Raw genomic sequence first — 72,089 nt, 5'->3', positions numbered from 1 at the left:
GCCCTAGGAGGAGGCAGAGTTTTTGAGTTCAGGGCAAAGCTAAAATGACTGGATTCAGCTAGATAAAACACTGTAAAGGAAAAATTGGTACAGAAGCAGACCCCAGAGTTGGGTATGAAAGTCTCTTCCAAGTCTTTGACTGAGGGTTTCACTACAAATAGGTAAGAAGAGCCTACCATAGATTTGGGAAGTGGCTGCTGTGGGATGGAGATTGCAATAAACATAACAAAGACTGAGCAGTGCTGAAGACATTGGGATCTGGCCAAAATGAAGGGACCTTAAATCTTCATTAATATCTTTACCATCCCATTCTAGTTGAGATATAGGAAGAGGATACTTTGTAATAAGGATTATGTCCTAGAGTAAGAACAAAGACTAAAATTTAGCTCTGACAAGACTGACATGGACACACAGAGTTTGGAAGCTAAATTCTAACAAGTTAGAAAAGTTTGAGAAACACTGTGGACTTTCCATAGATCTGTGCTACCAAACTATAAAACAAGCTGATGTAAGTTCAAGGTGAGCGTCCAGTAAACCACCCATGTACCAAAACAAAAATCAATACTCTTAGAGAATGTCAACAGGATTTCCAGCATCTACATAGTGTAGTTTATAATGTCCCATATATAATCAATAATGCCAGAAATGTAAAGAAACAGGAAAATATACCCCGTGGTTTTGTTTTGTTTTATCTTTAATCAATCAATAGAAACTTACCTCATGATGGCATAAAATTGGGAATAGTAGGCAAAAACTTAAAACATCAGTATAAGTAATTTAAAAACTAGAACCTAAAGAAAATATCATTTTAAAGAATAACCAGAGAGTGGATGCCTGGTTGGCTCAGTTGTTTAGGCTTCTGCCTTTAGGTCAGGTCATGATCTCAGGGTTCTGAAATGGTTCAACATACATGTAATTTGAGCCTAGAAAGTGAAGAAAGTGACAATTGGGTAGAAAAAAATATTTGAAAAAAAGTAAGACCCAAATTTCTCAAACATTATTAAAGACTTTGATCTAGAGATATAATAAATTAAACAAATCCCAAACAAAACAAGTACAAAAGAAGCCACACCAAAGCAAGTCATAACCAAATTTCTTTAAGTTGAAGTAAAGTTTAAATCTTGAAAGAGAAAAAAATGCATGAGAGGAAGTAGGATGAATAACATCTATTTCTCATTAGGGAAAGAAAAAAGGCAGAGACAATAAAATGATATCTTTAAAGTTCTGAATAATAATTAATCAAAAAGTTTATCAATCCAGAATTTATTATTCAGTAAAACTACCTTGGAGAAACAAGAGTGAAAAATATTTACAGAGAAATTAAATCTGAGAAAGTATGTCTTTAGCTGTACTGAACTATTAAAAAATGCTTTAACATGTTTTCAGGCTGAAGGGAAAAGATGCCATGTAGAAAACTCAGGAAGAAATGAAGAGTGCTAGAAATAGTAATTAAGTAGATAAACAAAGAAGTATTTGTATTTATTCCTTTTTATAATTCTCTGAAAATGACTAAAAGTAAAAATAACACAGTTGTAATTTAGAGTTACTAAGGCATACAGAAATATAAATTATAACAATAGTGTAAAGGAAAGGAAGTAGGTAAACTAAGTCATAATATTGTAAGTCATAACATTCTGGAAATGGAGATTTTGAAGTGTAAAATGTAATAAAGAAAGTGCAGGAAAGTAGGAAGAGAATTGTGACTTGGGAACTGAGTAGTGAAGTGTCAAGTGTGACAAGGTGAAATATAGACCCCACTGCTTGTGTAAATTAAGAATGTATATTCCTATTCCTAAAGCACTACTAAAAATAATCAAAAAGAGGTATAGGTAACCCAATAGAGGATAAAAATAGAAGAGTAAGAATAATCTATAGTAAAGGGAAAAATAATTTCCTTTACTACTCATGAGGGGATTTTGCAATATTGGTGAGTTTCAGTGGAGTGGAGTCTGGAGCCAATGACCAAGAAATACTTGAGATGTCTTTGGTGCAAAATGGTGGTTTGTTCAAGCATGGGGATAGGACCTGTGGGCAGAAAGAGATGCTGCCTTAGGGTTATGAGAGCTGGCTGACTATGTACTATGGGGTTGGGAGAGGTAAGGAAAAAGGGAAGTTTCAAAAGGATTTTCATACGTTAAAGAAGACTCACAGGATACTAGAGGCCTTGCCATTATCAAGTTAAGGTTGTTTTTCCCTCTAGCAAGTAATTAACATGAAGACAGTTGGGAACTTCCTGAAGGAACATTATACTCTGCCTGCTTCAAGTAAATGTCAATGGGCTGCAGATTATAAGGACATTTAATTGTATCCACATTTCCTTAAAGAAGCTAGGTTATTGTTGGAAACTTTGTTCTGGTAGGTTTCTAAAAAAACATTTGCAAACTCAGGTAGACTCAGATCTTAAAGGATTGTGATCGCTATAGGTTAACTATTTATTTTTCCTTTCCTTAGCTTTAGGGAAGCCAGGAGTGCCTAAAGAATATCACTTACATCCCACAGGGGAGGAGGGTTGTGGGGTGTCAGCTTCTGCTTTGTCCTCAGCCTATCTTCTATTCCCTCCTCACTGATGCTACATTTCATTTCCAATACTTTCCTAACTCATTTGACACTTCTGGTCACCAAATATGTGAGGGTTTTCCCACACCATGAAATTCTCAAACACTTGGGTGCTGTACAATTTAACTAAAATCTGACACTATCTACCTGGACATAGCATCAGATCTTGTGGGTTAAGTTCAGCCTCATAATGACGAAGTTCTGGGATCTAGGTGAGGTTCGGTAGGGTGAGGTCCGGAGCCAACGGCTAAGAGAGAATTCTTAAGATGTCTTTGGTGCAAAAAGGTGGTTTATTAAAACACGGGGACAGGACCTGTGGGCAAGAAGAGATGCTGCCCTATACTTGTAAGTTGGGAGGGGGTTAGGGATGGCATAAGTCTCTAAGGAATTTTGGAAGCAAGGGTTTCTAGGACCTTGAGGGGCTAGCTATTGTCTGGGAAAAAGGTTATTCATTACCAGTAATAAAACCTCTTGTGAGACCCTTTAGATGTGTATCAGTGGGCCATATGCTTGGGAATGGTTGTCGACACTATCTTGGAGGTTTAGAGATAAAGTTTCCTAAAGGAATTGTTAAAGTAGACTTAGAGGATCCTTCCTGGTTGGGGGTAGGGGTTGGTCAGGCTATGATTGTCCTTTGCCCTTAGCAACACCTCAAGGTGAGGGCAGTTTGAGTCCCTAGAGGAGAGCCACTCTGCCTGTTTCAAGGGCTTGTCATTAGGTAAGGAATTTTAATGATTTTCTTCTGCCTCTGTTTCCCACATCAATAAGACCTCCCCTACTCCTCACTTCAGATGCTAATCAAGAGTCCAGGTAGTTATCTGAGCTTCTGATTGATCAACAATAAATCAGAGGTTCCAACAATCCCATTCCTGAGTGTAATTAATTTGTTTGAGTGGTCACAAAACTGACAGAGAGGGTTTATTTAATAGATTATTGGTTTATTATAAAAAGAATATAACTCAGGAATAGCCAGATGGATGCCATGCATAGGGCAGGGTGTATAGGAAGGAGCTCTATGCTGCCCCTGTCAGTTGTAGTACCTCCGCATATTTACCAACCTGGAAGCTCTCTGAATCCCATCCACTTTGGTTTTTATGGAGGTTTCATTACTTAACATGATGATTGAATCATTGGCCATCAGTAATTAATTCAACATCCCTAAAATGTGTGTGTGTGTGTGTGTGTGTGTGTGTGTGTGTGAAAATTTCAACCCTCTAATTTTAAGGTTGGTTCTTCTGGCAACCAACACCCATTCATGTAGATTTGTTAAAAATAACTTCATTAACGTATATCCAGGTGTGGTTGAAAAGGGCTTGTTATGAATAACAAAAGACTTTTTTTCTTTTAGAGCTCTTAGTACATAGAAAATCCCACCAGCTTTCAGGAGCTTTGTGCCAGGAAAGAGGATGAAATCCAAATCTGTATTTCTTACTGTAAAATATAGTATCACATGTCTTGACCCCAGAAAAGGCAAGAAAGCTGCCCTGGCTTATACAGCAATACAAATATATTAAATTTGAAACATAAGGATTGTATAGGAAGAGAAAAAGTATTATAATTTTCAGGTGATAGACAGATAAAATTATCCACATGGAAAATCCAAGAGAGTCTACAGATAAACATTTAGATCAAACACAAGTTCAGCACTATGCTAAACACTAGATAAACATTAAAACTTCAATATTTTTATATGATAGAAAAAAATTAGCAGCTATTAAAAAAGATACTATTCACATTAGCAAAAAATATAAAGAAACTAAGATTTAACAAAGTATGTGCAAGTCTTTTTAGGAGAAATCATAAAATAAAATTTAAAAACATAAAGTAATGCTAAGCTAACATAGATATCCCATTTTCTGAATAGTAAAACTGAATTCACTATTGTAATGAATGACAAAATTCCAATTCCAATAAAAATCGTCTAGGCTGATTCTAGAATTCACGTGGAAAAGCAGAGTGAAGATAATCCAAGTCATACCTGAAGAATATAATGATGGAAGATGTGAGGATGTAACCTACAAGATGTTGAGTTATAAAATATTGTAGTACTGATACAGGGAGAGATAAAATTATAAAATAAGACAGTCTCAAAACAAACCCCAGCATATATAGACATTTAGTATTTTATAGAATGAAAGTTGTAAAACATGGAAAGATAATTTAATAAATGATGCTGTGAAAACTGGTTATCCTTTATATATATATATATACACATATATATATACACACACACTATATATACATATATCCTTTATGTATATATATTCTATATATACATATATTCTTTATGTGTATTTTCTAAATATATTCATTCTATATATTCTTTATATGTACTTTTTCTTTAGCGAGGCTCCATAGCTCAGGGGTTAGAGCACTGGTCTTTTATATGTACTTTTTCTTTATGTATATTCTTTATATGTATTCTTTATATATATGTTTACTGCTTCACAATACATGCAAAAAATTTTTTTTAATTAATTTTTTATTTTTTATAAACATATATATTTATCCCCAGGGGTACAGGTCTGTGAATCACCAGGTTTACACACTTCACAGCACTCACCAAAGCACATACGCTCCCCAATGTCCATAATCCCACCCCCTTCTGCCAAACCCCCTCCCCCCAGCAACCCTCAGTTTGTTTTGTGAGATTAAAAGTCACTTATGGTTTGTCTCCCTCCCAATCCATCTTGTTTCATTTATTCTTCTCCTACCCACTTAAGCCCCCATGTTGCATCACCACTTCCTCATATCAGGGAGATCATATGATAGTTGTCTTTCTCTGCTTGACTTATTTCGCTAAGCATGATACGCTCTAGTTCCATCCATGTTGTTGCAAATGGCAAGATTTCATTTCTTTTGATGGCTGCATAGTATTCCATTGTGTATATATACCACTTCTTCTTGATCCATTCATCTGTTGATGGACATCTAGGTTCTTTCCATAGTTTGGCTATTGTGGACATTGCTGCTATAAACATTCGGGTGCATGTGCCCCTTTGGATCACTACGTTTGTATCCTTAGGGTAAATACCCAATAGTGCAATTGCTGGGTCATAGGGCAGTTCTATTTTCAACATTTTGAGGAACCTCCATGCTGTTTTCCAGAGTGGCTGCACCAGCTTGCATTCCCACCAACAGTGTAGGAGGGTTCCCCTTTCTCCGCATCCTCGCCAGCATCTGTCATTTCCTGACTTGTTTATTTTAGCCATTCTGACTGGTGTGAGGTGATATCTCATTGTGGTTTTGATTTGTATTTCCCTGATGCCGAGTGATATGGAGCACTTTTTCATGTGTCTGTTGGCCATCTGGATGTCTTCTTTGCAGAAATGTCTGTTCATGTCCTCTGCCCATTTCTTGATTGGATTATTTGTTCTTTGGGTGTTGAGTTTGCTAAGTTCTTTATAGATTCTGGACACTAGTCCTTTATCTGATATGTCGTTTGCAAATATCTTCTCCCATTCTGTCAGTTGTCTTTTGATTTTGTTAACTGTTTCCTTTGCTGTGCAAAAGCTTTTGATCTTGATGAAATCCCAATAGTTCATTTTTGCCCTTGCTTCCCTTGCCTTTTGCGTTGTTCCTAGGAAGATGTTGCTGCGGCAGAGGTCAAAGAGGTTGCTGCCTGTGTTCTCCTCAAGGATTTTGATGGATTCCTTTCGCACATTGAGGTCCTTCATCCATTTTGAGTCTATTTTTGTGTGTGGTGTAAGGAAATGGTCCAATTTCATTTTTCTGCATGTGGCTGTCCAATTTTCCCAGCGCCATTTATTGAAGAGGCTGTCTTTTTTCCATTGGACATTCTTTCCTGCTTTGTCGAAGATTAGTTGACCATAGAGTTGAGGGTCTATTTCTGGACTCTCTATTCTGTTCCATTGATCTATGTGTCTGTTTTTGTGCCAGTACCATGCTGTCTTGATGATGACAGCTTTGTAATAGAGCTTGAAGTCCGGAATTGTGATGCCACCAACGTTGGCTTTCTTTTTCAATATCCCTTTGGCTATTCGAGGTCTTTTCTGGTTCCATATAAATTTTAGCATTATTTGTTCCATTTCTTTGAAAAAGATGGATGGTACTTTGATAGGAATTGCATTAAATGTGTAGATTGCTTTAGGTAGCATAGACATTTTCACAATATTTATTCTTCCAATCCAGGAGCATGGAACATTTTTCCATTTCTTTGTGTCTTCCTCAATTTCTTTCATGAGTACTTTATAGTTTTCTGAGTATACATTCTGTGTCTCTTTGGTTAGGTTTATTCCTAGGTATCTTATGGTTTTGGGTGCAATAGTAAATGGGATTGACTCCTTAATTTCTCTTTCTTCTGTCTTGCTGTTGGTGTAGAGAAATGCAACTGATTTCTGTGCATTGATTTTATATCCTGACACTTTACTGAATTCCTGTATAAGTTCTAGCAGTTTTGGAGTGGAGTCTTTTGGGTTTTCCACATATAGTATCATATCATCTGTGAAGAGTGATAATTTGACTTCTTCTTTGCCGATTTGGATGCCTTTAATTTCCTTTTGTTGTCTGATTGCTGAGGCTAGGACCTCTAGTACTATGTTGAATAACAGTGGTGATAATGGACATCCCTGCCGTGTTCCTGACCTTAGCGGAAAAGCTTTCAGTTTTTCTCCATTGAGAATGATATTTGCGGTGGGTTTTTCATAGATGGCTTTGATGATATTGAGGTATGTGCCCTCTATCCCTATACTTTGAAGAGTTTTGATCAGGAAGGGATGCTGTACTTTGTCAAATGCTTTTTCAGCATCTATTGAGAGTATCATATGGTTCTTGTTCTTTCTTTTATTGATGTGTTGTATCACATTGACTGATTTGCGGATGTTGAACCAACCTTGCAGCCCTGGAATAAATCCCACTTGGTCGTGGTGAATAATCTTTTTAATGTACTGTTGAATCCTATTGGCTTGTATTTTGTTGAGTATTTTCGCATCTGTGTTCATCAAGGATATCGGTCTATAGCTCTCTTTTTTGGTGGGATCCTTGTCTGGTTTTAGGATCAAGGTGATGCTGGCCTCATAAAATGAGTTTGGAAGTTTTCCTTCCATTTCTATTTTTTGGAACAGTTTCAGGAGAATAGGAATTAGTTCTTCTTTAAATGTTTGGTAGAATTCCCCCGGGAAGCCGTCTGGCCCTGGGCTTTTGTTTGTTTGGAGATTTTTAATGACTGTTTCAATCTCCTTACTGGTTATGGGTCTGTTCAGGCTTTCTATTTCTTCCTGGTTCAGTTGTGGTAGTTTATATGTTTCTAGGAATGCATCCATTTCTTCCAGATTGTCAAATTTATTGGCGTAGAGTTGCTCATAGTATGTTCTTATAATAGTTTGTATTTCTTTGGTGTTAGTTGTGATCTCTCCTCTTTCATTCATGATTTTATTTATTTGGGTCCTTTCTCTTTTCTTTTTGATAAGTCGGGCCAGGGGTTTATCAATTTTATTAATTCTTTCAAAGAACCAGCTCCTAGTTTCGTTGATTTGTTCTATTGTTTTTTTGGTTTCTATTTCATTGATTTCTGCTCTGATCTTTATGATTTCTCTTCTCCTGCTGGGCTTAAGGTTTCTTTCTTGTTCTTTCTCCAGCTCCTTTAGGTGTAGGGTTAGGTTGTGTACCTGAGACCTTTCTTGTTTCTTGAGAAAGGCTTGTACCGCTATATATTTTCCTCTCAGGACTGCCTTTGTTGTGTCCCACAGATTTTGAACCGTTGTATTTTCATTATCATTTGTTTCCATGATTTTTTTCAATTCTTCTTTAATTTCCCGGTTGACCCATTCATTCTTTAGAAGGATGCTGTTTAGTCTCCATGTATTTGGGTTCTTTCCAAACTTCCTTTTGTGGTTGAGTTCTAGCTTTAGAGCATTGTGGTCTGAAAATATGCAGGGAATGATCCCAATCTTTTGATACTGGTTGAGTCCTGATTTAGGACCAAGGATGTGATCTATTCTGGAGAATGTTCCATGTGCACTAGAGAAGAATGTGTATTCTGTTGCTTTGGGATGAAATATTCTGAATATATCTGTGATCTCCATCTGGTCCAGTGTGTCGTTTAAGGCCTTTATTTCCTTGCTGATCATTTGCTTGGGTGATCTGTCCATTTCAGTGAGGGGAGTGTTAAAGTCCCCTACTATTATTGTATTATTGTTGATGTGTTTCTTTGATTTTGTTATTAATTGGTTTATATAGTTGTTTGCTCCCACGTTGGGGGCATAGATATTTAAAATTGTTAAATCTTCTTGTTGGACAGACCCTTTGAGTATGATATAGTGTCCTTCCTCATCTCTTATTATAGTCTTTGGCTTAAAATCTAATTGATCTGATATAAGGATTGCCACTCCTGCTTTCTTCTGATGTCCATTAGCATGGTAAATTCTTTTCCACCCCCTCACTTTAAATCTGGAGGTGTCTTCGGGCTTAAAATGAGTTTCTTGGAGGCAACATATAGATGGGTTCTGTTTTTTTATCCATTCTGATACCCTGTGTCTTTTGACAGGGGCATTTAGCCCATTAACATTCAGGGTAACTATTGAGAGATATGAATGTAGTGCCATTGTATTGCCTGTAAGGTGACTGTTACTGTATATGGTCTCTGTTCCTTTCTGATCTACCACTTGTAGGCTCTCTCTTTGCTTAGAGGACCCCTTTCAATATTTCCTGTAGAGCTGGTTTGGTATTTGCAAATTCTTTCAGTTTTTGTTTGTCCTGGAAGCTTTTAATCTCTCCTTCTATTTTCAATGATAGCCTAGCTGGATATAGTATTCTTGGCTGCATGTTTTTCTCGTTTAGTGTTCTGAAAATATCATGCCAGCTCTTTCTGGCCTGCCAGGTCTCTGTGGATAAGTCAGCTGCCAATCTAATATTTTTACCATTGTATGTTACAGACTTCTTTTCCCGGGCTGCTTTCAGGATTTTCTCTTTGTCACTGAGACTTGTAAATTTTACTATTAGGTGACGGGGTGTGGGCCTATTCTTATTGATTTTGAGGGGCGTTCTCTGAACCTCCTGAATTTTGATGCTCGTTCCCTTTGCCGTATTGGGGAAATTCTCCCCAATAATTCTCTCCAGTATACCTTCTGCTCCCCTCTCTCTTTCTTCTTCTTCTGGAATCCCAATTATTCTAATGTTGTTTCGTCTTATGGTATCACTTATCTCTCGAATTCTCCCCTCGTGGTCCAGTAGCTGTTTGTCCCTCTTTTGCTCAGCTTCTTTATTCTCTGTCATTTGGTCTTCTATATCACTAATTCTTTCTTCTGCCTCATTTATCCTAGCAGTGAGAGCCTCCATTTTTATTGCACTTCATTAATAGCTTTTTTGATTTCAACTTGGTTAGATTTTAGTTCTTTTATTTCTCCAGAAAGGGCTTTTATATCTCTCGAGAGGGTTTCTCTAATATCTTCCATGCCTTTTTCGAGCCCGGCTAGAACCTTGAGAATTGTCATTCTGAACTCTAGATCTGACATATTACCAATGTCTGTATTGATTAGGTCCCTAGCCTTCGGTACTGCCTCTTGTTCTTTTTTTTGTGTTGAATTTTTCCGTCTTGTCATTTTGTCCAGATAAGAGTATATGAAGGGGCAAGTAAAATACTAAAAGGGTGGCAACAACCCCAGGAAAAAATGCTTTAACCAAATTAGAAGAGATCCAAAATTGTGAGGGGGGAGAAAGGGGATAAAAAGAGGTTCAAAAAGGAAGAAAGAAAACAAAAGTAAAAAGAAAAAAGAAAAAAAAAAAAGAAAAGAAAAGAATTAAAAAAAAAGGAAAACACCTAAGAAAAATGTAAAAAAGAAAAAATATATATATTAGATAAACTAGTAAAAAATCGTTAAAAAAGAAAAAGGTAACAGTTAAAAAAAAAAAAATTTTACCCGAAGGCGAGAAAAAAAAAAACAAAAAATGAAAAAGAAAAAAATTAAATTAACTGCAAGACTAAAAAAAAAATCACAGGGAAAAAGCCATGAGTTCCGTGCTTGGCTTTCTCCTCCTCTGGAATTCTGCTGCTCTCCTTGGTATTGAAACCGCACTCCTTGGTAGGTGAACTTGGTCTCGGCTGGATTTCTTGTTGATCTTCTGGGGGAGGGGCCTGTTGTAGTGATTCTCAAGTGTCTTTGCCCCAGGCGGAATTACACCGCCCTTACCCGGGGCCGGGGTGAGTAATCCGCTCGGGTTTGCTTTCAGGAGCTTTTGTTCCCTGAGCGCTTTCCGTAGAGTTCCGGAGGACGGGAATACAAATGGCGGCCTCCTGGTCTCCGGCCCGGAGGAGCCAAGAGCCCAGGGCCGCACTCCTCAGTGTGCCCTCAGAGAACAGCGCCCAGTTACTCCTGTCTGCCTGACCTCCGGCCGCGCTCCGAGCTCACCAAGCCTGCGACCAGTTCAAGGTAACACCGAGCTGTGAGCTTACTGTCGGCTCTCTGTAGCTGGCTTTCCCGTTCCAATACCCGCAAGGTCTGCGACACTCAGATACCCCTGATCCTTCTGTGACCCTGCGGGACCTGAGGCCATGCTGAACCCATGTGGGCTTCGCCCCGGTTTAGCCTCTGGAGCGATGTCCCTCAGCGGAACAGACTTTTAAAAGTCCTGATTTTGTGCACCGTTGCTCCGCCGCTTGCCGGGAGCCGGCCCCTCCCCCCGGGGTCTATCTTCCCGTCGCTTTGGATTCACTTCTCCGCCGGTCCTACCTTTCAGAAAGTGGTTGTTTTTCTGTTTCCAGAATTGCTGTTCTTCTTCTCTTCGATCTGCCGATGGATTTTCAGGTGTTTGCAATCTTTAGATAAGCTATCTAGCTGATCTCTGGCTAGCTGACGCAGTCTCAGCCTGCTACTTGTCCGCCATCTTGACTCCTCCTCAATACATGCAAAAATTAAGAGTAATAATATAAGATCAGTGCACAGGAAGAAAAAATAATTTTTTAGGAAGAAATATTTTTAATGAAAAATTTTGATATTTTAATAAAAGGGAAGTATGAAATAGTGAACAGTGTGGATTAATAGTACATAATTAAAATATAAATTTAGATCTCTTATACTTTATATCACACTGACTCTAATGAATTAGATATGTGATCATTTTAACAACAAGGAAAACAAAAAAGTGGGTTTTGAAATTTGGTACAGGAAAAACTTCGAATACATGGTAGGAAATATAATAAGACATTAACTATATAAAAATTAAAAACTACTTAATAATAATGGAAATGAAGAGCAGCAGAATATATGACTCCAGAAGGAAAACAAGCAAAATTTATACGAATAACAAGCTAAAAAGATACAATATTTGTAGAAGTCAAAAGGTAGATACTATATATGTATAGCGTACATAGATACATATCATATTACATATAATATAGGTATAAATATGTACCTTAAAAGTCAATAAGAGGTCAAAAAAGATCAGAAAGACAAATGGAGAAAGAGTTTGAGAAGGAAACCCAAAGGAACAATACATGTTAGTAAAGAATATAAAGATTAAAAAAAATAAAGATTTTAGCTTGAGGTCATTACCTTTATTTTTAATTCAGGTTTAATTAACATATAGGGTTATATTAATTTCAGGTGTACAATATAATGATTCAACAATTGTATATATTACTCAGTGCTCATCGAGATAAGTATATTCTTCATGCCCTTTATTTTAGCCCTCTACCCACCCATGTTCCCTCTTGCAACCCCCAGTTTGTTCTCTGTATTTAAGTCTGGCTTTCCAGACCCCTCTTTTTTTCTTTGTTTTGTTTCTTAAATTCCATATGTGAGTGAAATAACATGGTATTTGTCTTTCTCTGACCTATTTCACTTAGCATTATCCCTCTAGATCCATCCATGTTGTTGCAAAAGACAAGATCTTTATTATGCCTGAGTAATATTCCATTCAGTATATCTATCATTCTACTTTATCCACTCATCTACAGAGGGATACTTACATTACTTCCATATCTTGGCCATTGTAAATAAGGCTACAATAAACATAGGGATGCATATATTTTTGAATTAGTATTTTTGTTTTCTTTGGGTAAGAAACAAAGTATTATATTTAAACTCATTAACTTTTAAAGAAAACAAGTAGAATCATTTTTTGTTGATGCTCTTGTTATTTTTGGCTATCAGACTGACAAAATACAGAATGTTAAATATATTGGATCAAAAATGTCTAATATAGGCACAAGCTTTGGGAAATGAACACTTTCTTAGTTGTCTTTGTCAACTTATTTAAAGAGGTAAGCTGAGGCAACCTCAAATTACCAGAAATTGAGTTTATCAAGAAGAGTAGAGGGATTGCAATTTGAGAAACACCACATTCATAGAACGCTGCAGGTGAGTCCTTTGAAGTTTTGGGCAGGCTGATTTATGGGCAAGGAGTGCAAAGAGGAAGATGTCCACACAGGAGCCCAACAATAAGTTGACTGGCTTAATGATGTGGAGGAATTCCTGGCAGATGGTCACTGCTCATGGAATAAATTTTAGTCTTCTGTAAGTGAGATACTTATTTAGGTTTTCCTGTACCAAATTTCAAAACCCACTTTTTTGTTTTCCTTGTTGTTAAAATGATCACATATCTAATTCATTAGAGTCAGTGTGATATAAAGTATAAGAGATCTAAATTTATATTTTAATTACGTACAGAAATTAGTCTCTCAGTTCTGAAGTTCCATTTTTCTGAGATGCACATGTGAGATTCTCTATTTCATATCATCCAGGTCCACTTTAAATTGAAATTCTTCCACAGTCTGTATTATTTAACATAGTATTTTTGCTGTTTCCAGAAGAATGTTTGACCTGAGGTTCAAAAGACTTAGAAGAGTTTAGACCTTTGGTAAGGTTCTCCAATTCTAGAATTTTGCTTCTTAAAAAAAAAAAAAAAATTGTATGAACCAGTAAATAGTTTCATCTTGGCAATGTTTAGAACTAAGGGTAAAAAAAAATATATATATATATATATTATATTTTATTATATTATGTTATATATGTATATATCTCCTTCAGAAGCTGATATAACATGATGTAGCTATACATTAAAGTACAATGACCCATGAAACGTCTTGGAAATTTATCTATGATATATTGAATAGAAAAGTTTATTGTTGCAAATCAATATATGCAATATTATCCCATTTAGTTTGCTGAGTTATTATTTTATAAATTCTTTAAATATAACTATAAATATGAATATGTTTTCTAGTGAGAAAACATCAGTTAGGGTTTTATTTTTATCATGGGATTATGTGGTTTCCTGTTCAGCTTTCTTAATTTTCTGTGTCTTCTAACTTTTATAACAATATAGTGTTAAATTACTACCTTTTATGATTAGAACATATAAATAAAATTTATTAAAAAATTATTAAAAAATAGAATCATTCCATTTATTAACTATTATTTTCATGAAATAAATAAATAATTTACCTAGGACTATTTGTGGCTTTAGGATTGGAAGCTTCTGTGAGCTTTCCGCTGTGTCTGCATTTTCTATGATCCTTGCCCAGGGCATAGCAACTAAAGGTAAAGATAAATAAATGGCTCACATTCCTTTACCTGAAGCTTTCTGTAGATTTATGAAATAAACGAAACATAATATATCCAGTCTGACTGTTTCAGCCACCTGAAAGTGGGTAATAATCCTTATAGCCATATTAATCACAGAAACCTCCACTCTGATATATTTGATCTGCAAAGTGGATGAAGCCACTTGCAGCTGTCCATTCAATCCAAATGAAACAGATGTTTATTTTGAGACAATTTGTTGAAAAGTTCTGTTTAAGTGGAGAATAACTTTTGAGAATAGCTATTGTGGTTCTCTTATTTGGGGAAATCTGGAGGAAAGAAAACGTAGTCACCATCATGGCAAATACTGGACTATTTCTTATAACTAAAAAAAAGATCTTTGCTATACTCTTCTTAGAAAGGTATAATTTTCTTCATTGTACTTAACAGGAAATGTCATCAGAAATTATATGACTAATCCAAATCATCCATTAGGAAGTGAGAAAGGTAAAATTTATGCATATGTATAAATATAAATATATAAATATAAATATATATATATATATACACACCCAAATAACCATGACTTTTTAGCTGAGGGAAAGACTAGGAAAGTGGATGGCATAATTATAATAGTATTGTTTTTTTTTCTAAATGGGATGAGAAGTCTATCTGTTGAGTAAAATATGAAAATAATCCTGAATCTTCATTTTTTCCCCTATATTGCCATTTCCATAAAGCAAGAGGGTCAGTTTTTCTTGGAATTTACCTGAAACTCTTGTTTTATAAGAACAGTTATCTAGGGCAGACCAATCTAGAGAGGAACTTGTTTTCAGAGCATAAAGAATAAGATCACCTTTATTTTAAAAATGTTACCAGAAGATCCAGAAAATTGTGTAAATGAGATTCTAAACCTTTCTAAGAGGAGAAAGTAAATAAATAACTTCCCTTCGATGGTAATAGTCAATTTTCTGTCTTTAGATCAAAGAGATTGTAGCATATGGGAAGCATATAAATCAAAGTCAAAACTTATTAACCTGAAAATAGCTGCAATGAGGCAAACAAATGTTTACTTGGGATCAAAGAATTACAGTTCAGCGTAAACAGATTCAGGTGGAAACTAAAATAGGGCCCTGCTTGTTCTGTGGAAGCAGGGGTTTTTATGAGGAAAAGGAAGGGGGACAATGACCTGAGCTGAGGAAAAGAAAAAAAAAAGTTTTTTCTAGGAATGTTAACAAGCTAAGCTTCTCTGGATTATACACTGATTGACCACTGACTCTATCTTCTGAAAGTCTTTCTTCTGAAAGTCCACATCAGTCTTGAGATCAGATGTCCATCTGCCTGCTGATTTCTCAAGCAATTGCTTAAAATATTTGTCATTTTTCCCAGCCCAATGGTTTTGACTCAATTCAGAGACAGATAAAACAGTTTCTTTGCAGTGGCCCCTTAAGCTCCATTTTTCTTTTTAAGTTATTTTATTTTTAATACGTATGTGTTTTTAAATTTATTAACATATAATGTGTTATTTGTTTCAGGGGTACAGGTCTGTGATTCATCAGTCTTACACAACACACAAAGCTCATCGCAACATATTCCCTTCCCCAATGTCCATCACCCAACCACCCCATTCCCTACACCCCTCCCCTCCAGCAATTCATAAGAGATTAAGAGTCTCTTATGGTTTGTTTCCCTCTCTGGTTTCATCTCATTTCATTATGTCAGTATTTCACATTTGAATAAATCTAGCTATTTATTTAACTCAGATGAGCTGGGTCTTCATGTGCAAACTCTATTGAGCTCAGGTTTGCCTTGAAGCTTTGTCTTGTCAGCTAAAAACAAAACAAAACAAAAACCTAATCAACTCCAAAATGCTCCAAGTAATGTAGGTTTTACTAAAGAGCCTGTGGGAGTTAAAGAAAAGTCATAGCATGGGCTCCAGGGTGGCTCAATCAGTTAAGTGACTTCCTTCAGCTCAGGTCATGATCCCAGAGCTCTGGGATCTAGTTCCACATCAGGCTCCCAGCTCTGCAGGGAATCTGCTTCTCCCCCTGACCTTCTACCCCCTCATGCTCTCTTTTACTCGCTCTCTCTCTCAAATAAATAAGAAAACATTTAAAGAAAGAAAAAAAAAAAAAGGAAAGAAAAGTCATAGCTTGCCACAAGGCAGAATAAACAAAATGCCCATTAGAGGTATGTGTTCATTTCCCCCAATATTCCTTTTCATTATTTAAGCAAATTTATCTTTCCGATCTCTCTCCCCCTTATAATTTGTACTAGTTTTCTAGGGCTATCATACAAACTGCCACAGACTGGAAGGCTGAAATAACAGAAATTTATTTTTCCACAGTCCTGGAGACTAGAAATCAAAGGTCGAGGTGTTAGCAGGGTTGGTCAGAGGCCCCTCTCCTTGGTTTGCGGAAGGCTGCCTTCCCTGGCTCACTGTGTGCTCACATGGTCCTTTCTCTGTATGTGTGCATTCCTGGTATTTCCCTTATAAGGACTTCAGTCCCTATGAGTCCTTTGGACCTCTTTTTTAACATAATCACCTTTTTGAAGGCCCTATCTCCAAATATATTTACTTGGATTAAGGCCCATCCACATGTCCTTATTTAACTTCAGCTCTTTAAAGGGCTTGTCTTCAAATACAGTTACATTCTTAGGCACTAGGTGGTGGAATTTTAATGTATGAATTCTGGGAGGATACAATTCACTCCTTAATGCCATCTTTCTAATTTTTCCTATATTAAGAAATCCAGCTTTGGATTTTTGTATTTTTTTAGTAAGATTTTTTTTTTTTTTCTTAATTTAGGAGGTTGGGTGGGACAGAGTGAGAGAGTGAGAGACAGAGAGAGAGAGAGAGAATCCCAAGCAGGCTTCATTGCAGAGCCAGACACAGGGTTTGATTCCAGGACCCCAAGATCATGACCTGAGCTGAAATCAAGAGTTGGCTGCTTAAATGACTGAACCACCCAGGCACTCCTGGATTTTTGTCTTTATATCCCACTAAACAAAACAAAACAAACCTACCAGTTAACCAAACATACCATTTTCATTAAGATAAGTTGTAAGAATCCTTGTATAGTTACTACAGTGGCCAGTTTTAAAAAAAAATACAGAATCAATACAGAGTTTCTCAGAAGTGCTCTTTGTAAGGTCCTAGCCCTAAATCCAAGAGATATTTCTAAGGTATTCATTCATCTTCCTAGGAGGACTGCTATTGTTAAGATATTCTCCTTATAGTTTCAGCCATCCCTGAAAAACAAACAAAAATAACTGTCTTTGGAAAGTCTACTACAAGTTTTCTCTAATAGGTATAGGTACAAACCATGTAAGTACATTGTTATATGGACTTCTTCCAAATATGGCCTCAAGTTCCCCTGTCCCTCACATCTCTCTCTTTCCTTCAACCATGTATTTACTAAATCTCCAGTACTCTTCATTTTAGCGTTATAGTGACTGCAAAATTCACCACCTTTTAAACATTCTTAGTTCCTATTATGATTCATAGAGACCGTTAAAATTACTTCCTAGGTGATGTTCTCTGACTTACAAACTTGTAACCATCCAGTTTTTATTATTTGTTTCTCCTAGAAGCTATTTCCTTAAATTAAAAAAATATTAAGTACCATTACTCTTCTCAAAAACCCGCTCTCCCTGATTGTTAACAAAATAAACCAGTAAGTCAATCAAACTACTTCTGTATAACATTCAAACCTCTGCAATATCTGGGAATTTAATCTTCAGTTAATTTTTTAGCTATATGTCATTACACTATTCAAATTTGATAATACTATTACTAACTTAAGCTTTCTTTCCATTCAGTGTTCTGGGGATTTTGTTTCCTCTGTGCTCTGCTTAAGCCAGTGGTTCTCAAAGTGTTATCACTACTAAACACTATCATCAAGACATTTTCTGCAAGGTCTCCATGATTAAGACTATCTTCATAAAAATATTAAGATATTCCTTTCCTTTCCATTCTTTCTCTCACATGAGTATAAAGTGGAAATTTCCAGAGACTAGGTTGCCATAAAAGTTTATTATTTTATTTTAAAATAAATTAATAAATGCATATTTTAAATTTTTAGCAGTTTTATTTTTTAAAGATTTATTTATTTATTTGAGAGAACATGTGCCTCTGCAAGTCAGGGGTGGGACAGAGGGAGAGAATCCTCAAGCAGACTCCCCTGCTGAGCATGGAGCCAGGCTGAGGCTCTCCATCTCAGGACCCATGAGACCATTACCTGAGCTGAAACCAAGAGTTAGACACTACACTGACCAAGTCACCCAGGTGTTCCTTTTTAGAAGTTTTAATTCATAATGTGAGAATACCAAAAGATACATGCACATTTTTAATATATTTTTTCTATGCACACTTTTTTAAAGTCTTTTTTGGTGCTAGACAAATATGTCAAGGGTTTTTGAGACCTCAAAGTTTGAGGACAATTGATTAAAACTGCTTCCTCTTACTAAAATGTACGTTCTTCTTTTTTCTAGTTGCTGAGATTCTATATGCTTTTTAAGATTTTTCTACATGTTCTTCAAAAACTGCTTCCATAAAAACTGTCTTAGACCCCACTCCAGTGCTGTGAAAACTTGCTCCCATCTGTTTACTTGATTGTTCGATTCAACAATGCAGGGTTAGAGATTTCACAATTGTTAACCCATATATCCATGGGAAACAACTCTTATCACCTCAAGGGTAATGTATGTACTGTTGCTTTTATCTTTGATATTTCAGTCTCCACTTGTTTTCAAACTTACTTAGGTAAGCACTTTTTACCCCCATTCCTGGCAGTGAGGAGGTTTCATACATTCATAATCCAATTAGACTCCCCCCGCCATTTTCTCACAGTCTACTATCCATCCTGGGATCCTTCACTCTTCTAAAGATTTTTTCTAAAGATTTTATTTATTTATTTGTCAGAGAGAGAGACAGGGAGAGAGAGAGTAGGAGTAGGCAGAGTGGCAGACAGAGGCAGAGGGAGAACAGGCTCCCTGCGGAGCAAGGAGCCTGATGTGGGACTCGATCCCAGAACCCTGGGATCATGACCTGAGCTGAAAGCAGTGGCTTACCCAACTGAGCCACCCAGATGCCCCATCTTCTAAGCTGTTTTAAAATTTAAGTTGTATACATTAAAGTTTACTCTTTGTGTTGCTGAGTTTTATGAATGTTGACAAATGCATAATGTTATATATCCACTGTTATGCTATCATATAGAATGGTTTCACTATCCTAAAAAAAATCCCTTGTGTTTCTAATATTATTAAAAAAAAAAAAACCAACCCTAAGACCACCCCTTCACCCACCCTAAACACACACACACAGACCTGAACTCCTGGCAACTACTCTCCATTCGTAAGTTGTATAGATATGCTTTTAACAAAATGTCATATAAATGGATCAGTATGTAGCCTTTACAGACTGGCTTATTTCAGTTAGTAATATGCATTTAAGGGACACAACTAGTATGGCTTGGTAGCTCATTCTTTTTTATTAATGAATAGTATTCCATTGTGTGGCTATGTCTCAGTTTATTCATTTACCTATCGAGGAAGATCTTGAGTGCCTCTGATCCTTGGCAATTATTACAATTAAACATTCTCATGCAGGCTCTTGTGTACACACAAATTGTGAAATGAGTTGGGGAAACACCTAGGAGGACATTGGCTAGATGGTATGGGAAGACAGTATGAGTGTTGTAAGAAGCCACTAAACTATCTTCCAGAGTGGCTGTATCATTTCCATTCCTAACCACAATGGATGAGAATTCCTTTTGCTTGACACTCTCAACAACAATTAATATTGACAATTATTTGTCTTTCTATGCCTCTTTCCCCTTTTCTTGGAGGTGTATAGTAGCATCTTCATACATTTTTAATATGTGTTTATTTTGTATTTATATTTTAACTCTAAAAAAGTATTGGACAGGTTAACTTCTGGTCTTCCTTTGGTCCAGCTTTTCTTAATGATATGAGAAATAGTCACAATATGCAATTATATAATCTTTTGAAAAGAATAGGACAGGTATCTCTTTGTGTGTGTGTGTGTGTGTGTGCGTGCGCACGTGTGTGTGTGTGTGTGTGTACATAAGGCTGTTATTTGTCATATTCAGGTAACTCAAAGAGTCGGCATATGGGTTTAATTAAAAATAAGCAAGAAAATTTGATAATTATAGAATTAGAAGCATTTGGGTTTCAAATGAAGAATGATTGAAATACAAATGTTATTGGGGGAAATAAATTAAGGTGATTTTGGGGGGAAGGACTCACACTTTCCATTACTATTTCTCCATTCCCATGTGAGCTTCAGTACTGAGACATGATAAAGCAGTTAGACAATTCTTTTCATGAAAAGACTCTTAAGACATATTTAATGAGGTAAACACAGTTATAGGTTGCATTCGTTATAAAAATTTTTCTCTTTTAAGTTAACCATTTCTTTAGGAATTGGTCCAATCTGACACTAGAAAATAGATGACAAGATGATTATACTAATGATCCACTCAGTATGAAACCAATCTGTCCAGTATGTTTCAGTACTACCAGCAAAAGCTAGCTCCATTCTTCTCACTACCAAGTAGGACCTCTCAATGCCTTGGGGGTCTCAACATCCTTTTCTTCTTGTTTGATGAGCTGATTGTATGCAGATACAACAACAACCTGAGTTTTTATATAAGCTGTTGACTATTTGATTTTTAACCATTTTAATAACTAAATGATAGTTACATCTCCTGAGTAATACATTATGCATTATGCATCACATCTATGAAAGTGGAACCGAAAAAAAAAATTGTGCAATCTACAATATTTGAGTTTGTGGTCGCAGAGGCAAGAGTTTGAATCATGCTCACCTGCCTAGAAATTTGCATCACTTTCTTAGAACTTCATTTTGTTCACTTGTAAAATGGAGAAGGTAATATTTGTCTGAGTTTTAGTGAGAATTAAATGTAAGGAATAGCGCTTTATAATCACCTAAAAGTCTCCCTTCTTCCTCAATGAGTAATTAATAATTGTTTCTCCAGTGCTTCATTGTCACTTGCTTAATTACCCCCTTTCTGCCCACCCCCACCCCTTAAAAAAACATCTAGAATGAGAAAACAATGTGTTTACAGACTTATTTTCCTAGGGGGAAAAAAAAAATGGCAGAAGTAGTATAAGAAATGTTCCCCTCTCCCAAAAAGAAGTAGTCCCTCATGGTTTCCAAGGAGAATTCTTTCTCATGCTCAAAGATCCCAATTTATTTCTAAAGATTTTATTTATTTATTTATTTGGAGAGAGAGAGTGAGAGAAAGAGAGCACAAGAGGGGGATGGGGGGATGGGAGGAAGGAGGGTCAGAAGGAGAAGCAGACTCCTCATTGAGCAGGGAAACCAAGGTGGGGCTTGATCAAGGGCCCCCCAGGACTCTGGGATCCAGGACCTGAGCTGAAGGCAGACCCTTAACTGACTGAGCCACCCAGGTGCCCCAAAGATCACATTATTTCAATGATGTTGTCTCTTCCCTAGTAACCAGATTGGAGCATAGTCCTCAAACAGAAAAGAAGGCAATTTAGAAATTCTTTTTAAAGTTTGCATTACTTTATTACCAAACTGTGACAAAAGCTATATACAGAAAGAAAATTATCGATTTTATCTTACTATAAATATTGATGAAAAAAATCACAAATAACATTTTAGCAAACAGAATTCAGTAGCGCATTAGAAATCCAATATATTATGACCAAATGTGTTTTGATCCAGGAATACAATATTGGGTCAACATTAGGAAATATATTAATGTGATCAAACAAATTGTATGGTCATATATTTACATGCTGAAAAAGCATTTTTTTAAAAGTCCACCCATTCTTGATTTTAAAAGTCTCAATAAGAAGGGGGAATTCATTGACCCTTCCTCAGTATGATAAACTATTTCTATATCTCAAGAGAACAAATACCATGCTTGATAGGGACATACTTAAATTAGGAATAAGATAAAAATGCGCACCACCATCCCTACCATTTAACATTGTTTTAGGGTTTTAACCAATAATATTTGATAAAATAAATAAGATAAAGGCATAAAAACTGGAAAAAAGAAAGCAAAGTGTTCACTACTTGCAGATAAGATGATTATAAACCTAGAAAACTTAAGAGAATCAAGAAAAAAATACCATAAATGATAATTCAGTAAAGATGTAAGGTAAAAGATAAATACACAGAAATCAGTAGCTTTTTAATGTAGAACAAAAAAAATGGTTAATAGAAGTAAAGAAAATAAATTTTATTGATAAAGATAAAATACGTGGAAATAAGTTTTTTTAAATGTAAACACCTAAGTGAGGGAACCTTGGAAACAGTTATTTGATGATTTTAATGCTATACTGATAAAATAACACTTGGTAGCCTAAGGATTCTAAAGTTTATATGTAAAAACAAACAAGAAATATTAACAGAGTGAAGATGAGGAAGAGGGAGGGAGACTGTTGAAGAAGAATTATACTTTAGTATATAATAATGCTTTAATTACTAAAATAGAGTACAGCTGTTTAGGCAGATCAATAGGAGAGTATAGAAAGCCTATAGAATAACTCGGTTATGGGGGAGTCAGCCTCCAAAAGATATGGAGCTAGGCTTCATATTACACATCAGAGGGGCACCTAAGTGGTGTAGTCAGTTAAGAATCTGACTTTGGTTATGGCTCAGGTCATGAACTCAGGATTGTGGCATCAAGCCCCGTGTCAGCTCTGTCCTCAGCACAGCATGGAGTCTACTGAAGACTCTTTCACACTTTTCCTCTCCCCCCTAAAATAAATAAACAGAATCTTCATACTACACATCAGTATAAATTCCAGATTGAACAAGTATTTAAACATGAAACATGAAAAGTATCTCACACAAATTTAGAAGACTACAAGGGAATATTTTGCTATAACTTTAGAGTTATAAGAAACTTTAAAGTTTTTTTCTTACTCAAAAGGAAATTCTTGGTAAATCTGATCATTTAAAAAACAAAAATGTTTCCAAATTTGTCTGTCTGTCTATCTACACACAATAAAATATATATGGCAAAGGCAAAAGACAATCAACAAAATGGAAAAAAAAATATTTGCAACTCATAACACAAATAAAAAAGATACTTTCCTAGAAGTTGAGAAGAATCTCAATAACACTAAAAGAAAAATGGGCAAGGAGTATAAAATCTCATAGAAAGAATACAAATGTCCCGTTAAAATGTAAAAGAATGCAAAATCTCATGATAAAAAATCTTCAAATTAAAAATATTTTTTTTTCTTATTATACCTAGGGTCAAATACTTAGACTTATATACTGCCCCCAACCCTGTCGGAAAATACAAAGGAGATCCTATGCCCACTGGTCCCCTCACACATATTTCACTTTTGAAAAAGCAAAATAAATTAGTGATGTGCTCTGGCTATTCACCCCCAAGAAACAAAAGCCTAGTTTACCTTTTGTATTCCTGCTGGGCTTTAGCTAATTGACAGCTGGAATGCTCTGGGTTTACCTGTGTTTGCAGGTATGAAATCTTGGCAAGCATCCAGCATTTATCTTCCAATATATTTCCTTCTCCATTGAATCTTGAAAAGGTCCCTGCAGGTAAAACTTGTTATGCTTCCTTTGGTGCTTTTCAGAGATGTCAAATGCTGGCTATAGCACCATATATAGAGAGAACGATCGATCAACTGATCGATCGATTTATCTATTTTTAATTGAAATGCAGGGACACCAGGGTAGTGCAGTCAGTTAACTCTGACTCTTGGTTTCAGCTCAGGTTGTGAGCTCAAGGTCATGATATCGAGACTCACTCTCTCTGAAATTTCTCACTCTGCTGAGCCTGGAGGAGCCTGGAGGAGCATGGAGCCATGCTCCAGACGCAGCATGGAGTCTGTTTGAGAATCTTTCTCCTTCTCTCTCTGACCTCCCCCTCCTGCCAAAATAAATATTAAAAAAATAAAAATTGAGATGTATTGTTGATGGGAATGCAAATTAGGATAGCCACTGTGGAAAACAGTATGAAGTTTCCTCAAAAAATTAAAAATAGAAATACCATGTGGTGAGGTAAGGCCACCACTGGGTATCTAAACAAAGAAAACAAGAACAGTAATTCAAAAAGATTTGTGCACCCCTATGCTTATTGCAGCATTACTTATAATAGCCAAAATATGGAAACAACCAAGTATCCATTGAAAGATGAATGAATAGAAAACATATGGTGTATATATAATGGAATATATGGATATGTTATTATATACTTATATATATATATAATATGTATATAAATCATATATATATATATATATATATATTATATAATGGAATATTACTCAGCCATAGAAAAAAATGTGATCTTGCCATTTGTAATAACATGAATGATTATATGAGAATATAATGCCAAATAAGTCAGAGAAAGATAGATACTGTATGATTTCACTCACATGTGGAATTTAAGAAGAAAAAAGAAAAGAAAGGACAGAAAAGAAAAAGAAAGATGGAAGAGAGAGAGAGAGAAAAATAGAAAAGAAAGAGGCAAAAAACAAAAACAAAACCTTTATTAAATCAGAGAGCTGGATTGCTTGGGTGGCTCAGTGGGTTACAGCCTCTGCCTTCTGCTCAGGTCATGATCCCAGGGTCCTGGGATCAAGCCTTGCGTTGGGCTCTCTGCTCAGCAGGAAGCCTGTTTCTCCCTCTCTCTCTCTGCCTGCCTCTCTGCCTACTTGTGATCTCTCTCTGTCAAATAAATAAAATCTTAAAAATAAATAAATGAATGAATAAATAATAAATCAGAGCACAAGCTGGTGGTTACCAGGTTGCGGGGGAGGGGAGTTAGGTGAAATAAAGGAGATTAAGAGCACACTTACCTTGATAACCACTGAGTAATGTATAGAGTTTTTGAATCATATTGTTGACCTGAAACTAATATAACACTATGTTAACTATATTTCAATAAAGAAAACAAAAAGTTTAACATTTAAAAAAAAAAAAATTGAGGTATAGCATTGGGATCCCACCACTTCTCCCTGACCATGATCTCCTTTCTGAAAGGCTGGATTTTGAAACAGTAAGAAAAATGATCACGTTGCTAATGTTGATAGCCAGCTGCTTTTTATTGCTTAACCACACATGGCCACAGATAGAAAAGGAGGAACTACTCTGAGTGTGTTCAATGGGATATAAGCACTAAACCATAAAGGATGCTGAAACTGGTAGCTGAACCAAAAGAATCCATTCAGCTTTATTTCTTGGCTTCATTTCAAGTTCCTTCTCATTCTATATGAAATATTTAGAGTTGAGAGATTATATAAGATGATTGTGACACTTCTTTTAAGAGTTTCCTTTAAAAAAAAAAAAGACTTCTCTAAAAATTATTTTGCAAATATTCATGGAGTGGTCCATAATTCTCATAATTCTTACTGAAGTTGCAAAAGCAGACAGCCAGATATACAGACAAATATCTGGGATAAAATGATGTAACTATTAAAATGTATTTTTATACCTCTATTAATACACACAAAAAAAGGTGATCTAGATTATGATAAAATTTGGTACCATGAATAAGAGCCACTTAATCTTTTCTGTAGCAGTTAGAGTAAATCAGGAAAATGGATTGAAATAAAGGACCTCTTGCAGAAATTAAAGTTTATATAATTTGGGGGGAATTAGAGAATAGAAGTTTCCAAGGGGAGTTGGGGGGTTGGAGGGAAGTCACCAATGTTCTCCTTTGAAGCAAGGGCCCTGGAGGGCAGGGCAGAGCTTGCAAGGATATCTTGCCTTAACTCATCGTGTAAAACTCCTAAGGGAAATGGTGAAGTCAGTAGAAAGCAGCTTCCTTGCAGTCTTGTTGCTGTTGGTTAGTGGAGCCAGTGGTTGGAAAAAAGAGCTGGACAAAGGACAGGAGAGAAAGAAAATAAACTGGAATTCAGTAGCACTTCATGTACTTCTCTTATTGAGCAAGAATAAACTCAAATGTGCAGGCACCTCCATACCTGTCTCCCACTGTATCTGTCCATGAAACCCTTCAAGGAGTAATGGCTACCAACTCACTCTGCATTGCAAATCTCACATAAATCTCAGACTAGTACCCACAGTAAATTTGGATCACACACAGTAGAAGATTCTGAGAAATATACTATCAGTTTAGCACGTTGACACTGAATGGTAGCACTATGCAAACAACACAATAGATAAGCAGATCCTTTATTACATTAAAGTTAATTTTCACAGCTCCTCCATGTCCACCCCCAAATCAGTATTCATCTTCTAGTAGAAAATGAAAGGAAATAAAGAGAAACTAATGATTTCTACCTTCTCTAGTGGTATTGAGACATAAGTAGAATAATATTTACTCAACATTCTATCATTGATATTGGTTGAGTGGTCTGGAGAGAAGCATTCAGGACTGGAAATTGTTGGTAAGGCTAACAGACCATTGGCTAAAATGTAAATGAGGGAAAATCAGTGGGAGGCTGGCTAAAATCAGCACCTTAGAAAATATGATGTAGGGGCGCTTGGGTGGCTCAGTGGGTTAAGCCTCTGCCTTAGCTCAGGTCATGATCTCAGGGTCTTGGGATGGAGCTCCACACCAGGCTCTCTGCTCAGCAGGGAGCCTTCTTCCCCATCCCTCTCTCCCGGTCTCTCTGCCTGCTTATGATCTCTCTCTGCCAAATAAATAAATAAAATCTTTAAAAAAAAGAAAAAATATATAATGTACTGTTCGTATGTGTGACAGTCCTTCTTCATGCATAAAAGACAGACATTAATTTCTTACCAAAATCCTCTACTGATCCCAGACTTACCCGTTAGAATCCTTCCTAACCTAGGGACTTCATCTAGTCACTGTCCATTAGAATTGGAATATGAAAATAAAAGAAAACAATACTTGCTTGCAATTATGATCTTGGAATATCATCAGAAATCTGGAACTTGAAATTGAAAACCTGAGGACAATGCTTACATTTCAGGTAAATACAGAAACACAGATTTTGCTGAAATAAAAAGAGAGTTTAAAGATGAAAAGAATACAACCTTCTTTATCTGATATTTCTGGGTTTGAATTCTGGATATTGATCAGAGAAATTTCTCTCTCTGCTTGCATCCTCTCTAAAAGTGGGAGTAAAAATACCTAAACTATAGATACAACTATTGAATGAATTAATATATGTGAAATATCATCTATTAAATATCTGTAACGATGATAATCATGATGATAATAAAGCTTGAAATGTTGTGGTTAAATTCAGGGAGGAAAAGGCAATGTGAATATCAAATGGGAATCTCATCAAATGGAAATTCTTGGGCCATTCAGGATGCAATTTAAAAATACATATGATAGAGAACTTTTCTTTAGCCTGAATCTCTAACATTTAAGTTTCTAGTTAGAAATATGACCAATGATCTCTTTTGCTTTCTTTAAATATGTCCCATTCAGGGACAGATCTAGGTTTTTCAAGGCCTTGAGCATATAAAATTTGTGAGTCTTTCTTTAAAAAAAGGAATGCAAACATTACTAATATAAAATTAGATTTGAAAATGAATATTCATGCAGAATAAGATATTACAATAAATTACTGTAGACTAAATGAGTCAGGCCCCTTTTTTGGAGATCTCTTTAGGCAATTTACAAGTGATTCTTAGAGATGCTTTCTGGTTGCTATCTGACTTATCCTACCTGAAGACTGTCCAACTCTTGGCAACTCCCAGCCCTCATAAGGGGCAGGACCAAGTAAGCAAATTGAAGCTTAAATTTCATCAAGTTCATAGCAAATCCTCTTCTGGTTCCACTTTAAGTCACTCTAAGTCATATTGAACTAGTTTGGCAACAGCAAATGCAGTTCTTACTGCATATTAATTTTTTCTTCAAGTATTATGCATTGGCAACCAAATTTAAAATAAATGTCTAATCTACTTTTTAGGAACTCAGGCCTCCTAGAGAACTGTTTTTCAACTCTAACCACTCATCAGAATGATCTGGGGCACTATTAAAAAATGTAAATGCCTGGGCCTTACTCCTAGAGATTCTGATTCAAATGGTCCTTACTGGGGCCAAAACATCAGTGTTTAAAAACTCTCAAAGTAATTCTAATTTAAAGACAGGTGATTGAAAGATTCTAAAATATTTATTATATTTGGCTAAAAATCTGCATTTTTTAATGGTGGATGAAAATTAAACAATATATTATCTCTTAATTTCAGATTGTTTACAGAGCTACAAAATACCCACTTAAGAATGCCCCCAAGCAGATGAAAGATGAAGGAAGAAAAGGAATTTGAAAAATTCCAAGTTTATTTTTCCTAGAAAAATAAGGATCAGACAAATAAGAAAGAACAAGGTATGTATTAATATACTTTTGTTGATTACAATTACAAACCAAACTTGGAAAAATTTAAAATAAATGAAGAAAAATATTACCAAGCAAGGTAATAAAATATGACTAGATGTTAAATATCCCTGGATGACTCAAAATAGCTAGTTGTAGCACATCTGTAGGTGGGGGCTTTTTTTTTCTTCCAGACATCAAATTAAAGATTCTGACAGTATGACATGTTATGACATGATAAGTTCTGTCATTTTGAATTTTCTTTCTTCCTTCTTTATTGGTTTTATTTAACAGCAAACATGAATTTTCTTGGACACTCTTGTAGCAACTATCATTCAGCTTTTCATTCTACCAAGGGGAAGATAGAATGGGAAAATAAAATAAAACTGTAGTTAAAACAAAGTAAGAAAAAAATCATTTGCCCCACTTTTAAAAAAATAGTGTCAGTTTGGCAAAGACTTTTTAAAATCTTGTATTTTTGATATTTAGTGTGGTTCCATTTACCTTCAGAGTTGGCAAGGACTGAAAGAAGAAATGATGTCTATTCAGATCCAAATAAGGAGAGTTGAGAAAATGACCTAATTTAGTTGTTTTCAAAACCTCCTTTTGCAGTGGAATCCTTTATTCCAACAAAATCTTACTCAAAAGCTCAATATGAAAAGCAGAAATAGCAGAGCTGGCCTAGGTAAGAAGAAACTCAGGAAGGTTCAGATAGGACCCTTGATGGGTGGCATTAAAGTGCTTTGTGACTTTTCTCTTATACTTTCAGTAAACCTTGTTGCATATCCTAGAACCCAAGGAAGTGTGTAAAAGCTAGTGGTTTAAAAGCCACTGATCTAGGGAATTCAGTTTCAGATTTTGCTGCTAACAAAATAAACTTTTTTTTTTTTTTTAAGATAAGATGATTTTTTTTTTTTCCCTACTGGTATCAGTATATATAAGCAAATAATGCTCTGTTGGGCTTTCTGTCTTAACAATGTGCAAGCTCTATGGCTCTGAAAGAATCCACTGAAATATGGAGCAAACTTGAACTCGATACATTCACTGAGTACCTCCTCATGAAATGAATTCTGTAAGAAGCTACAAGAAATCATGTTCCAACACAGGAATATAGAAAATAAATAATAGGGGTGCCTTGGTGATTCAGTTGATTAAGCAGCCCACTCTCAATTTTGCTTCAGGTCATGATCCCGGGATTCTGGGATCAAGTCCTGTGTCAGGCTCTGCGCTGGGGGTCTGCTTCAGGATTCTCTCTCTCCCTCTGACCCTCCTCTTTCTCTTCTGTAATAAATAAATTAATCTTTTTTTTTCTTTGAAGATTTTATTTAATTATTTGGAAGAGAGTGTGAAAGCAAGAGAGAGAGAGACTGAGAGAATGAGCCTGGGGGAAGGGGCGAAGAGGGAGAAGCAGACTCCCTGCAGAGCAGGGTGCCAGACATGAGACTCAATCCCAGGGCCCTGGGATCATGACCTGAGCCAAAGACAGATGCTTAACTGACTAAGCCACCCAGGTGCCCAATAAATAAATCTTTAAAAATAAGTAAGTACATACATACATACATTAATCAATCAATAAATAACTTCTCATTATGAATAAGTGAGAAGGAGACATGCATGAAATCAGAAGGTGTGAGAATATTGGAGGTTTAGTTGCAATTTCAAATAAGGAAATTACAATAGGTCTTACTGAGAAGGTGACATATGAGAAAGAGATGAAGTAGTTGAAGGACTAAAGCATGACTATCTGGAGAACATCATTCCAAGCAGAGAGAGGAAACAGTAGATAGGTTCTGTGATGAGAGTGAGTTCTGTTGGAGGAATGATAGTGCAGCTTGGCATGATTTAAGAGAGAGATTAGTAGGACCTGGGGTCAGAGAGGTAATGAAATATGAATAGAGCATGGTAGATCACAAAGACTTTATAGATCATTGTGTGGCTCTCCCTCTGAGTGAAATAGTGATATAATGCAAGAATTTTAGCAGAAAAGTATGTTTTCATTTTTATTTTAGTTGGTCTGCTGACATTCAGGTAGGGCTTGAAGACAGGGCAAGTATAGAAGCAAAAAGGTCTTTTCAAAGCCTATTTGCAATAATTGAGAAAATGATAGTGATTTGAACTAGGAGGTGATGAGTTTAGAATATTTAGGACTTTTTAAGATAGAGATAAGAGTTCTCTAGTCAATTGAATGGGTGGATGCTATGAGAGAAAGAGAAGAGTCAAGGATTGTCCCACGTTTTTTGGCCAAAGAAATTGAAATAATGGAGTTGATGTTAACTGAGGTGAGAAAGGCTGGTAGTTTAGCACCTTGAGAAAGAAGATCAGATGTTCAATTTTGGCCATCTTAAATGTGATGTCTGCCAGTCATTCAGGTAATGATGGTGAATGATTTGGAAGAACACATCAACTGTTTAAGACATAAGTCTGGAACAGAGATATTTAGGTAAGAGTCATTGTCGAAATGGATGATATTTAAAGTCATGTGGCTAATAAAATTACCCAAAGAGTGACTCTAAAGAGAAGAGAACAAAAACAATACCTTGGGACAACATTAACAGCCAAAGAAGTTTTAATGGAAGAAATGGCATTATAGATGGGCCTCAAAAGTTGAGTGAAGTTTTTATAAGCAGATATATGAAGACAAAAGCCCGTTTTTGACAATTTCCTTTCCAATAACTCATTATATAACTGATTTGGTAAGAAACTGATTTTCTCATTTCATCACTTACTGGCTTTGGAAATGTTCAATGTGTGGTTTTGACCTAGGTCATGGTGCTCTAATCCAGTTATTTGGGAGCATCTATTGATGTAGCTCAATATATATGCTCAATCTAGGTTTTAATCAGTCAGACTGCAGTCCAAAAGGAGTCCTCTTTAAGCCAAAATTTATTGCTTTCCAACACAAGAAGACACATTCGCAGCTTCAGATTATTTAAAGCCAATTCAAGTACCTACTAGGATTGCTAAATTGGATAATCCTAGTACTTTCAAGTTGCAAAACACTCATGAAACTAATCCTTTTCTCACTTCTCTCTTCAAGTGAACTACTTGATGTGACAACACTGAATACTCACTTCTCCAAATGCACCCATTGCTTTTTCATTGCTTTAGCTCAGGGAACTATTTCTACTGATGATGCTATCCTTTCTAGTTTCTCCCTTTTCAAGTACCATCTTCCATTCAAGTGCTAATACAATCCTTGCTTCCAGAAATCTTTGCTGTTCTCCCAAATGAAAGGAATGTCTCCCTTTTTGAATGGCCAGAGTCTTTTTCTAATGCCTTTCTTAGGATATATAGAGATGGCAAATTCATATTGGAACTTCTTGTGATGCTTGGCCTCTCTAATATTTTGCCTATATTTGGAGAAGAGGGATTAAGAGTAAATAATAAGCATAGGGTCTGACACATAGGAGATACACCAAAAAATGTTGATGCGTAAATGACGTTTTCCAGACTATATTTGTGAGTTGAAATTTGACTCCTTCTCATTTATCTGTATCTTTGTTTCATTTATGGCTGTCTGTTGCTTTTTTATAGCAATTATGGCCTTAATATAGATGCAGTTAAGGACAAAGATTAATCAAAAAGCTAATAATTTGAAAGGGAAGAGATTGGTATGGTAGCTATTTTAATTTTGTGAAGAAAGGATAGTCATGGAAAGTAGAAGGAGCCCTATTTTATTGAACACTGACTGCTATGTGTCAAGGGATTTATATCTCATCCTCTCTTGTCCTCAAGAGTGCCTGTAAGCTATGTGTTCAAATTGTCCATCTTACAAACAAAGGAGTTGAGATTCAAAGACATGAAATGATCTTCCAGGGGTCACATAATTAACATGCTACAGGGACTCAGGTCCATTAGTCCCCAAATCTGTGCCTTTTCCTACTATATTTAACTGCCTTTTCAGGCCTATGGCCTTTATTTCTATACTAAAAATTCAATAAAAATATTTTGAAAGTTTTTCTTTTTTTAAAGAGTTTATTTATTCATTTGACAGACAGAGATCACAAGTAGGCAGAGAGGCAGGCAGAGAGAGAGGAAGGGAAGCAGGCTCCTTGCCAAGCAGAAAGCTTGACATGGGGCTTGATCCCAGAGTCTGGGATGATGACCTGAGCCAAAGGCAGAGGCTTTAACCCACTGAGCCACCCAGGTGCCCCGAAAGGTTTTTTTATTCAAATGCAAATTTATGAAAATTCAAAGTCATGTAAACAACTCTACCATATTGGGTCTGAAGTACCTGAAGATTACCTGAGTAGGTATCCTGAAGGGCACTAAAGGCATTAGCTCATGAGGCAAAAGTACAAATTCCATGAAACTTGGAAAATATGAGGAATTATTTAAATAAACCCCACCTCTCTACTGAAAAGGTCACCATAGTATGGAAAGAAAACTACTTCTAATTACAAGTAATAACATTGTTCTTCAGCAGTTGACTTGTTTTTCATACTCCTTTCTAGGAAATCTCTCTAGAAGCACCAAATTTGTTTTGATTCTAAATGTGTTTATTTTAATAAAGGTGCTTTTTAAATGACCTTGCCTAATAGTCAGCTCTGAAAGACAGAGTAAACTCTGTCAGAGCCCTAAAATTCAAAACAAAGCCTAGCTGTAAATTGGTAATGCAGAGAAGGTATAAAAATAGAACCTTGGATCCCTCCTGGGCATTAGTATCACTTTTTTTTTTTTTTCCTCCTAAAGAAGAAAAGATCTGACTGCTACCTCATAGTCTTTCCATAAGCAACTGAGATCAAAGAAAAATTTATTTTTAATTTTTATTTATTTTATTTATTTTTAATGTTGGCATGGAAGACGTAGCCTCAGATGTGGCCATCATTTTACCTCAGATTGGTTTAGGGCTGAGGCTAATCTGAGATGTTGAGAGTAGGAGAAATTTGCTGTTTCCTGGAAACTCAAACTGTAGAAACAATTCATCATTTAACTCAATACAATAAGGTAGACTGTGTGTCAAATCCTGTGGAAGATAATTGTGACACAGAGAAAAAAGAAGCAGTGCCCTCCTCAAGGGGTTCAGTCTATTAGGTGGGATAAAGGTAGACATCTAGAGGGTGGGGAGACAGTAGGTGGGAGGTCAGGTACCTAGGTCATATAATTATGTAGGTCATGTAATTGAGGGCCAATCCATTTTATAGGAAGGAGGAAAGACTTAACCCAAACTTGAAAGTAATGAAAATACTAAATGCTCAAGGTATATCTATGAAACAAATAATTTAACATTCAGAATTCTACGGTTGAAGGTATTAATGCCATCTTGAAGCAGTAGAGAGCCAGTGGATCTAGCCTCAATCCTCCAATAGAATCATAGATGCTGAAACAGAAACCCCAGAGGCAGAGCCATTGCATTTGTATTTTTAAACCTCTTCCAGATGATTCTAATTCTTAGCGAGGATTGTAAACCATTGATTAAGATAGGAGAAAACAAGAAGTAATGATTTCCTGCAAAAAAAAAAAAAAAAAGAGACAGGTAGATAGAGAAAATATTTTCAATTTTATTTAGGGTTATAGGGAAACTGGGAAAAAGAAAAGAGAAGAAATAGTGGAAGAAGGTGAAGGAAGAGAAAGAAGGAAAAAGATGTGATTACATGTTCTCATTCTGGAAACAATGAAGGTGTTTTTGCTCCTCTTTCTTTTTGTGGATTCATTTGACCAAACAGATTACTGTATCAAGTTAAAGTTAAACCCAACTTTAGTCTGCATTCCCATCTCTTTGAGTTCTAAGAAAAACAATCTATCTCTCATAACCTTTCTTTAAAAGGAGGGATTTACAGTACATCTATCTTTTCATTCCTCTAGCCATTCCCTTCCTGGAAAATAGCATAATAAGTGAGAAACAGATTAAGTCTTCTCTCAGCTCTAAACTATTTGTTACACACACACACACACACACACACTCCTATCTACAGCAAGAGAAAACACCCACTTACTATATGCTATGCTTCAACAGTTTTAGGAGGAAGCTACAGATGGATCAGGTGAACATGAACTCTACTGTTATGGGTTGGATTATGTTCCCACAAAGACATATTGAACTCCTGTGAATATGATCTTTTTTTGGAAATAGGGCCTTTGTAGATATAATCCAGTTAAGACATCAAGGTCATTAGGGTGAGCCCTAATCTAATATAACTGGTGTTCACATAAAGGGAAAGCAGAGACATAGACATATAAGGAGAATGCTATGTGACTACGGTCGGGGGTTAGGGTTAGAAGGGGAGAGGAGATTGAAGTGCTACAGCTGTAAGCCAAAGAACATCTGGATCTACCAAAAGCTGAAAGAGGCAAAGAAGTTTTCTTACCTAGTGGCTTTGCATGGTCCTCTGCCAACACCTTCATTTCAAACTTCTAACTTCCAAAACTGTTAGAGAATAAATTTCTGTCAATTTAAGCCACCAAGTTTCTGGTGCATTATTATAGCAACCTTAGAAAGCTAGCAGACCTAGCTTTACATGGTAGGAAACAAATAACACACACCTGATGATGTGGTGGATGAAATTCTTAGAGATGTCTTGGAAAAGGAAGAAAACAGATCCATTGCTTTCTTTCTTTTATAACTCATCATGAAGAGACATAATTAAATGAGCAATCGCATAAGCTGAGATATTTATTAAGTGGAAAGAACTTACAAGGTGACATGGAAGCGTTTAACAGTGACCCCTGATTTAGTCAGTGGAGAGAAGGTTTGCAAGGGAAGTCAAAGAAAGGCCTTCAAGAGGAAGGTCTGTTCAGCTGGATAACCTGAAAGATGAAAAGAAATCAGCCAGAGCAGAAGGAAGAATATTGCAGGGAAAACAAACATGTGTCCATGAGCCTAGACTTGAGATGTCTATGATATAGTGAAGGAACAAAACCCATGAGATGTAGGCTAGAGTCTTTTTTACAGAACCCTAATAAAGGATGTTGTTAACTCATCATTTTATTGAGCTAGTATATGTTCATCCCTTGTCCTCTCCTTGAAATTCCTTTAGCATGTCAACTTAAGACTAGAAGTTTCTTGGCTTTCATTAGTCTCTTTAATTTATTTTTTATTTTTTTAAGATTTTATTTATTTATTTGACTGACAGAGATCACAAATAGGCAGAGAGACAGGCAGGGGGTGGGGGAGGCAGGCTCCCTGCTGAGCACTGAGCCCAATGCAGGGCTCGATCCCAGGACCCTGAGATCATGACCGGAGCCAAAGGCAGAGGCTTAACCCACTGAGCCACCCAGGTACCCTAGTCTCTTATTTTGCAAACTTGGATCCACAGTTTAAGTTCTGTGAATGAATTCTGAGGGATACTGGTATTAGATATAATCTTAGTTGAAACAGAAAAATGAGGCAGCTTTGTTTCTGCCTCTAAGTTGGCATTTCAGGGTACATTTATAGAAGGCTAGTGAAGAACATAGATAAAAGGCCTGGAAAAGGCTCAAAATAACAGGTCTCAAATTACAACCTGAGGAAAAATACACAACGGATTAATACAGTCTATCATTAAAAGGTACAACAATCAAATAAGTTTGAGAAATGCTGAAATTTAAACAGTTCTTTTGTTCATCTATTTTGCTGTAAGAATTCTCAGAGACTTTAATACACAAGGAAAATTGTGACTCTCCAAGGAAAATTATACTATCAGTTCTTTTCATTGGTTTGTTTTGTTTTAAACATTTTGCAGAATGAAGCAGGTACTCGTCACTTATTTGTTTGCTTATTTTTATGTTTAAACATTCTGGTTTGGGGTGAGCCTCTACATGGATCAGGCTCCGTTTAAGGAAGCAAACTAAGCCTGGTCAATGGATTCTTCCAAGGGACTTTCATCTGGAACCAAGGATGGAAGACAGCAGAGGGACAGTTGAGAATTCACCCTGGAATGGGGCACTGATGCTAGTAGTAATTATTGTCTGGGGGCAGGTAGCATCTTCTCTCTAGCCAGACTGCTCTTGTGCTCCCAGCTACAAAGGATCTTGGCATTAATCAAGGGGGATGCTTAACTTACTATCAACGTAATAGCTAACCACTATCTTCCCAGTATAGTTGTCTTTTTTGTTTGTTTGTTTGTTTGTTTTCTTCCTTTACCAGATTCAAGTTTCTTTGGTTGTCACAAAGAATATGTTGATAGGGCATCTCTGATACTAGTTCTACCAGGAACATATTTTGGGGAAAAATCCTTTAGGAATACACATTTGTACCCCAAATACTATCAACAGCCATGTCCTTTTAGCCATCTCTGAGCAAGGCCTGGATTCTTCTGAGAGCCCAAATCCCTCCAGTGCCTCCTGGTCGCTTAAGAAGGGAGACTCTATGTCACATGTCCCTGAAGGCAGCTTACATATTCTATCTCAGCATGAGTTTCAGGCCCATAAATCTTAATCATAGAACACTTCTAACCTCTCTCCCATTTTACCTCTTCTTCTGTTGGTTCCGGTGAGGAATGATCAGGTTCTCTGTGACAGACAGAATGTTATCCTTTATTGATTCTCCTGCTTGAAAAAGTACAGTAGGTATAGACTCTAGAGCTGGTCAGACCCAGGGTGGAATCCTACTTTGACATGTACTTGTTGAGTGAAAAACAGCAAGGAGAGCTATGAGGCCAGCATCCTTCAAAGTGTGTTTATTTTGATGAATTCCCCAAACTGTTGATGGTTAATTATCTTCAGTTCAGACATGGAGAATTTTGCACTCAAATTCTCCAAGTGTTTGTATATAAAGCTTAGCATATCCTTTTTTGGGTAACAGTATTGCTTTGGGTTAAATTACTTAATTTCTCTAAGATGCAGGGGCTTGTGTGTAAAATGAAATGTAATACTGAGGATTCTGTTACAAGTGCCAGAAAACCTGGCTTCAGCTGGCTTCCGCTGAGAAGACTTTTTAAAAAATTTTATATAATTGAACATATCATCTGAAATCGAGGCTTGATCTAGGATTCAAACAATATCACCTGGATCCAATTTCTGTCTCTATTTTTTGTAGCTTTACTGTTTATTCATTTGTTAGTTCAGCCATTCCATCTGTTGCAATTTAACCACTTAAGACACAAAATCCAGCAACGCCCAAGGGTATATCCCAGTTCAGGCAGGAGGAAAATAGGAATGTAAACTAAAAATTTCAAGGAAAAGGCCATTGTCATTCTTATTTTTTTAAGATTATTTATTTGAGAGAGAGAGTGTGAGAACAGGGGCAGGAGCGGAGGGAGTGGGACAAGTAGACTCTGCGCTGAGCATAGAGTCTAACACGGGGCTCAATCCCACTACCCCCAGATTACGACCTGAGCCGAAATCAAGAGTCAGTTGCTCAACTGACTGAGCCACCCAGGTGCCCTTTGTCATTCATAAACTTTATGAACTGCTGACTGGTTCAGACTTGTCACAGGCTTCACCTCTACTGTCAATCCACAGGAAGTTAATTAACAAAGTGGAGAAGGGATGGTTTCCAGAAGGAGACTGAGATTTATTGAAAAGGTTTAGAATGAATGGATATTAAGATGCAAAAGAAAGCAGATCGCTACAGTACCCTAGGTTTTTTTAAAGCTTATATAAGATAATATGTGCAAAATGGAAGGCATAATGTATGGCAGGTGGGTGAACTGAGACATTTCAATCATATCATTACTATTATACAAGTGCATCATGTTTATGTGTTCTATAATTTATATTGCAGTCCCAACTCTCACATCAAAGGTAAGAAGTTGTGCTAAAGCATTAAACTTTTAGTGTACCATATGAGGTGGGAAAAGGTAAATGGTCTGTGTGACTGTGAGGAAGTGTCCACCTGATCCTTCTTTTAGATGCTTGTTTTGGGAAGATCAAACTCATGGTCTGTCTTGTCTGATGGGACCGGTACAGAAAAATGGGCCTAAAGTCTCCTGCTTGGAAGAATGCCTATTCTTATTCGATCTTAGAATTCTATCTTAAAAACTAAGAGGATTTCAGGGGGAAAGAGGTCTGTGTCACCCTGCTTGACTGGACTATTAAATAAAAATTCTTGTGGCTTCCATGTTGTCTCTTCCAGTTGACTAGAAGGCTATGCTAACCTTGCCAAATGTTAGCTACAAATAGAGTACTCATAGGCCTGAAATATCATTTGGGTCTCTGTCTCTTTTAGGTTTTTAGCATTTAAGGCTATGGTCTTGATTCATAAATTTCAAACCACAGCTATGTCCTTCAAATCACACTTTTGGTCCTGGAGCCCAAACTATGAAGATACGAAGATATGACCTTTCCTTTTCACATGGACAGATCAGGATTCACACATCAAACACTGAGGCAGAGTGCCTCTTTCCTTTTGTCTTGCAGGCTTTATGCTTAACTCCCAATGTTATTTTGTCCTCTCAACGCTGACCTGAGCAAATAAGAGGTTTCCTGGCAGTGTCTATCTGATTCCAGCCTAGGAAATGAGGTAGAAGAAGAGGCCAGTCACATTGAATCATTTTTCCTGGGAAGATACAGCTGATCACACAGTTTATTCACTTAACTGAGTTTTTGCTACCACAGAAATCTGTGTTTTAGTCAGCTCAGGCTGCCATAACCAAATACCACAGACTGACAGGCTTAAGTAACAAAGATTAATTTTTACCCCATTGTAGAGGCTCAAAGTCTAAAATCAAGGAGTGGGAAGGGTGGATTTCTGGTGAGATCTCTCTCCTTGGTCTGTACACAGCTGCCTTCTCTCTGTGTGTTTGTGGAGAGATGACGATCTCTAGGCCCCTTTCTTCTCTTATAAAGCCACCCATCCAATTGGATAGAACCATATTCTTATGACCACATTGAATCTTAATTACCTCCTTGAAGACCCTATTTCCCAATTTTGTCACATTGAGATTTAGGACTTCAAAAGAAGAAATTTAGAGGAACATAATACATTCCGCAATAGTAATAGCAAGCAAAACTTTGAGGCCACTCAAATTTGTTATAGTTAGAAATAATTCCTCTGCTTATCTTTGTGTAGTGAGATGGCCACTGGTCAAAATATTATAGAAGCAGAAAACAATGACTTAAAAGTATGATGCCTCTTTATTTGTGGGATCTGAAAATTTCCCCAGGATCGAGCTTTATAAAATATGTACTGATATACTCTTCACAGCGTGACTCCTCTTCAGCAGCCCCTACAGCCTTTTATCACCAAGAATCCAAGACTGTCTGGAGTTAATGTCAATTTGGCTATGAGATGCTTTCAACTCTGCCTTCTGCCTTGTATTTTGTAGTCCTGAGGTTCTCATTAAATTCATAGATAGCCTCCCTTTCTGTCTCTCCCCTTTTTGCTCTCAGCACCTGCTCCATAACGTCAGATTTTTTTCTCTTACTCATTAGAAGTGAGTGCATTCTAAATTAGTCTTCCCTTTTTCATTTTAATTGGATAATCACTTTTACTTTTAGATTAAACAAATTGTTTACAGACACAATCTGCATGTCTGTGCTTAATTTAGGAATGAGTATTTACTGTAAGGTTAGAAGAGGCTCCTATCACAATCTGACTAGCGTTTTAATGGGACATTAGGATCCAGGAAATAGCAAAAAAAAAAAAAAATAATAATAATAATAAATAAATAAAATTTAAAAAAAATTAGAATGCTAGTGAAATGACTCCCGTTCTTAAAACATGGCCAAAATTTTGTAGGTCCTGACACTCTGAGTTTATTTCTCAAGATTCATTCATTATTATTTAAATGACAAAGAAGAGAGTTCACTCAGAGTTTATTGAGATCCTATCATGTGCCAGACAATATGCCAGGTGCTAAAAATGCAATAGAACAAGATATAGTCCATGATGGAAATGTTAAGCAGGAGAAGTGAACAAGAAAACCTTTGCTATTTAGTGTTGGATGGAGTTAAAACAAGGTAGAAGTCCTGGTCATCGGAGAATGGATATTGAGGGAATAGAAGAAACTTCCCAGAGGATGCATTTTTTTTTTCTAATAATGCTCATGTAAACAAAGAATATAGCATATATTTGAAAAATTTGTATTGAATTAATATAATATGTTTAGAAATTTCAGTGAGCCATAACAGATTTTAAAAGTCACGTATAATCCTAAAACCCTAAGAGATTAACATTTGAATGTATTTCCTTAAATTTTTCCCAAATACTCCTATGGGATTGCTTACATACTTTTATTTTCTTTTTCCTTTGCTTATATATTTTTAAATACATACATAAGTATGATAATTGCATTCACAAGATTGTAAGTGTTTATGTAAATTCCATTTTCATTTAACATTTTATCATGAGTCTTTTATTTTCTGCAAAAACATTACTGATGTTTATTAAATATATCATTATGTGAAATAGTTTAAGCTAAACAATAAGGCTAGAATGTAGATTTCTTAGTATCAGTTATGAATGGAACATTTTTCACTAGGATGGTTAATTGACTTCTCTAAGCTGATTCAGTAAATGATTAAAGCAGGATCACCAGATGCCAAGTCTGTGTGTCTTTTAATACATGCCTGTTACGTTCTACTACATCCTTTAAATCTTCATTTTTGGAATGACTTTTAAAAATACACTGGAAGGCTTTCTGTCAACTTATGGTAAATTTTGCCCTATTGCCGGATAACTTTTAAATATTTTCCTCTGAATTTACTAGCATTTCCATTTAGAAGTGAATAAGCTTAGTGAATGAGAACACAGGATTCATTTTGCCTAGTTTTGAGTCTTGGCTTTTCCATTTACTATCTGTGTCATTTGGACAAGTTATCATTCCTTTCTTTATCTCAGGATCCTTATTTTAAAAATGAGAATATTAAAAAATTGGATTCATATTTCACCATACCAAAAATTAACTAGAAATGGATTATTAAATGTAAAACCAGAGACCATAAAACTCCTAGAAGAAAACAGGGAAAAAGCTCCTTGACTTTGGCCATAGCCATAATTTTTTGGATATGACACCAAAGATACAAGTAACAAAAATAAAAATAAATAAGTAGGACTATATCACACTAAAAACCTCTGACTCAGCCAAGCTGCCTAACATTTGCAAACTAGGGATATGACAAGGAGTTAATATCCAAAATATATAAGGAACTCAAATGACTCAATAGCAAAGAAAGAAATGGTCCAATTTAGAAATAGGAAAAAACCTAAATAGGCCAATAGGTACATGAAATAGTGGTCAACATCACTAATGATCAAAAAAATGAAAATCAAAACCACAGTAAGGTATCCTCTCACGCTCTTTGTGGGCATGTAATTTGGTACAGTCATTATGGAAAACAGTATGGGGATCCCATGAAATATTAAAATTTAAGCCATCACATGATTGAGCAATTATACCTCTAGATGCATATCCAAAGGAAATGAAATCAGTATCTTGAAAAGATACCGTCACTCCCATGTTCACTGCAGCATTATTCACAATAAGCAAGCTATGGAAAAAATCTACTTTATCATTAATGGATAAAAATTACACACACACACACACACACACACACACACACACACAAATATAAAAAAGAAGGAATTCCTACCATCAGCAATGACATGGACAAACCTGGAGGACATCATGCTAAGTGAAATAAGCCAGACAGAGAGAGGCAAAGTCAAAATCACAGAAGTTGAGAATAGAATGATGGCTACAACAGCCTGGGGGAGAGGGGAATAGAGACATGTTGGTGAAAGGGTACAAATTTTCTGTTATAAGATGAAATTAGTTCTGGAGATCTAGTGTATAGTATGGTGAATAGTTTCTAATACAGTATTGTATACTTGAAACTGCTGAGACAGTAGATCATAAGTGTTCTCATTACACACAAAAAATGGTAACTATGTAAGGTGATGGATATGTTAATTGGAATGTGGTAATTTCACTAAGTAATCAAATCAAAATCAAATAGTCATATTGTACACCTTGAATGTATACAATTATTGTCAATTCTACCTCAGCAAAACTAGAAAATATAGACATAAGGATCACAGTTGCTATTTCATATGGTTTATTACAAAAATTAAGTGTTATTTATTTATATAGTTTCTCTTGCTATATAACAAATTACCAAAAATTTAGAGTCTGCAAACAGTTATTATCTTTTTGGGTCAAAGGTATGGCATGGCTTGAGTCGGTTTTCTGCTCTGGGTATCACAAGGTAAAATCAAAGTGTAGACAGCACTGTGTTAGTGTCTAGAATTTCTAAGGAAAAATCGACTTCTACTTTTATACTAGCTGCTGGAAGAATTTGGTTTCTTGTGGTTGTAGTGCTTCGGTTCTTATTTGCTTGCTGGCTATCAGCTGGAGGCCAATCTGAAAGGCCACCATGTTTCTTAATGCATGACTTACTTCATCTTTCGGCCAGAAATGGGACATCAAATACTTCTCATGCTTCTAATCTTTGACTTCCTTCAGTTACCAATCAGAGAAAATTTTCCACTATTAAAAAAGCTTTTGTGATTTGATTAGCTTACCTAGAAAATCTCCCTATTTTAAGGTCAGCTGGGCCAATAACAACAGCCTAATCACATGGTAAAATCCATCAGAATTACAATCCAAGAGATTATGCAGGTTGTATACACCAGGAAGTGGGAAATCTTGGGGAATATCTTAGAATTCTGCTTAATATTTCATGCTGTAAAACTCCTGGAAAATTCACCATGCACACAAATATGTACCAGATGTTAGACACTATTTTATAACTAAGGATTCAATATGTAGTATTCCTTAATAAGGAATCATCAGAATTTATAATTATCACACATAGAAAACTGAAACCCACTATATATTTTTATTACTTTCTTAGGAAAAATTCTGAATGAAGACTGTAACACTCACTTTAGGTTGAACAAAGTGTAAGGAAGATATTGTCTAAAAGGCTAGTTTATATAACAGAATCCAGAGCTAGTGGATAGTCTCAACTGTGTGCATCTTCTGCCTTCTTCTGGTACTTTGGAGTATGACATGAGAATGTTTTCTTTCATAAGAAACAATTTTAGAAAGTGATTTTCTATATGAATATCACAGAACCCTTATTGATCTTTTTTTCTAAAGTATTTTATTTGTCTGACAGACAGAGATCACAAGTAGGAAGAGAGGCAAGCAGAGAGAGAGGAGGAAGCAGGCTCCCTGCTGATCAGAGAGCCAGATGCGGGGCTTGATCCGAGGACCCTGAGATTATGACCTGAGCTAAAGGCAGAGGCTTAACCCACTGAGCCACCCAGGTGCCCCAGCCTTTATTGATCTTAATTGTTGAGCATTCAGTTCAGACTCTGCAGCATTACTAGCCACATTCATCACAGTATTTTTAACCAAGTATAAAAAGAGTGTTTTTTTAATGCACATGTCATTGTCTTGAATGTTCCGTAGCAACCAGGACTACCTAATCATAGAATCGATTTATAACTACTGCTCTGGTGCCTATTTTAGGGCACCTAGGTTAGGTAAGCAAACTAGCACGGAATGGTTCAGTCAACACATTAGGTCCACAGGTTTACAAAAGTTAGTGAATCTTAAAGTGTGGACAGTCAGATCTTTCTGAGAGGTTCAGAAACTTCCTATGATGAAATAAGATTTCATTCTCCCTATTCGTAAGTGTTCTCATAACGATGCCTTTCTCTGATGACTCTGATGGATTTAAGTAACTATTTCAGTACCTGTCTCAGGATCACCCTTTGATACACTTCAATTCAATATATTTCTTTGTATTGTGGTCATTGAGTTATTACCCTTTCTTCCTTTCCAACCTGAGATTCCTTTGGGCTGGGTTGGTAGCCTCATTTCCCACATAGACCCAGCATAAGCACAGATTAGAGAAGTAGTACATGATCAATAGTCCTTAAATATGTTAACTCAATGCTTTAAAAGTAGATGTATAATGAAAGTGTTGTTGTTGAGATAGTATAATCACAGAATAAGAAGGTGGGAAAAGAACCTTAGTATCTCAAGTTCTCATCAGAAATGAGAAAACCAATTATCAAATATTAGGAAACAGTGTCTCAGATCACATAGCATATCATCCAGGATATTTTTCTCTATTAATTTCCTTAACCTCTTTCAATTTTAGTTGGCAGTTTTTCTTTCCTTTGTAGGTAAATGAATTTATACTCTTGTGCTATCTCTTTATAGGCTCCTGTTCATTGTATGGTCCCGTTCGTATTTTGGAGCAGTTACTTCTGAGGATGCCTGATTCCTTTCAAACCAGTTTGGTAGACTAGGTTCACAGCTGATAAATCAACTCCTTTTATGAGGAAGCCAGTAAGTGATTTGAAAGCTCAAAGTAAATAGGTGTGGTTTGGAGCACTGGTAGAAGTCATGCTTGGGCAAAAATCCTAGGACAATACCTTTCGTGGGATCTGAGTCTCCTGCAGCTGCTACACAGTAATAAGACTTTTTTCTTTGATTTCTTTTGAAGTCCAGGATATCCCTTAAACAAATACGCTTTGTACCAAGTCTTCCCTTCTTTAATCAAGCAGATTGTCCACCAACAGTGATATACCTGTTAAATGGAAAGGCCAAAGCAAATTAATTAGAATATACACAGTGTGTTTTTAAGTTCTAATCCTATGTTTTCAATATATAGTAAGATCAGTGTGCTAGGCAAGGTTTTGACCTCCATGATGTTTTGCCCCCAATGTTATGACTAAGAATGTGTTTTATTACATGTCAAAAGGAATTTTAACATGTAACTTTAACATGCTAATCATCTAACCTTAGAATAGGATTTTAATCATTATTTGGTTGGGTTCAGTGTAATCAAATGAACCCTTAAAAGTTGAAGAGGGAGGCAGAAGAATCAGAGAGAAATGAAATGGAAGAGAGACAGAAGATTAGAATCATGAGAGAGACCTAACTGGCCATTTCTGTCTTTGAAAACAAAGAAGGCTACAAGCCAAGGAAGCCCGGCAGCTTCCAGCGGTGAGAACTAGCCCCCAGATGACGACCAGCAAGGACATGGGGAGTTCAGTCGTGCAACTGTGTAGAGCTGAATTCTGCCAACAACTTAAATGATCCTGGAGGCAGACTGTCCCCTTGAGACTCCAGAAAAGAACACAGCCCTGAAGACAATTTTATTTTAGCTTTTTAAGTCTTGAAGGAGATAAACAACCTGGGCCTCCCAGACTCTGACCTATAAAACTGCAGTGTTGTCATATAGGTGTAGTTTAAAGTTGCTAAATTTGAGGTAATTTGTTACACAGCAATAAAAAACAAATATAATTGGCTTTTAATGATTTTTCTTCAAAGGATTGGTGGATTGCTTTTGTATGGCCATCCCAGGCCCTCAACGCTTTGCATTTCTTGATAAGAACCTCAGTACAACCCACAGCTGGTTGTATAGAAAGAAAGCATGGTTAAATTTGATCTTTGGGAGATACACTAAAGCAACTGGATATAAACCTGGTCTCTGAATTTTCTTCCACCTTCAGAGATCTGACCAAAGTGTAATTTCTATAGACCAACCAACTGAGCTACCCAGACACCCTTTGCTTGCTCTTTTTTTTTTTTAAGTTTTTTTTTTAAGATTTTATTTATTTGACAGAGATTACAAGTAGGCAGAAAGGCAGGCAGAGAGAGAGAAAGGAGGAAGCAGACTCCCCGCTGAGCAGAGAGCCAGATGTGGGGCTCAATCCCAGGACCCTGGGATCACGACCTGAGCCAAAGGCAGAGACTTAACCCACTGAGCCACCCAGGTGCCTCCATTGCTTACTCTTGAAACTTCTGTTTCTGAATTTTCCAATCAGGACTCTTTAGTCCCATTCATTTCAGAAAGCATCATTTTGTTCATGTCACCTTTCCTGTGACACTCGAGCTACTGTGATCTTTGATACTTGATTTAAAAAAAAAAATCAGATCAGTGTTTTATACAGTGTGTACCAAAGAACATCTTTCTACCTTCTACATCATGAGGGTAGTCAATATCCAGGAAGATAAGGGAGTCAGAAGTCAAAATGCTGAGCAAAACATTGTTACAGATGCTTTCTTATTTCAGGACTTCTCAGAGCCTTTATTTTGTTACTCTGCTATTTCAATCTCCTGAAAAGAAACATAGAATGAAGTATTTTATATTTGCAACAATGTTTGCAATGGGACTTTTTTTTTTTTTTTAACTAAATGATCTCACCTGCTGCCAAAAACAATTTGAACAGTATTGCCTTATAGCAAAATGACCATTTCTCCTAGTGGTATAATATATTTTCATCTGTTTGCTAAAGAAAAATGAATTGAAACTCTCAGTTGTAGTGGCTTTTAAAAATGTGCCCTAAGAGACAATTTGACCTTGATTGGAAATGGTCCTGTGCTTAAACTATTCCTCTTACAGAACCACTTTAGACTTGGAAAGTTGTTCTGCCTCCAGGGATATGATGAAATGAAAGTTGCACTGGAAGCTCTATATGGCCAGACATGCTGAGAGCAGCAATTTGGGAATGATGTGCTACCATAAACCCTCTTTTGAGAAGCCTTTGTAATTGAGAGGTCAGAAGTGAAGGAAAGCCAAGGCATCATTTTACAGCCTTGCTGATGTATTCAAGTCATAGTCTGTAGTGTTTACATGCTAAGTGAATTGCAAATTTATTTATAGATGCTATTGGGGACTTTACAAGGTATTTTACTGCTTGCCTGTATCATTGTTCATTTTCTGTAACTAGCATCTAGGAGTTGGTTTAATAAACCCAGCATCAATTCTCTTTCAAGGTAATTCATTTAAGTCATATCGTGACTAGGTAAGGGTTTTTGAACCTTGTAAAAAGTATTCTCTTCTTTTAAATAAAAATCATCCATAGCATGTCAAAGGAACTACAAAATAGGTGGCCCCAACTGAAGGCAGAAAGGGAATGCATTAAGAGTTAGTCTTAAATGTCTGTGTTTAATATCTTTTCAGGCATGTTTATTTTCAATGTATAGTATACTATAAGCATATTCAGCATCAGTTACTTATGGGTGTTGCCAAAGATCCATGATGTTCTTTATTCTATAATTTTACTCTAGCATTAGCTCAGATTGCATACGGAGAGAGGCTGGTGTGAGAATAAGTTACTCAGGTAGCAAATGAGTCTGTCTGGTGTCTCCTTCCCACCACCAGCTAGCTTGGGAAAGCTGAGAGTCTGAATAATTCCGCCCCCAAAAGTGCCCCCACCATGAAAGTTCTTTTTGTTCATTTATATAGTAAAAGAGACTTTGCAGATGTGCACAGATTAAAGGTTTTGAGAAAATATTATCCTGGATTACCTGTGTGGGCCCAATACTGTCACTAGGGTCTGTGTAAGAGGGACACAGGCAGAATCAGAGTCAGGAGAAAGTAATGTGATGATGGAAGCAGAGAGTGGAGTGATACAGTTTCGAGTGACAGCCAAGGAATACGGATGGCCATTAGATGTTGACAAAAGCAAGGAAACAAATTCTTCCCTTAGAGCCTTCAAAACGTATCAGCCCTGTCTATACCTTGACTTTAACCTAGTGGAAATGATTTCAGACTTCTGACTTATAGGGCTGTAAGAGAATAAGTTTGTATTATTTTAAGTTACTAAGTTTGTGGTAATTTGTTACAACAGCCAAGAGAAACTGACTTGGTGAGCAAGATAATAGAACAATTAGGTGGACTGCCTCTGGAACCATATTGTAGGGCTGAGGTCCCAGCTCAGCACGTATTAGCTGTCAAACCTGCACAGGATTGCCAATAATACTTACTCTCATTTTCCCCATTGATTATAATATTTATGAAAATGACAATATGTAGCCTAATCATATGGGGTGTTATAAGAATTAAGGGGCACCTGGGTAGTTCAGTGGGTTAAAACCTCTGCCTTCGGCTCAGGTCATGATCCTAGAGTCCTGGGATCCTGCTTCCTGCTCTCCTTCTGCCTACTTGTGATTTCTGTCTGTCAAATAAATAAATAAAAATCTCAAAAAAAAAAAAAAGAATTAATAGACGTGAAAGTGAAGTGTTTAGTTCAGGGCTTAGCCCAGAGTCAGTATTCCATTATTACTTGTCATTTTTAAGACATGTTAAGACACAATGTGATTTTGTTATTAAATGTTGGTGAAAGAGACAGATTTACTAAACATTAAGAATGCCACTTGCTCATTAAAGAAGATTTTCAAAGGAAAAGAAAGTTATTCTCAATAGATTCAATGAATATCAAAGATCAATAATACAGGGATCCTGTTTCTCAGTGCCATGTTAGTGTATCTTTTCAATCTTTAAAGGAAGATCTAACCCTCTTCGTAATTCATTGATTTACTCACTTTAAAATATCTATTGAGTACTTGCAATGTTTTTATAGACATGAAGTAAATAACTGATATATTCCTAGTCTAAATGACACATTCTTGTAAGAGAAGACAATAAACAAATTAACAAATGGACAAACAAGACCACGCAGAGTGGTAAGTGCAGAGATGGGAACAAATTAGGTTAATGCAATAGAAAGTGGCTATTGGCCATATAGGTGGTGGGCTGGATAAAGCATGGATGTCTCTAGATCTGAATGACAAGAAGGTGCCGGCCTGGGATAGAATAGGTCATACAGCATTACAGGTAAAAGTGAGAGCTATTGCAAAGCTCTAAGATAGGAGTGAGTGATCAGCATGCGGGTGTGACGGAGTGGGACAAGTTCAGTATTGCTGGGGCACTGGGAGGGAGTGTGTGAGTTGTAAAAGTGAAGAGAAAAATTACCCAGAGCAAGCCCAGGCCAGGAGGCCCCAGAAGATGGAAAGTTACTAACAATGAGCTAGAGATAACCAGAAGCCCTATTGGGGGCAAGAGATAACCAGCTGCTTCTGCTTCTGTAAACAGGCTTTCTGCCACAGGCTCCGTGCACTACTTACTGTTCCCACCTAAAGCAGCCCCCACTCCCCCAGTTTAAACCCGCCTATACTGCAGTCCACATGTCCCTTGGAACCTGATTGCCTGCATCCCCTATAAAAGCCCTATAACCCCATTGTCAGGGGCCCAGAACTTCAAGCACAAGCTCATCTGGATCTGCCATCCTAAAATGAATCTAGTTCTCCTACTTCTCCAAGCTCACTTGGTCTCTCGCAGATCTGATTATTTTCTGCAGTAAGAGGAGCAGGCAACCATTGGATTATACAGAAACACATAGATCTTGTTCTGGAGTTTAGACTTTAAGGACAGTGATCATTTTTTTGGAAAGTAGCATCACTGGTATTATATTTTAAACTCTCACGGTGTGAGACAGATAATGGTAGAGTGGACAGCAATTGTAGCAGGAAAGCTGGAAATAAATGGTAACTTGGCAATGTATTTTGGGGTTGGAGTCAAAGCATTTCTGATGGATTGAATGTAGAATGGGAGGAAGAGAGAAATAAATGATGGCTCCTAGATGTTTGGATTAAGCAGTGAAGAGAATGTTGCTTTCATTTTCTGAAATGGTTAAAGTTTGATAAATATTAGGTTTGGGGAAGAGAGACTGTGTTCTTTGTTTAAATGTGAGGTACTTCTTAGACATCCAAATGGAAATATTAAGCTGGCCATTGTATTTATGATCCTGGAGTTCAAAGAATTAAGAGCTATAATCTGTAAATAATGAAAATTTACACTTATGACAATTTTTTTCATTGGGAAAGCAGGTTAAATGAATTCTTACAATCATTGGATATTTTGGTGAGGTAACAATATGCTGACTCTATTGAGTTTGAACTTATTGTAGTTGTTTTAATTATTTTGAGCTTTAAACATCTTTTTAAAATCGTCTTTGTGGCAGCAGTAGTGGTCGTATTCTCCAAAACGATTCCTACTCTTACAAAAGAATTTGAAAACCTGAAAATGAAGGCAGAGAGATATTATTTAATTCCTGCTGCCACCTAGTGGGACTTTTGGAAATTAAAAAGAGGAGTTAAACAGAATTGAGACAGCTTAAGTAGAAAGAATTGTAGATAGAGAGCAGTTACTTAATGGATTCCATTTCATTTTACAGATGAGAAGAGACTCTGAGAAGGGACATGACATGTCCTAGGTCTCATAGCTACAAGTCTGACTGTCAATGGAATCTCAGCTCAAATTGTGCCCTACAGGACATAGATGTTTTCTTAACCATGTTGTTGTTCATGAATCATTTTTCCAAATATCTTTGAGATCTTTTTTTCTCCTCTCTTACTCTGAAGAGGCTCTTATTTATAATTTCTTTGATTCCATGTTAGTAGTCTTAGCTACTGGGAGTTAGAGATTCCTAGAGCTTAGCACCAAGTCAATGTTGGATTCTTATCATTTACAGAACTAGTTTCCTATTAATAGCTAATGAACCAAACTGCCTTTTCATTTTTACTTTAATGATTTTTACACTGATCCCAAACTATCTTAATCCAAATAAATTAGCATTCTTTTCAAAGTTCATTTCAAAATTAACTCATTTGCTACGGTCATTTAGAAATATGACATAAGCCACTTTGCAAGGAACCATTTAAGAATCCCCATAAGTTTCCCCAACTCTCAATGCTTAAAAGAAAGCAGATTTTGTGACATTGAGGGAACAGAAAAATAGATGAAACTAGCATAGGTACTTTAATCAATATGCTAGCACTTAAGCAACATATATTAGTAAAACATGTCCAAATTAATCCTGGAGAGAGGGCAGGTGTGATAGAGGAAGGTTCGAGGCCACACGGAATAGGGAACTCAGGATCTAGAGACAACAGATTCTGGATATGAGTTATGGCTGCTGCCTAATAGTCATGTGACCTTGTACAAGTTACTTTACCTGCCTGTGTAGTTGTCTCATCTTGGTAAGAAGCCAACTGCGCACGACTACAGTAAGATTTTTTTTTTTTAAGGGCATGTGTGTGCATGCACCTAGTGGGGGGAGGGGTGGAGGGAGAAGTAGAGTCTTAAGTAGGCTCCACATGTAGACTGGAGCTCGATTTCACGACCCTGAGAGCATGACCTAAGCTGAAATCAAGAGTTGAATGCTGGGGCGCCTGGGTGGCTCAGAGGGTTAAGCCATTGCCTTTGGCTCAGGTCATGACCTCAGGGTCCTGGGATCGAGTCCCACATGGGGCTCCTTCCTCAGCAGGGAGCCTGCTTCCCTGCCTCTCTCTCTGCCTGCCTCTCTGTCTACCTGTGATCTCTCTCTGTCAAATAAATAAATAAAATCTTAAAAAAAAAAAAAAAAAAGAATTGGATGCTTCACCGACTGAGCCACCTAGACACCCCTATGATAGGAATTTTTAAAATTCACGAAAGGGACTGTTTATAATATTGATTTTATTTTTATTTAGATATGTTATAGGAGACAAGTACTATTGGAAAAACAGCTTGTTATATTCAGATCTCAAAGGAAGGGGTACACCCTTCCATGGGGGAAGCCGCACACAGAAGCACCAGGGAGTTCTTAGGCAGCATGAGTAAGAGGAAAATGCAGACAAGAGGCTTCATGTGGTTTTGTTGGGAAGGAATGGGTCAAGCAGGGTAGGCAGGCTTAAGATTGGCCAGTTTGAATAATTTCAGGAGTCTCCAGGGCACAGAGGCTGCCTCTAGTAGTCTGGTACCTGGTCCTAGGGTGATTAGGACAGAATAGTAGCCCTGAGTAAAATAGATTGATAAAGGAGGTGGTTTTTGGTTTGAACTTGGGATTGGTGGGTTTGTATATAAAAGTGTGCTTACAGGTAATTAATTTCCTATCTCTAGGAAATAACTAGCCCTGGGAAGGGCAGTCCCTCCAGGGTCACCAAGCCCCAAGATATCAAAGCATCAGAAACACAATTAATATGAGATTTATCTTTTGGGGATCCAGAAAAAATGGTGGCCATGATGATGACAATGATGATAATGCAAAGATAGGTTTGGCATGCATGATACCAATCATGATACACTGATATCTTTAGATATCAGTCTCTTCTGGGCTCATAAAAACATGTGGAAATTTAATATACTGGAACAAGTACTGGGGCTGTGGTATATACAAAATATTATGAGGGTATGGAAGAAAGAGAAAGAGAACTGGATTTCGCTTTGGTGAGGGAAGTTAAGGGAAGGATGCGTGAAGATGACATATGAATTGGTAGCTAGAGGATGTAGAAGTTAACTCAGTAAACAAACCTGGGCCTAGGGTGAAGAAGGATATTATAGAAAGAGACACTAATGTGTAATGGCAAAGAAATGTGACTTGCAGACAATTATGTGATCTAGGGAATGGCCTAAAATTCATTATGGCTCAAAGAGAGTTCTATAATTAAAATATGATATTGTTGACAATAACAAGGAAGCAATAAGAAAATTAAAAAAAAATTACCAAATATTTGTTCTGAGTCAGTCACTGTGTTAATACTTGAACCTGTACCATCTCATTTAATCCTTATAGAAAAATGTAATGAGGTAAAAACATTTAGTGTGTCATTTCACAGACAAGAAAACTGAGCTTTACTGGGTTTATGTTATTTTCCCAAAGTCAGATAACTAGTGAGTATTGGAGTCAGGATTTTAAGCTAGGCAAGTGATTTCACAATGTAAGACTACTGAAATGTGACCCATGAACTACCAACATGGGTACTTATTAAAAATGTAAATTCTTAGTCTCACCCTAAATATACTAAATAAGGGAGCTTAAGAACATGAATTTTTGGAATTCTTAAGCACATTAAAGTTTGAGATCTACCAAGCTAGAGTCTGTGAGTAGGAGTGGGAGGCAAAGTGAGCATAAGCAGCTGGAAAGAGAAGATTGGGGATTTTATGAAAGCCTTCTGTATTTTACAAAGGATTGAGATTTTTTATTTTTGAAGGCAAGAATTATCATTGGAAGTCTTAAAGAAGTGATTTTACATTCTTTTCAAATCATTTTTGTTATTATAAAATATGGCATCCATGCTGTTGTATAAAGTGGTGTTATACAAAATACGAGATTATAGAAATTTATTAATAGAATTCCACCATCCATCTAGAAGTCCTGTTAACAAATCAATGAATATTCCTCCAGTTTTAAAAATGTATATAGTAAATGATTTTAATTTTAAAATAATAATGGAACCATGCAAAATGTTTTGTGCTCTAGAAAGATTATTATGGCAGACTGTAGAACAGGGGTTGCTGAAAACTTTTTCTGAAAGTCAGGTAGTAATACTTGAGGCTTTGTGGGTCATATGATCTTTGTCATAATAATTCCATTTTGATGATAAAATTCAAAAGTAGCCTTAGATAATACATAATTACATGGGCATGGCTGTGTTCCAATAAGTCTTTATTTAAAAAAAATAGATGTTGAGCCAAAGTCTGTGTGAAATTATTTAACAACTCCTGACCTGGAGCATTGTTTTGAAGAGATAAGAATTAAAGGTAGAAAAGAAAGTTAAGGTTGGGTTATGGACATTAGGGACGGTATGTGCTATGATGAATGCTGTGAAGTGTGTAAACCTGGCAATTCACAGACCTGTACCCCTGGGGCTAATAATACATTATATATTAATAAAAAAATAAATAAATAAGGTTAAAAAAAAGAAAGTTAAGGTGAAATTATGCTGAAGTTGGTGACATATGAATAGGGTTTGTCCTAGAACTCTGGTGCTGAAATGTGAGTATGGGAATACATGTTTGAGGTATTTCTGAGAAGGAAAACATAACATGAGAGATTAGAATGATTATGACAGATGTAGAAAAGGGCCAACATGATTCTAAATCTTCTAACCTGAGCTCCTGGATAGATCGACATATTGTGAAACAAACTCTGGAATGCATGAAGAAGTTTACATTTTATTAGAATTTATTATGTGTCAGTCACTGTACAAGATGATGTATATATACAGTGGTAAGATAATGAATAATCTTAGCAGCTAGCTCTGGGATGCTTTTGTAGGAAGGAGTTACTTGTGGTTAGGAAAATATTTTGACAGATCCTTGGGAATAAAACGAAGACCTCAGATGATGAAACATAAGGAAACCGAGAAGTAAACCATTCCATGTAAGTGTGGGTGTCTCATACAGATATCTGGAAGCCGGGAGAGGAAAAGAACGAAAGGGAGAGGGGAGGAGGGAAGAGAGAAAGAATGATAAAGTGAAATAATTTTAAGAAAACATTCCTTAATATCCTTTTGTAAGTCCTTCCTCCAGTCCTTCAGTAAAATCTGTCATAAACGTGCAGGTGCTTTGTTTCAATGTTTGTAGATGTGTGTACATGTGTATGGGGTTACACATTCAAGGAAATACCCTGAGTTCTAGATACAGGTTGAAAATTAAAGATAGTCCATACAGATGGGTTGTACCAATGATTTATCAATGCTTACAATAACTCTTGAGTTTTTTTTCTTAAAGGTTTCTCAGAATTCTTGGTTTGATGGGTCTTGCTTTGATAAGCTTTGGCTGCATTGAACAAGGAGTTCGTAGGGGACTGAGTTTAGCTGGGATATCTGGGAGACAGGTACTTTTCTCTCTATGGGATCTTCCTTCAGGGCCTCTTTTCGATTGTTTTCAGCAGTTTTATTGAGATATATTTAATTTTTTTTTTTTTTTTTTTAAAGATTGGATGTATGTAGGTATGTATATATTTGAGAAAGACTGTGTGAGTGGAAGGAGAAGTAGAAGAAGAGAGAGAATCTCAAGCAGACTCCAAGCTGAGCACAGAGCCTGATTCAGGCCTCAATCCCAGGACCTTGAGATCATGACCTGAGCCAAAATCAAGAGCTGACTGCTCAATGAACTGAGCCACCCAAGCGCCCCAAGATATATTTTAAGCATCATAAAGACTTACCTACTTCAAGTGTAAAACTCAATGATTTTTGGTAACTTTATTGTGTATAGCAACCATCACCATAAATCAGGTTTAAAACATTTCCGTGTACTTCAAGGGCATTTTTTTTTAAAGATTGTATTTATTTATTTGACAGAGAGAGAGAGACAGTTTAAGCAGGAGGAGCAGCAGACTGAGGGAGAGGGTGAAGCAGGCTCCCTGCTTAGCTGGGAGCCCAATGTGGAGCTTAATCCCAGGACCCTGGGATCATGACCTGAGCCAAAGGCAGAGGCTTAACCCACTGAGTCACCCAGACATCCCTACTTCTAGGGCTTCTTGATGGCATGGTAGTCTTAGTGCAGCATTCTGGGAGAAAAATGGTGGAAGCTACAAAACTTCTTGAGGCTTAAGCTCAAAAATGACACAGTGACACCTCCTTCACCCCCGCCCCTTTTTAAAAAGATTTTATTTGAATTCAAGTTAGTTAACATAGAGTGTATTATTAGTTTCAGGGTAGAATTTAGTGATTCCTCAGTTGCATATAACACAGAGTGATCATTATATCAAGTGTTCTCCTGATGCCCAATCACCCAAATACCCCATCCTCCATCTACCTCCCCTCCAGCAATCCTCAGTGGGTTCCCTATAGTTAATAGTCTCTTATGGTTTGGCTCCCTCTCTGTTTATATATTATTTTATTTTTCCTTCCCTTCTCCTATGTTCATTTGTTTTGTCTCTTAAATTTGACATATGAGAGAAATCTTACGGTATTTGTCTTTCTCTGACTGACTTATTTTGCTCAGCACAATATATTCTAGTTCCAGTCACATCATTGCAAATGGCAACATTTCATTCTTTTTGATGGGGGAGTAACATTCTGTTTCTCTCTTTCTCTCTCTTTATACACACACACACACACACACACACACACACACACACCCTCCATATCTTCTTTATCCACTCATCACTCAATGGACATCTGGGCTTTCCATATTTTGGCCATTGTGGACATTGCTGCTAACACTGGGGGACATGTGTCCCTTTGAATCAGTATTTTTGTATCCTTTGAATAAATACCTCATAGTGAATGCTGGGTTATTGAGTAGTTCTATTTTTAGCTTTTTGAGGAAAACTCCATACTATTTTCCAAAGTGGCTGCACTACTTTGCATTTTTTCATATGTCTTTTAGTCATTTGTAGGTCTTTTGGGGACCTACTGCCCATTTCCTGACTGGATTTTGTTTGTTTGTTTGTTTGTTTGGGTGGGTTTGATAAATTCTTTTAGATTTTGGATACTAGCCCTTTATCTGATATGTCATTGATGACTATTTTCCCCTGTTCTATAAGTTGCCTTAAGTTTTGTCGATTATCTCCTTTGCTGTGCAGAAACATTTTATCTTGATGAAGTCCCAACAGTTCATTAATGCTTTTGCTTCCCTTTGTCTCCAGAGACATGTCGAGTAAGGAGTTGCTGTGGCTGAGATCCAAGAGATTGCTGCCTAAGTTCTCAAGGATTTCAACGGATTCCTGTCTCACATTTAGGTCTTTTACACATTTTGTATTTATTTTTGTGTGTGGTGTAGGAAAGTGATCCAGTTTCATTTTTTTGCATGTTTCTGTCCAATTCTCCCCAACACCATTTGTTGAAGAGACTATCTTTTTTCCATTGGATATTCCTTCCTGCTTTGTCAAAGATTAGCTGACCATAGAATTGAGGGCTCATTTCTGGGTTATGCTCGTGTTATTTTGATAGGGATTGCATTGAATGTGTAGATTGCTTTGGATAGTATAGACATTTAACAATATTTTTTTTTCCCGTGGGCATGGAATATTTTTCCATTTCTTTGTGTCTTCCTCAATTTCTTTCATAAGAATTCTACAGTCTTCAGAGTACAGATCTTTTACCTCCTTAGTTAGGTTTATTCCTAGGTATCTTATGGTTTTTGGTCCAATTGTAAATGAGATCAATTACTTGATTTCACCTTCGGATGCTTCAGTATTGGTGTAGAGCAATGCAACAACCTTCTGTGCATTGGTTTTATGTCCTGCAACTTTGCTGAATTCCTCTGTCAGTTCTAGCAATTTTTCGTTGGAGTCTTTTGGGTTTTCTAAATAGAGTATCATGTCATCTATAAGAGTGAAAGTTTGACTTCTTCCTTGCTGATTTGGATGTCTTTTATTTCTTTTGGTTGTCTGATTGCAAGGGTAGGACTTCCAGTACTGTACTGAACAGCAGTGGTGAGAATGGATATCTCTGTCATCTCCTTGGCCCTAGGGGAAAAGCCATTATATTTTTCTCACTGAAGATAGTATTAACTCTGGGTCTTCCATGTATGACCTTAATGACGTTGAGATATGTTCCTCCTATCCCTACTTTTGAGGGTTTTTTTCAAGAAAGGATGCTATATTTTATCAAAAGCTTTTTCTCCATCTATTGAGAGGATCATATGGTTCTTATCCTTTCTTTTGTTAATGTGGCATATCACATTCATTGATTTTCTGTTGTTGAACCACCCCTGCAGCCCAGGAATAAATCCCGCTTGGTCGTGATGAATAATCCTTTTTATGAAATGATGAGCTAGTATATTGTTGAGAATTTTTGTGCCCATATTCATCAGGGATATTGGTCTGTAACTCTTCTTTTCAGTGGGGTCTTTATCTGATTTTGGGTTCATTGTAATGCTGGCCTCATAGAATGAGTTTGGAAGTTTTCCTTCCATTACTATTTTTTGGAACAGTTGCAGAAGAATAGGTATTAATTCTTCTTTAAATGTTTGATAGAATTCCTCTGGGAAGCCATCTGGCCCTGAACTCTTGTTTTCTAGGAGATTTTTGATTACTGATTCAATTTCTTCATGGGTTCTAGGTCTGTTCAGATTATCTATTTTTTCCTGTTTCCATTTTTGTAGTTTATGTTTCTGGGAACTTATCCATTCCTTCCAGATGCCTAATATGCTGGCATATGATCGCTTATAATATACTCTTATAGTTGTTTGTATTTCTGTGCTGCTGGTTGTGAACTCTCTTTCATTCATGATTTTATTCATTTGTGTCCTTTCTCTTTTCTTTTTGCTAAATCTGGATATGGGTTTATTGGTCCTGTTAATTTCCTCAAAGAATCAGCTCCTAGTTTTGTTGATTTGTTATACTATTTATTTCTGTGTCATTGATTTCTGTTCTAATCTTTATTATTTTCTTTTTCCTGCTGGATCAGGGCTTTATTTCCTGTTCTTTCCCCAGCTCCTTTAGGTATAAGGTTAGGTTGTGTATTTGAGACTTTGTTTGTTTCTTAAGGAAGGCTTGTATTGCTATATACTTCCCTTTAGGAGACTGCCTTTGCTGAAACCCAAGTTCTGTGCTATCATGTTTTCATTTTCATTGGCTTCCATGTATTTTTTAAAAATTCTTCTTTAATTTCTTGATTGACCCATTCATTCTTTAGTAAGATGATCTTTAACTTCCATGTATTTGTAGTCCTTCCCAATTTTTTCTTGAGGGTGACTTTAAGTTTAATAGCACTGTGGTTCAAAAATGTGCATGCTATGATCTCAATCTTTTTGTACTGGGTAAGGCCTGATTTGTGATCCAGTATGTGATCTGCTCTGGAGAATATTCCGTGTGCACTAGACAAGAATGTGTATTCTGCTACTTGAGGATGAAATGCTCTGTATATATCTGTTATGTCCATCTTGTCCCATGAGTCATTTAAGGCCCTTGTTTCCCTTTTGATCTGTTTAGATTATCTATCAATTTTTGTGGCTGGGCTGTTAAAGTCCCTTACTGTTATTGCATTATTATCAATGAGTATCTTAAAGTTTGTTATTAATTGATTTATATATTTGGCTGCTCCCAAATTAATGGCATAAGTACGTACAATTGTTAGAGCTTCTTGTTGGATAGGCTCCTTTCTTATGATAGAATGCCCTTCTTCATCTCTTGCTACAGTCTTTGGTTTAAAATCTAGTTTGTCTGGTATAAGTATGGATTATTCCACTTTCTTTTGATGTCCATTAACATGATAAATGGTTCTTCAATCCCTCATTTTCAATCTGGAGATGTCTTTGGGTCTAAAATGAGTCTCTTGAAGTATATCAATGGGTCTTGGTTTTGTTTGTTTGTTTTGTTTTTTTAATCCATTCTCATGCCCTATGTCTTTTCTTTGGAATATTGATTCCATTGACATTCAGGGTAATGATTGAAAGATATGAATTTAGTGCCATTGTATTACCTGTAATGTCACTATTCCTTTAGATTGTCTTTGTTTCTTTCTAGTTTTTGTTGCTTTTTTTCTCTGTTTCTTGCTCAGAAGCTTCCCTTTAATATTTCTTGCAGAGATGGCTTAGTGTTCACAAACTCCTTTAGTTTTTGCTTGTCTTAGAAACTCTTTATCTCTCCTTCTATTCTCAATTACAGCCTTGCTGGATAAGGTATTCTTGGCTGCATATTTTCCCCATTTAGCACATTGAGTATATCATGCCACTCCTTTCTGGCCTGCCAGGTCTCTGTGGACAGGTCTGCTGCTAACCTTATGTGTCTATCCCTATAAGTTACAGCCCTGTTTTCCCTAGCTGCTTTCAGAATTCTCTCTCTCTCTTTTTTTTTTATTCAAGATTCAATATGATATCAGGTGTTGCCCTCTTTTTATTGATTTTGAATGGAAATTCTCTGTGCCTCTTGGACTTGAATGCTGGTTTCCAACCAGATTAGGGAAGTTCTCAGCTATAATTTGTTTAAATAGACCTGCCCCCTTTTCCCACTCTTCTTTGGGACTTCTATGATATGGATCTTATTGTGCTTTGTGGAATTGCTGAGTTTCTATATTCATGACCTAATAGTTTTCTTTCCCTCTTCTTTTCAGTTTCATTATTTTCTATAATTTTGTCTTCTATATCACCTGTTCTCTCCCTTGTTTCTTCAATCCTTGTGATTATATTTGGTCAGTTTTGCATTTCAGTTAGAACTTTTTTTTTTTTTTTAATTTTAGTGTGACTAGTTTTTAGGTCTTTTATCTATGCAGCAGGGGTTTCCCTGGTGTTTTTTATTCTTTTTTCAAGCCCAGGTAATAGTCTTATGGCTGTTGATCTAAATTCTTGTTCAAATACATTACTTGTATCTTTTTTGAGCAGTCCATGACTGTGGTATCTTCCTGACCTGTCTTTTGGGGATAATTCTTCCATCTTGTGTTTTGGCTAAATTTCTATGTTTTATATATCATTAAAGCTGGTATTTTTCCTGTATTTTGCGTAATTTTATATTAAAAAGTGGTCATATATCATCCAGGTCCTGGCACTTCAGGAAGTGTTTCTGGTATATTCTGTTGTGTTTTGGCTGCTCTTTTCCACTGGCCAGTCCTCTATAGAATTCCTTCTTGCTTGCAGTGGTGAGTATTTGGACCTTTATCTAGGTGTGCTTTGATTTGTTTGTTGTGGGGAAAAAAAAAACCTGGGGGAAAAAGAAAAGAAAAAAAGGTCAAACAAACAAACAATCTGTTCAAAAACAAAAGAGAGAGAGAGAAACAAAAGGAACAACAGTAATAACAACAATAACAAAAACCAAACAGGTAATCCAAGAAAACTATAAGTCTAATTCCTAAGAAAAAGGAAGGGGGGAAAAAAGAAGCAGCAGCAGCCTGATCCCCCTCCCACCCACTAACCAAAAAGAGAGAGAGAGAGAGAGAGAGAGAGAGAGACAAGAAATGAAAAACAAGAAAACAGAAAACTATAAGCCTGATTCCAAAGGAAAAAGAAGAAGAAGAGGAAGAAGAGGAAGAAGAGGAAGAGGAAGAGGAAGAAGAGGAAGAGGAGGAGGAGGAGGAGGAGGAAGAGGAAGAGGAAGAAGGAAAAGGAGAAGGGGAAGGAGAAGGAGGAGGAGGAGAAGGAGAAGGAGAAGGAGGAGAAGGAGAAGGAGGAGAAGGAGAAGGAGGAGAAGGAGAAGGAGGAGAAGGAGAAGGTGGAGAAGGAGAAGGAGGAGAAGGAGAAGGTGGAGAAGGTGGAGAAGGAGAAGGAGGAGAAGGAGAAGGAGAAGGAGAAGAAGGAGAAGGTGGAGAAGGAGAAGGAGGAGAAGGAGAAGGAGAAGAAGGAGAAGGAGAAGGAGAAGAAGGAGAAGGAGAAGGAGAAGAAGGAGAAGGAGAAGGAGAAGAAGGAGAAGGTGGAGAAGGAGAAGGAGAAGGTGGAGAAAGAGGAGGAGGAGAAGGAGAAGGAGAAGAAGGAGAAGGAGAAGAAGGAGAAGGAGAAGGAGAAGGAGAAGAAGGAGAAGGAGAAGGAGAAGAAGGAGAAGGAGAAGGAGAAGAAGGAGAAGGTGGAGAAGGAGAAGGAGAAGGAGGAGAAGGAGAAGGAGAAGGTGGAGAAGGAGAAGGAGGGGGGGAGGGGGAAGGGAGGGGGAGGGGGAGGAGGAAAAGGAGAAGTACAAGGGGAAAAAAATACACCCTGGTCCTATTTCCACCAAAACTGAAGGGTACGGTTTGAAGCACTCTATGGTCAGTAGACTTGGTGCATACTCTGTGCTGCCTGTGTTGCTCTTTGTGGGTATTGTCCTGTTGCACTGTCAATGAATTAATCCTGCCTCAGTAAAAATGCACTTTCCGAGCATGGAAGGGTGGGGTTTGGTGTAAGCGGCTCTGACCTCCAATGAGGGCAGCTATATTGCTCTCTGAATTCCCACCATGTTGGTAGTGAGGGAAAATGGCACCACCAGTTAGTCCCTGGACAGGGGATCTCATACCCACTGCTGTTCAGGAAGCCCTCACAGAAAAGCAAGGGCCATCAGTGAACCAGTGCCACTGCTTTCCTACATTTTATCTTTGGCATGGCTGGGGTTCAGAACTCCAAATCTTAAAGGAGCCAGCACCACTCAGATCTACTTCCTCCTCTGGGTTAGAGCCTTGATGCACTCTGACTAGTGTCCTTTGTCCCAGAAAAATAGTCTTATTTATGCCTGTGTGGTGCCATGGAATCTATGGTGTGGTATCACAAAAAGCAGCAAGCAGGTTATCCCCCCTTTGCATGTGCCTTTATCCCCTGCTAATGGAAGGCCATTTGTTGGTACCTGCAGGGTCTTTGGTCCTTGGGAGAGGCAATATACCTTCTTCCAAATGTACTCCAGGAAGCGGAATGATCTCTCCCAGTGTGACCCAGGAGATCCCTGCACCATTTTGTGCATGTTCCTGGGCCAGAATCCTCCTTCTCCCCAGGAGTGCATGCTACAGCTCCACTCCAGTGAAAAGTCAGGCACTTCCAGAGTTTCATCTCTGCTCACTTTTGCGAAAAACCTGCGAGACCCAGTTCCTTGGTCTCCCCAGTCTGTGGTCTGAGAGGTTTTTCTTTTTGTGTGAACCCGATGCTGTATTCTCTCAACCCCTCTCTCTTTCTGTCCCTTTTCAGTCCCTACAAAAAGGGTTCCCTCCCTTCTGCAACATGAAAGTTTCTCTCTCCCCCAGTTCACTTCCCTGTACCTTGCACATGCCATACACGTCCTTCCTCCAATCGTTAGTTCAATTTCCTGGGTGTTCCAAATCATCTGACCTCAATACAGCTGTGTTCAAGGGATGAGGAAAACCCAGAGTTCCATTACATCTCTGACATCTTAACTCTTTCCCCTCACTTCCATCATATTCTATTGGTCAAAGTAGAGTCATAAGGTCAGCCCAGATTCAAAGCATATTAGAATTTATCTCTTCATGGGACTTGCTACTTAGAATTACCCCCCACACCATTTTAAACTTACTACAATGATGTATATATCATCTGCACTCATTCAGTGGAAGCAGAACCTCAAAATCAAATATAACAGCAAAATCAGGCAAACAACTTTTCTAGAACCTTTGAAGACATGAAGAAGCATCTGGAGTTATCCACTGCATATAGAATTACATTTAATTCTTTTTAATGGACTCCTGGTGGACAGTTTTTCACAAGGTTATAATCATATTTAATCCTCATGACAAAAGTATGAGGTAGTATTATTAGTTGCATTTTATATAAGAAGAAACAGATTCAGGTTTGGCATCTTTCACAAAGTCACACAACAATCAAGTGGTTGAACCAAGATTAAAAGTTTAATTTATATGAATCCATTGTCCCTATTTTTACCACAGCCTCACATTACAGAATGATGAAATCAAAAGTGAGGTCACAGGAAAGGTATTTGAGAAAGTGTATCACAGCCTGGAGAAGAGTAGAGCTGTTCTTTGGCAGTAGAAAACACGTGTCTGGAAACCATAAGAGTTGTGTGTGAGATATGTCCATTTTGACATTCTCATCATAGCAGCAGTATTTAAACTTCAGGAGTGTATAAGATTTCCCAGAAGGAGTATTGAGAGGAGGGATGGGGAGAAGAGAAGACAAGAACATTGAAAGATTGGAGAAGGAGATTAAGGAATAAAAGAGAGAAAGAGAGCAGAAGAAATAAGGAAACAGAAGAGCAGGAAGAGGAGGGACAGTTTTAAAAGCTGTTTATCCACCAGAGCCAAGAAGGTAACATCTACACTTTGTCTTTAAAGAGCATTTTCTACATTTTTTATTTGTATGAAAAATTAGTAATTAGGTAATAATTATGCCCTAGCTGAGGGTCACTACTAGAAATTACCAGATGAGGAAGGAGTACTAACAACTTAATAGATTATACAGTGCTTTCTAATATTAAACTTTTTATTTTTTTCCTTATTAGTATTCCTCTTACGAGCAAGAATTGTGTCATTGTTGTAGCTCCAGCATTTGTAAAGCCTGAGGCAGACCTTTAGTACATCTATGCTGAATGAATGAATCAGAACAAGGAAGATTCATATGAATATGAATGGTTAATATATGGTATACCTAGCAATATCTAGTTTCCTAAAGTAAGTAGTGGTGGCTTGTGAGGAAGCCTGACACATATCTGTGAGGAAGACTGACACAAATCTATGTAAGGTATAACTGGTATTAATCCAGGGACCACTAAATCCTTGTGGGTAATTCCTAGTGAATAGAAATGTTCACTTTAGGTAGATAAGTTTACCTCATAAAAGTAATTAACCAGTTTTATAGTAGAATTAAAAAGCCACATATTTTGCTATATTCACTCAATCCAACAAATATGTTTGGCCTTGATGATGTGCCTGGTATATTTCTAAATTCTAGGGATATTCCAGTGAATAGAATGGAAGGAATCCATGCCCTTGTAGATCTGTGATTGTGTGGTGATAATAAACCAATTGTGTTATGTGGTACACTTAGAAGACTCTAAGTGCAAGTCAACTGCCTACTTATTCTTTGCCCATATCAGCTCTACTATGCTTTATGAGGAACTACATTTCTTAAATTATCTGTTCCTCTGACTTTTGTGTTAATTTGTCCAATGTGAAACATTAAGGTTGGAAGGTAGAAGGGGGATAGAAGATTAAGGAGAAACTGTATTTCTTTCCTTTTCGGGGCATCTAGCTAATAGCCCCTTCTTCTATGGTCCCAGCTGTCCCTAAGCAGCCTCCATCATGATTCTAGCTCACACAGGAAAGTCCCACATTCTGAGGTCTGGTAACCTTTTGTTAGACTTTCTAGTTCTATGAGATTCTAGTCCTATGGAATGGTTAATGTCCGGGTTGCCTCACCATCTTCTTTTTTGGCTTCTCAACTCTTCCATCAACTTTGTCATCAGTTCCTTTTATTACATGTCCTTTTCTAAAGCTCAAGAGTGATTCCTTTTTCCTATTTGAATTACCTAAAGACTTTCAGTTTATGAGTGCTAGATATTAAGTATGCAGTTTTTAACAGGGATGGTCAGGGTGGAATATCAGGAAATTACCATTATAGCATTCTTGGAAAAGACAAGGTAATGAGACACGTGGCCATCTGGGGAAAGAATTATAGGCAGAGAAGTCTGTACAAAGTTCTTAAGCAATCCTATGTTTGGCATGAATCTGTAAAGTGAGGAGGTCAGATTGTTTGTATGGAGTAAGAAGAGACTAGTAGGAGATGAATTCATAGAGCTAATTGGAAGTTAGGTCATATAGGGTTTCACGGCTACTGTAAGCCTTTTATTTTGAGTGTTATAGAGAAGACCACAATGTTCTGAGCAGAGGAGAGGCATGACCCAGTTACATTTTAATATAATCATCCTGGTCATTATGCTGAAATAGACTGTAGAGGTGCAAAGGGGAAAGTAGGTAAATCAGTTGGAAATCGATTTCAGTAGTCCATGGAAGAGATGATAGTGGCTTAGATTGGAGAAGTATGAAATGATGTGATTTGGGATATAAAATTTAAGTCGAGTACTTTCTATTGACCTGAATGTGGTGTGTCAGAGAAAATAAGAGAATGATTTCTGGTTTGAGTAAATGGGAGAATAGAGTTATATGCCATTAAATGACACAAGGAAAGTGAGTGGATTAAGTTTAGGAATGGGGTAGAAGGTCATGAGTTCTGTTTTGGACACAGTGATTGCGGAATGTTTACCAGACATCCAAGTGGAGATTGTCAAGTAGGAAATTGGACAAAAGAGTCTAGATTTTGGTAGCAACATATTGACTTGATTTATGAGGGATTCCAGAGGAGACAACCTGGCTGGGAGTCATTAGCATATATATATATATATAGTACTTAAAGCCATGGCACTAGAGATGATTTCATTTTGGTAGTAAATAAGGATAGAGAGGAAGAAGGTCTAAGAATTGAGAGGTAACTGAGAAAGAAGGGGAACATGTAAAACAGATTGATAACAGATGGAAAGAAAGGGAGAAAACCATAAGCGCATGGGACTCTAGAACTAAATAGACTTTACAAAAGATTGATAAGCTGTGTAAAACTCGGATGATAGGTCAAATAAAAATGAGGAGTCAGGATATATCACTGGACTTACCATGTGGAGATTACTCATATATTTTAGAAACAGTAGTTTCAGTGGGGTAGTGGGAAGAGTTGAAAGGGTTAGATTTGAAAGAATGGGAGGAAAGAGCCTGATAGGCAAAGGTATTTTTTTTTTTTAATGTTTTGGCATACAGGGTAATAAAGAAACAGGATGGTAATTGAAGAAGAAGTGAGATCAAGAGACTTTATTTTTAAGATAGAAGAAATAACAGAATGTTTGATGGTATAGTAATGATGGCATAGAAGATAGAGGGGAACATTTTTGGGTGACATCCCTGAACGGGTGAAAGGGTGATACATATTTTGGATATGGGGGGGATGAAGCATGAATAATCCTTATGTGGTGATAAAAAGCAAAGTAAGTGTATGGACACAAAGGCTAACGTGTGTGTCGCTATGGCAGGGAAATTTGATTGCTTCAAGTTTTCCAGTGAAATAGAAAGCAGGGTAAGAACTGTGTGTGAAGAGAGAGAGGAATGTACGAAATAACACTCTAGGCAAGTAATAAAATGAATGGACTAAGGAAAGGTAGTTTGATTGCTGAGCAGTAAAAGGTGGACTTGACATTTGTGATCATATTTTAACTTAAAATGTACTTAAAAGGTTAACATGTTTTACTCCAGCTACATTTAGCTATATGGATACAACTCTGAGTAGGTGAGGAGTTTCATTTAAGCAGGCTTAATTTCAACACAAAGGTAGAGTAACACTAGAGAGAGGGACAAAGAAATTTGAAATACATCCATAGCCGTGGTCCTATTAACCGACCATAGAATTTAATTTGGTGTAAAGAAAGAATATAGATACAGTGAGAGTGAGAAGAAGTGGTGGTAAAAGTGGATCTTACAAATGAGACTCTATGAGTAGTTTGCCTCCCTTTGAGATCACTGAAACCTTTAAAATATCTCCTCTGTGGTAATTTATTTATTTATTTATTTAAGTTCGGTAACATAGAGTACATCATTAGTTTTTTTTTTTTTTTTAAGATTTTATTTATTTATTTGACATAGAAAGAGAGAGAGCGCACAGCAGGGGGAGTGTCAGGGAGGGGGAGAAGCAGGCTCCCCACTGAGCAGGGAGTCCATTGTGGGTCTAGATCCCAGGACCCTGGGATCATGACCTGAGCCTAAGGCAGATGGTTAACAGACTGAGCCACACAGGTGCCCCACATCATTAGTTTTTGATGTAGTGTTCAGTGATCCATTAGTTGTGTATAATATTCAGCGCTCATCACAACATGTGCCTTCCTTAATACCCATTAGGCAGTTACCCCATCTCCCCTCTTCCCTCCCTTCTGTAACTGTTTTCCAGAGTCCGGAGTCTCTCATGGTTCTTCTGTGTTTTTTTAAAAACATCTCTGAACTCCTGGAGACTGTAAGAGGAAACTGTGACCTTTGAAAGACCAAACTGTGATGAAACAAGAGAATCCCTTGTAGTTTCCAGAAGCCACACTCTAACAGATCAAGTATTACTGGAAGAATGCCCAGTTGTGATAGTTTTGCCACAGGAAGAATCTGAGAAAATGCTTTTTCCAAAGATTTTCAAATACATATCAGGGACAGAATCTTTTCCCAATCAAATTCATACCATGAAATAGATAAAAATCCTACCTCTTATCTGTCAAGGTAATCTGTCCTCTACATAATACATTTTGAAAACTGAGGATAACTACTTTATTCAATGAACAGAAGGGACAGAGGATATAATTTCATACATTAAATGGCCAAGTAATTACTAGGATCTAGATCTCTGGATTCCTACTGACATGTCCTTATCTTTTCAGATTGTCTTCCAATGCCTTTCCATCTTGGGTTCACCTTTTCTTTCCTTCTCCTCTTTTTATTTTTATTTAAAAAACTTTTCCCTCTCTGTACAACTGAGATTGTCAAATAGGAAGTACATATGTCATATTCCACAGTATTCACTGGTGAGAAAGAAGAGAGAATGAGAGTTTATGGATAATCAGTGGCTCAAAATGAAAGCTAACCAACCAACAAACCACCTTCTTGACATATATAGCCCACAAGATGGGACTTAGAAAAAAGGAATAGAAAAAAAAAATTTTTTTTAATTTTAAAAAGAAAAAAGGAATTATAATTTTTCCCAGCAACAACACTGTTTTTTTTTGTTTGTTTGTTTTTGTTGTTGTTTTTTTACTACCCTTCTTCCATTCTTGAATGCTCTTAAAAAGAACTGCCTTCGGGGAGCCTGGGTGACTCAGTGGGTTAAGCTGCTGCCTTCTGCTCAGGTCATGATCTCAGGGTCCTGGAATTGAGCCCTCAGCAGGGAGCCTGCTTCCTCCTCTCTCTCTGCCTGCCTCTCTGCCTGCTTGTCATCTCTCTCTCTGTCAAATAAATAAAATAAAATAAAATAAAATAAAATAAAATAAAAAGAACTGCCTTCATTTGTTTACTCAAGAGAGTAGACTATATTTAGCAATTTGGTTCCTGCTACTCTCTTTGTTGCTATGAGTTCTTTAAAGTTTCCATATGTAGTACCTCTCCTGCTAAGCATAATAAAATTGATAAATATTGCTGACTAACAGGGTGATCAGTAACAGTTAAAAAGCAGGAAATAAGTAGCTATAGGCAGACATTTCAAACACAAGTAATTTAGTCTCCATTGCATAAACTTCACACAAGCAGACATCCAAAGAAAAGGGACTTGCAATATATAGACCAGCAGTTTCAGTTTATTGTTTTATGAATACGTTTTTAAAGATATATACACACACACACATGTGTGTGTACCACATACATTCTTACCTCTCACACTGAATAAAATGCAAAATCACAAAAATACAAGAATGCTCAAACCCAACATACTCATGTTCACAAAAGTTCATACACTCATGCTCAATAAAAGAGTCCCTCTTCCCCTTACACAACGACATGCATATATATCATCTTTTGGTGGGGAATAATCTTGAGCAGCTGGCACATTTTTCCTTACAATTTCCCTCCCCATTCTTCCCTTGACCCATTCCCAGTATGTAGCAATAGATAAAATTAGGGTAGAAATCTCCAAAGTAGAGAAATGGATGGCAGATGGGGCAGATATGCAAAGCTTCTAGAAGTAAGGTGAGGAAAATTCCATTCTTTTTTTTTTTTTTTTTTTTTTTTTTTATCTCAGGCAGGGAGGTTTCCTCAGGACTAAAGTCAAAACTGATTGTCTTTGAGGAGATCCTGCACATGTATTTAGGGTCTCCCAAGTGAGCCAAAGGAGGTTATTGTTTTATGAATACGTTTTTAAAGATATTTTTATGCTCATCTCTTTGACATTTGATATAAATGCTCTTTTTCTGAAAAAAACAAACAAATAAACAAAAAACACAAAAAACGTATAAACTTAGCTTTAAAGAATTAGTAGATAAAATGTGTAAACCTGGTGATTCACAGACCTGTACCCCTGGGGATAAAAATATATTATATGTTTATAAAAAATTAAAAAAAGTACAATTAAAAAAAAAGAATTAGTTGTTAAGGCATCAAAGGACTAATTATATGCAAATGTTGCTATTAATTGCTGATAGCCTCTTCCACTACTTTAAACATCCTTATAGGACTTGAAAGAAGTACCATGTGAACATTTCCAGTTTCTGTTTATGCTTAAAAATAATAAAACCATCTTTCCTTGGAACTCTCTGAATTAAGATACTGCACTTCAGTGGATCCTTTCCAAGCAGGTCAATGAGAGGTTTAATCACTCATGACTGAAGGAATTAGAGTCACTAAATGTCAGCCATGGGAAGGAAAATAGAGAAAAAGCACTGCTTATTATGGACTACAAAGTAAAACACATTCTGTCCCTGTTTAAACCACAAACCCTACCTCACAGCTGTTTCAAACCTTACTCATTGCTTTTCAACAAACAAAGCTCTTTTTCTGCACCTCCAATACATATTTCCTTTCAATCTCAGGGTATTTGTGCAAATAATCCTTTTTGCTTGAAATGTTCTTACCCATTCTTCACTCATCTAATACTAGTCACCCTTCAGATGGTTCAAACATCCCTTTCAAAGTGAAGACCCACATAACCCCTGAATGAGGCCCCACAGATTAAACTGTGCTATTTTTGATGGTCCTCGATACTCCCACAGTCCAACCTTTCTTAATAAAGAGAATTTTATATTTACCTGCTCGAAAGTTCAAAGAGACTTTTCATTTTTTGTAAGTTGAGTTTTAGAATAGGTACAGACAACACCAGAGAGGGAGAAATTAAAAAGGAGAGGGAACAAAAAGGCAAGAGGCAGGTAGGCTGGTTCTTCATGGAAAACATCTGGTAAAGTAGACTAGAAGATCTAGAAGATCTAGAGGAGCTGGGAGGTGTGAGAAAATAGGGAAAAAAAACAGAATATAGGAAAAAATGATATTTTTCACTGTTTAAGTTTTCTTTGTAATGTTTTGAAAGAAATTTAAGTAAAGACTGGTATCAGTTTTCAACTGTTTTTGAACTTTGTTTTTTTGGTGATGTTCTGAAAGAAATGTGAGTAAAGATTGGTATTAGTTTTCAATTATTTTGAACACCATTGTTTCTTCTGAGAAGTCAACTGCTAATTTTTGCATTCACTCATCAGTGGCCAATGATACATTGTTTTTCTCTTGTTGCTTTCAAGAACTTTCCTTGTCTTTGATTTTCAGCACGTTTATTATGATGTATCTTTTTACATGTCTCTTTACTTTTATCCTACTTGGAGTTCACCCAGTTTCCAGGATATAAAGGTTTTAACTTTTAAGTAACTTTGGGAACTTTTCAGTCCCGTTTCTCAATTTTTTTTTTCTTTTCCTTTCTCTCTTTCCTTTTGTTTCTTTTCCATGTCATGTATGTTGGCATAATTAATGTTATACTAATTCTTTGAGACTCCGTCGATTTTGTCTTCATCCTTTTTCCCCCTTCTGTTTGTTAGGTTGAATAATCTCTATTATTCTTCAGGTTTATTAATTCTTTCTTTTATCAGTTAAGTTCTAAAGTTGAAGCCCTCTCAGTTTTTATACTTTGTAACTCCAAAATTTCCATTCAGTTCTTTTTAAAAAATTTTTCTTTACTGATATTCTCTTATTGTTATGACATTTTCATAATACCTTCCCTGCTTTTTTCTAAGTTTTTATTTTAACTCCGGTTAGTTAACATAGTGTTATATTAGTTTCGGGTGCACATTATAGTGATTCTTCTGTTACTTCTTTAATCATGCTTTCCTTTCATTTGCTTCTTTATTTGTTTAGTGACTGGCTGGATTCTTTTACTGAATTATTTTTAGAACTGCAGTGCTAAACCTCTGATCTCGCTCCTCAGGGAGACAGTTTTGTGTAGACCCACAGTCCTGCTGGAATGAGAGCAGTACTTGTAAGTCTCTCTTCCTTTCTTTCCCTGATCACACACGGCTATTAAGTCCCACTAATTGCCAACCAAATGCTCCACTGTTTTCAAAAATGCTCTAGGTTATAAATTTCTATGGGATGCTTTCTGAGGTAAACATCTGGTATTTGTTTTGACTCTTAGGAGGGCTTCCTTTAGTTCTCTCATTCTCTAGTTCTCTCCTTCAAACTAGCTAGCCAACATTCTAGGCTATATCTTCATTAGAGCCACAAATATCCACCTAACTGACTTTTATTAAACCCTCAACTATTTTCTCGTGTTTAAAATTCTCCATTATCTGAAAGTAAAGTCAGTTCTGAATTTTTATGGGCTTTCTTGAATTCTTTTCAATTGCTCTTTGCCCTTAGAATTATTTTCAGATCATTATATTTCTTTTCCATAATTTTCACCATTTAAATCGAGAAGTGGGTCAGTGAACTACTCACACTTTCATGCCAGAAGTCATGTCTTTCCAATTCTATGCTTTGGTAGTTAATTTTTTCCTTAATTTTTGTAGTTTTGTCTAAACTATGAATAATTAATTTATCGAATTTTTATTTATTGTTATTCATATAGAGAACACTTGATTTTGGTACAAATATCTGATGTGTAGTTACTTTATCCAATTCTTATAAATTACATATGTTTTTAAATGGCACTTGAAATTTTAAACATACAATAAAATCATCCTAAAATAAAGTACATTTTACTTTTTTCCCCCAATGTTTGGAGCAATCATTTTATTGTCATGTGTTTTATATTCAATAGTATTTAGAAGGCAGCATTAAATGATAGGATAATGGTAATCCCTCTATATTTTCTGATCATTATTGATATTTTTTTACTTACCATTTCAAATTATGTTTGGTGTTGAGTTTTGTTAAAAATATTTTATCCCTTCATCATTTTTAAATGTTTCCTTCTTATTCTACCATCATGTTAATGGCTCCTGAATTTAATAATAGCCTTTCT

This window comes from Mustela erminea, chromosome 9 (assembly GCF_009829155.1).
Source record: "Mustela erminea isolate mMusErm1 chromosome 9, mMusErm1.Pri, whole genome shotgun sequence".
NCBI lineage: Eukaryota > Metazoa > Chordata > Mammalia > Carnivora > Mustelidae > Mustela > Mustela erminea.
Note: the sequence above shows the minus strand (reverse complement) of the source record.